The 72,089-nt window shown below is 41.2% G+C and overlaps 1 protein-coding gene across 2 annotated transcripts; it reads left to right on the top strand.

Annotated features, from left to right (window-relative positions):
* Positions 1 to 26,910: 26,910 nt before the first annotated feature.
* Positions 26,911 to 59,054, top strand: LOC106582292 (zinc finger protein Helios). Of its 2 annotated transcripts, XM_014165223.3 has the most exons (9): positions 26,937 to 27,158; positions 28,278 to 28,336; positions 31,659 to 31,705; positions 39,828 to 39,935; positions 42,530 to 42,718; positions 44,298 to 44,465; positions 51,441 to 51,578; positions 52,008 to 52,139; positions 53,447 to 59,054. In XM_014165223.3, the coding sequence occupies exons 3-9, from the start codon at positions 31,672 to 31,674 to the stop codon at positions 54,307 to 54,309; spliced, it is 1,632 nt and encodes a 543-aa protein (XP_014020698.2). In that variant the 5' UTR covers positions 26,937 to 27,158; positions 28,278 to 28,336; positions 31,659 to 31,671; the 3' UTR covers positions 54,310 to 59,054. The 2 variants fall into 2 exon arrangements, with proteins under 2 accessions (XP_014020699.2, XP_014020698.2); XM_014165224.3 differs by lacking the exon at positions 28,278 to 28,336 and having other exon boundaries at positions 26,911 to 27,158.
* Positions 59,055 to 72,089: the final 13,035 nt, after the last annotated feature.

Genomic DNA, 72,089 nt, shown 5'->3' with positions numbered 1-72,089 from the left:
GTGTCTTGCTAATTGCCTATAATTTCCACCTGTTGTCTATTCCATTTGCACAACAGCATGTGACATTTATTGTCAATCAGTGTTGCTTACTAAGTGGACAGTTTGATTTCACAGAAGTGTGATTGACTTGGAGTTACATTGTGTTGTTTAAGTGTTCCCTTTATTTTTTTGAGCAGTATATATATCTGTTCATGGTGGTGTGTATGTGTTGCTAATGCAACTTGAATCTAAACTCCTCCACCTCTCTGCTATTCCCTCTATACCCTTCTTCGTGACATGAAGATATGGGTCCATTGTCTCTGTCAGGCAGAACCTTCCTTATATGGCTTAATGGTCATCAGGTGCTGTGACCCAAACTCCATGGAAACCTGAGTGTTCTGAAATGAAATATTTCTAAGGGGGTGCAGTAGGCACTCCAGATCATTTCTAAGCACATTAAAATAAAATAAAATGTCTTCTATTAGTATCTATCAAATAATATTCACCAATTATATTCTATTCACTATGACAGTATATGATATACCATAGACTGGTATGTCCATAACCCAAGATAGCAGTACATATTGGGGGGCCTTCCCTGTGGCACAGTTGGTAGAGCATGGTGTGTGCAACGCCAGGGTTGTGAGCTCGATTCCCACGGGGGGCCAGTACAAAAAAATTTAAATATATATTTTTAAAAATGCATGAAATGAAATGTATGCATTCACTACTGTAAGTCGCTCTGGATAAGAGCGTCTGCTAAATGACTAAAATGTAAATATTGATAAATCGACTACCCTTTCTCTTGTGTAATTTATCCATGGTGTGTAATTGCTCTACAGTAGTGTTATTGATGACAAGGCTGTGGACTGATGATGTTTGTTGGTGCTGTCTGTTCATGGGTCTTAGCCATAAAGACAGGTAGGTTATGGTTGCCATTGTGCATCATTCATTAAAATTACAATTTAACAGGTAAAGAAGTATTCTTCGATAACCTATGCAGATAAATAGACATTTTTGACATAGAATTAGGCATAATGATTATGGCTCCAGAATGCAGGAAACATCTGTTTCAGGTGTTTGAAAAACACTCCATCCTCTCATACTTTGTGCCGCATGACACCCCTGGCAGTGACACTTAGGATACACAGTGAAACCACACTACGTCACTGTGAATCAAGTCCTCTTCTCCAACACCTAAGCAGAATATCGTACGGTCCTTTCTGAAGGCTATCTTTGGGGAGAGCCACCAGACCCTGAAAAACATCAAACTAAAGTTCCACCATGACTTCCATGCTGACTGAATATATATCATAGTCTGTCTGTGACGATGGAATAAATATTAAAATATTCTTCTCTCTCAGATGCCGATGACAGCAATCTGTCTCGCTCTCTCTGTCTGTCTCTATTTTCTCTTTCTAATGTCTTCCATGTCTCCCAGTAGCCATCACTCAGTTTAAGTGCATAATACAGCTGTCCGATTTTAAATGGGTCTGGATGGTGGTTCTCTAGCGTTATGTCTAACCTTACCTAACCTTAACTCTTACTCAAACCTCTCCCAATTCCTAACAGTTTACAAGTTTAACAAATGTAATATGTTGACCATACTTAATTCCTAGATATAATCTCCATCCGTATTACTCTTCAACCCCACGTCTAGGAGCACTATGCTTCTCCAGGCGAAGCAGTGGAGGCTCCTCAGAGGAGGAAGGGGAGGACCATCCTTCTCAGTGAATTCCATAAACATGTAAATAGTGAAACATTAAAAAAGTTATCCTGAAGCTATACTAAATATATGTACACATAACCAAATAATTGATCCAAACACACTGTTTTGCAATGAAGGTCTACAGTAGCCTCAACAGCACTCTGTAGGGTAGCACCATGGTGTAGCTCGAGGACAACTAGATTCCGTCCTCCTCTGAGTACATTGACTTCAATACAAAACTTAGGAGGCTCATGGTTCTCACCCCCTTCCATAGACTTCCACAGTAATTAACCTGTTAGGGCTAGGGGGCAGCATTGACACGGCTGGATAAAAAACATACCCGATTTAATCTGGTTACCACTCCTACTCAGTAACTAGAATATGCATATACTTATTACATATGGATAGAAAACACCCTAAATTTTCTAAAACTGTTTGAATGGTGTCTGTGAGTATAACAGAACTCAAATGGCAGGTCAAAACCTGAGAGATTCCTTTACAGGAAGTGGCCTGTCTGACCATTTCTGGAACTTCTTTGCCATCTCTATCATTTACTAAGGATCTCTGCTCTAACGTGACACTTCCCACGTCGTCCATAGGCTCTCAGAGCCCGGGAAAAAAGAGAATGTCGTCATTCCAGCCCCAGGCTGAAACACATTATCGCCTTTCTCAAGTGGCCCATCAAGAGACACTAGCTTATGCGCGTGACCCCGACCGCCCCCGCCTTTGGGATTTTTTCCTCTGTTTGCCGAAAAGGAGATTCCCTGTCGGAATTTTATCGCTTTTCTACGAGAAAAATGACGTAAAAATTGATTTTAAACAGCGGTTGACATGCTTCGACGTACGGCAATTGAATACTTTGAATTTTATTGTCAGGAATTGCGCCAAGCGCGCGACACTTCTTTACTATTTCGGATAGTGTCTGGAACGCACGAACAAAACGCCGCTATTCGGATATAACGATGGATTATTTTGGACCAAACCAACATTTGTTATTGAAGTAGACGTCCTGGGTGTGCATTCTGACGAAGACAACAAAAGGTAATGACATTTTTATAATAGTAAATATGATTATGGTGAGTGCTAAACTTGCCGGGTGTCTAAATAGCGAGCCCGTGATGCCTGGGCTATGTACTTAGAATATTGCAAAATGTGCTTTCACCAAAAAGCTATTTTAAAATCGGACATATCGAGTGCATAGAGGAGGTCTGTATCTATAATTCTTAAAATAATTGTTATGCTTTTTGTGAACGTTTATCGTGAGTAATTTAGTAAAATGTTAGCGAATTCCCCGTAAGTTTGCGGGGGGTATGCTAGTTCTGAACGTCACATGCTAATGTAAAAAGCTGGTTTTTGATATAAATATGAACTTGATTGAACAAAACATGCATGTATTGTATAACATAATGTCCTAGGGTTGTCATCTGATGAAGATCATCAAAGGTGAGTGCTGCATTTAGCTGTCTTCTGGGTTTTGGTGACATTATATGCTGGCTTGAAAAATGGGTGTCTGATTATTTCTGGCTTGGTACTCTGCTGACATAATCTAATGTTTTGCTTTCGTTGTAAAGCCTTTTTGAAATCGGACAGTGTGGTTAGATTAACGAGAGTCTTATCTTTAAATGGCTGTAAAATAGTCATATGTTTGAGAAATTGAAGTAATATGATTTTGAAGATTTTGAAAATCGCGCCACAGGATGGCAGTGGCTGTTACGTAGGTGGGACGAATTCGTCCCGCCGGTCCCATAGAGGTTAAGACGCTTCCAGAGCTTTCAGAGCTCTTGCAGCATGAACTGACATGTTGTCCACCCAATCAAAGGATCATGAGAATGAATCTAGTACTGAAAGCTGTCATGACGTTGGCCTCTTTTGGTACAGGGAGGACAGTTGACCCCCTCCCTTTTGCACCACCACCCAACCTACCTTCCTCCCAACCCAGGCCCTGTGTGAAAGGGTTGTAAAAACTCTAAAATTCCAGGAGAGTCTCTGGCCACATGGCCCATAGAGAGACACAGGAAATTCTTCCAACTCACAGAATTGGGGAGCCAAGCGACATTTTGTGTTCTGGAGAAGGTATGGAAGATTGGTGAAGAATCCAGCTACGAACTGATCCGCTTGGTACAATTTTGTGATACTCAGAAGAGACAATATAGCCATATTACCATAAAACTGTTTATATAATAGCCTCAGCTTGAGACTTGCATCATAATGGTTGTATAGAATGTATTAATAAGGATAAAGCTTTTGTAATACATTGAGATGCTATGTACTGATATAATGTGATAGAATTGTATTTCTGTAACCAAGTCTAACTCAGTCATAGGCACGCCCCCAGGGACACATACAGGACCAGGCGTCATTTGACAAGCCTGTTCTATGGGCACTATAAAACACAGCCTGATTTACATTTCTTTAGACCAGGCCTCCACTCCATGGCCAATAGGGTTTACCATCCAATTCCTCTACTGAAAGTGAACCATACCACGTGGTTAACTTTTAGACTATTGATACCGACAGAATAAGAACAAGTCTTTGATATTAATTATTAGTCTGCAGCTAAGTAAATTATATCATCGAACGCGAAGACCAACGAAACATCCATTCTATGACGACATTAATGAATGTCACTTTGAAAGATCCATTCTAACCGAGAGAGAGAGAGAGAGAGAGACAAAACTCTCCATCAGAATGACGCTCCAACAAAGAACGACGACACATGAGCATAAATATATATTGATTGCAATTGTTCCCGAATGAGCGAGCCTTCAATTGTCAATTGTTAATATTAATGAACTCTGTGTACCTTCTCAGCTGACCGTTTATGACCCATTGTCTAACAGACCAGCAATGCCTGTTAGCCATTAGCGCACATTACTATACCAATCCTTTGTGACGATAATTACTGTTTGTATGTTTTCTGTTAATTACTTAGTGTAGTAAATAAATGATTTTAAGACAATTGATGTATGGATGATTTTAGTAAAGACTGGGTTCGTGCAGATACAACAATTTACGACGTTTGGAATGAGACTGGACTCGAGGTAAAATACACCATTTAAACCAGAAGATAATCGGCATATACTAGAATAGAATATAATATTGAAGTACAGGAAAGTTATATTAGGAAAATTATAGCTTTGTAATCTGAATATTCTCCTTGGTGCCCCGATCTCCTAGTTAATTACAATTAAACGATTAATCAGTTTAATCGCGTGATAATAATTACAGGGAGTTAATTGATAAACATGTCTTCAGTTTAATAGTACCCCCAAAGACACGACAAAGCATAACCTACAGCTAGCTAGCATTGCAGTGCATACAATGTGGTGAGTAGTTGACTCAAAGAGAGAGAAAGACAATAGTTGAACACCCGTCTCAAACAGAGAGGGATGCTATGTTAGCTAGCTGGCTATGGCTATCCAACACTGGAACTCTTCAAAGTCAAGGTAAGCTTTTGGTTTTATTAATTTATTGCCAGCCGGGCCCGCCAATGTAACTGCTAAATTGCTTGCTGACTGTACACTGTACTGCATAACTGTAGCAGGTTTACTAATGCCTTAGTTCTAGTAGCTATGTTGACTATGAGACATTATCTATGGGGACTATTATGTAGGCTAGGTGTAGCAGTTAGCGGATATAATATAAAGGTTTGGCTTGGAAAGGTTTTTTCGCCTGGTCACAGACAGCTGATGTGTTGTGCACTGAAGTCCACAAGCGAAGGGAAAAAGTGAGAGGAGGAGAGTGCGTAGATGCAAGAAGGAATAATACAACAAGCAAAGTGTTCATGCTGTTTGTATGTGGCTGCTATGAAAGTGAACTGTGTTTGTGTGTGGTCTTAGGTGTATTCATTCCGCCGATTCTGTTGAAAAACTTTTTTTAAACTGAAGCAACCCAAAAGAAACCGGGATGAACATACCTGAATTTATCCATTAGAAACTCTTGTTTGCAACTGTTGGACTAATGATTACACCCTAGATCAGCTAGATGCAGGCAAGTGTGTGCAAGGCATTATTGAATATGTCACTGTCTGTCATCTTGATTATTTACATGTTTCTCTCAACCTGTGCACCTACGTTGTAAACTTTCATTCATAGGCTAGGTTGTAGCAACCTCATGATGGGTATAGAGGACATTTGAGTATCATGTAGTAGCCTAAACCTACTGATGTTACATTTAGCTGGGTGAATGGAATATGAATGACAGTCATCCAATTTGCTATAATAGAAATAAGGCCATGCTCACAAAAAAAAATATTGTACTTAAACGTCACCAGCTGCCAATGATGGGAAGGTAAGTATGGATGATTTTCTCTCAGAGGCTGACACATCACCTCATTCCTCCCCAGAGTGTGTCACAGCCTGGCCCTGCATGGTGACGATGGCCTCCCCTTTTTCTCTCCCTGACTGGCTGACACAGATTGCATCACCCTGTCACTCCCCCCTCTCCTCCCCCTCCTCCTTTCCTATCCTCCCTAAATGCTTGACACAGATAGAATCACCCCGTCACTCCGCTCCCCTCCCCTCCTCAATCCTGTATCCCACCTCGCCTCCTCACCCTCAGCTTTCCTTCTTGTCATTCTCATCCTCATCCTCTTCCTCTTCCATTCCCCTCCTCCTCCTCCCTTCCCCCTCCGCCTCTTCTTCCCCTCCTTTTCTTCCCTTCCCAGAGTGTGTGACTGCGTGACAGAGATTACATCATCCTCTTACTCTCTCCTCTCGCACCCCCCCCCCCCCCCCCCCCCTCGTCATCTCCGGAAGGTTGGCCTTTGACAGGACAAGTGAAGATAAGGGTGTGGGGGTGGCCGCCCGGCCATCCTAGACTTTTACACACACACACACACACACACACACACACACACACACACACCACACACACACACACACACACACACACACACACAGCATCTCCGAGGTCAGAGAGGCTAATTGGTTTGTGCACATCTGTGACAGATCATTAGCCATCGCAACGGCTACGGTGAAGTGATTGCTCTCTCTGTGGCCAAAGGAAATAGCAATAGATTGTGTCAATTGAAGGTTGGAGCTGACACAAATCACAATGTTTGGGTCAATCTGCATCGGTCTGTTGTCTTTAGGAGTTTTCCAGACATTCTATTATCAGTGTTTTTGTTTGTGTTATATTCTGTTGCAGGCTCCGAGAAGGGTCACTGCTATGGGACAGTGGGACAATATGCTTCGTTGAATTGTTATAAAATCATGCAGGGTGTAGCTAGGCTACCGTAGCTCTCCTTCAAATCAAACATTTTAAGATGGAATATTTTCTTTACTTCTGTCTATGTATAACAGCATTTATTCAGAGAACAGGTTAATTAAAACTGTTGAACTCTAAGAAAACATAGGAGGGAGTAGACAGGAATAGGTGTCCCTCTCCTTGCAGATACATCAAAGATAAATGAAGATTGATCAGGGGTCATTAGTAAAATTGTTCCCTAACCTTCCTTCTACAAATTGATTCAACTGACAAACAACAACAATGCCTGCTCTGATGATTTACTGCAGACTAATCCTGGGTGTTGTCTGTGTCAATGTTGTGGCACCTGTACCAACTGAATTACAGTTTTTTTTATCACTTTGGTGACTGTGGTACATTTTCACAACTCTAAGCACAAACATCAAAAAAGGTAATCAAAATGACTCATGTTATCAAAATGACTCATGTTTTAAAACTCTGCACATTTTTTATTGACTGGGTACAACAAACAAATTCATAAATTCACTTGTTCACTGCACCAAATCACTCTTTCAATTTGGATACATATTCAATCTAAGTATCTGCTTTTCAAAATGCTATATTAACATGATTTTTTGGCCATTTGTTTAACAATACAATTAACTATCACTTAATCAAACTGATCAAAACTGATAACCACAATGATGTAGTGCCTAGTTAGCATATATACGGTAGTTTCATAACTGCATAACACTGTAAATTCTATATTTGTAAATGTATCAATTTAACAAAAATGTATGGCGGAAAGAAAAACCAAATCACTACATCATCATTCTCCATCAGCCAGTGTGCTTTAACAGGACAAAGTGTAAAGAGTCACTTTATGTGCTACCATTTGGAATTATAGTGTAGTGTACAATGCACTGCCAAGGGGGGCGGGGGGGGGGGGGGGTGCAACTAAATATTTAATATTTTGTACACTCAGTGTATATTTACCATGAACTACTTTTTTCTATTCAGCACTGAAATGTGTATATTGTATTTTTAGCTATTGGATTAAATGGTAGTTAAAACGACTAAATAGTGAACCTATCATTACCTGATGTATTGCTGACTAAACAAAATATTCTTATGGCATTTCACGGAAAACGTTGTTGTTGCATGAATGACTAAGGGGTGAAAGATGTGGAAACCCCAATGAATGCACAATCAAAGGTGGAACAGAACACCTCGATGGCGACAATAAGCCTCAATTACCAGACCTGACAATGCTGCCGGGTGCTTGGGAGAGAGATACACTATCAAGTGATGTCTGTACAGGATACAGAGAGATAGGGGGCTAGGGGGAGAGACGAGGAGAGAGAGTGTTAACACTGGAACATGCTGCATTTGTCACCTCATAGAAACAAGGAAAGGGCTGACAGGGTAAGAAAATAAGAAGAAAGTGTTGATGTTGTCTGTAATGGTCATTTCAGGGCCTAGACAGTACCCAGCTAACTGTGCATCATACAGGCTGTATTTCTGTATTTTGAAAGTTCTGTATATCTTGAAAACGTGATTGCTGTCATGCAACACATTTTGTATTTGTATTTAGTCTTTTTTTTCTGACGTTGCAAGAATGTTACCAGAACATATTTGTTATGTTCTTTTGAAGTTCCCAAAACATATGTTGTGAAAACAGTGTTAGGACATTACAAGATATAGACTAGGTTCCTAAAACACAAAATCTGTCCAGTTGTGCTGACATGAATAAAATGTTTGTCTTCGGGTGCACAAAACATTCCCCTAATGTTGCAAATATTGTCACTTTTTTTTGTTTGTTACTCAAAAGTTCCCAAAACATGAAATTAGGATTGTGGGGACAGCATATTCATTCATTCAGATCAGAAAGGTGAACCAGCACAAATCTTTTGCAACTTCTCGATTAAAGCAATTTTTCAGGCACATTGATCTGCTTACAAATGCATTCAGTAGCATTAAGCACTCAAATATTGGCCATTCTTTCTACCCAGACTGGGTTTGTGTACCAGATTCACCTACCTGCCTGCCGTGAATGGATTTAAGTGATTATTACATTTCCTCCATTCTTTTCCAGTACAAATATCAATGTGGTCACCAGAGGAGAGAAGGCATCCATTAAAGAAGAATTGTCCCTTTACATTTACATTTACATTTACGTCATTTAGCAGACGCTCTTATCCAGAGCGACTTACAAATTGGTGTATTCACCTTATGATATCCAGTGGAACAACCACTTTACAATAGTACAGCTATATCTTTTTTTGGGGGGGGGGGGTTAGAAGGATTACTTTATCCTATCTCAGGTATTCCTTAAAGAGGTGGGGTTTCAGGTGTCTCCGGAAGGTGGTGATTGACTCCGCTGTCCTGGCGTCGTGAGGGAGCTTATTCCACCATTGGGGTGCCAGAGCAGCGAACAGTTTTGACTGGGCTGAGCGGGAACTGTGCTTCCGCAGAGGTAGGGAGGCGAGCCAGAGGTGGATAAACGCAGTGCCCTTGTTTGGGTGTAGGGACTGATCAGAGCCTGAAGCTACGGAGGTGCCGTTCCCCTCACAGCTCCGTAGGCAAGCACCATGGTCTTGTAGCAGATGCGAGCTTCAACTGAAAGCCAGTGGAGTGTGCGGAGGAGCGGGGTGACGTGAGAGAACTTGGGAAGGTTGAACACCAGACGGGCTGCGGCGTTCTGGATGAGTTGTAGGGGTTTAATGGCACAGGCAGGGAGCCCCGCCAGCAGTGAGTTGCAGTAATCCAGACGGGAGATGACAAGTGCCTGGATTAGGACCTGCGCCGCTTCCTGTGTAAGGCAGGGTCGTACTCTGCGAATGTTGTAGAGCATGAACCTACAGGATCGGGTCTTTCATTCAAAATCGGTAGATTTTAGCTTCAGAAATTCAGAAAAACTAAGTGCGGTACACTATTTACTGGATCACTGACGTGTTGCTGTGGCAACATTTGAAAATATGGCAATAAAATGAAAATATAGGTTACAAGTAATTTTTAGACACTTTCCATGTTCTTAAAAGTGATTAAAGACGAAGGGTTAAGCAGATTGGAGCTTTACGCTGAATAAAATGATGAAACAATGTTGAGCCATGTCTCCCGTCATCCCCGTCTGTCTGGCCAAGATGAACATCATTTGGAGGTAGCATACACACCTGCTGCCGTGTGAACTACTAGCCTTGACACGATGACAGACAGGAAGGAGTCTGAGGACACAAAAATGAAACCAAACAGCTGTCTGTTTTCAAAGATCACAGACGGCAGACGTAAGTGAGCTGTCATAAAACAACTTCCATTGCCTGTACAGCAAGCCAATGAATGTTTTAAAATTGGTCCCAGTGCTTAATTTGTAAATCGGGTGGTGCCGGAACAAAAAGTGACCTAGAGAGCTCTGAGGTACCGGAACGCATGAGAAAAAAACACCTTTATAATAAAGCATTGTGTGCATACAATTGCATTTGCGAAGTGACATAGGGCAGTAGAGTAGAGGCATGTAGAAATGGGGAACATGCAGCTTAGGGTTCCGGGAAAAAATGTGCCTTTTAGAAACGCATTTCATGCAATTCTATGATTCTATAAAGAAATAAATTATGAAGTGCATTGCTGGAAAGCTGAGAGTTGCAGGCTCATGTCTATCAGAGCAGAGAGAGGGAGAGAGATACAGGCGTGCTACTCACACAGCCATGGCCACGCATTTGTCTCAAACATAGGTTACAATGTAACACAAACCATAAGCCCGGGACGACCCAACCGAATCAACTCTTAGAATATCAGGCCCTTGCTGACAATCTCATTTTTCACAGGGGGCAGGACAATTAACGAAGAGGCAACTCGAAAGAACTTTGATTGCTTTAATTCAAATTTTTACATTGCAAAAAGGGACATTTATTTTTCATGCCAGGAGGGGTACCAGATCTGGCCAAATCGGTCCCGGAAAGAAACAGTCCAAAATGGAAAGGTGCCAGATCCGCTCACATAAATCACTGGTTGGTTCCTCTTAGTGCACCATCCACCAAGTTCTCAATTCATAGCATCTTAATTAAAAATAAGATCCAAGTCTAAAAAGATCCTTGCATTTCAGACTCTGACACAAATTCAAATGCAGAACAAAATATTTCTGCAACCATTGTGGTGATATTTATCACATTTTTCTCAAACGAACTGCCAAAGCCAGCAGTTTCCTTCCAAAAGCTTCTGTTTTGCATATTTTGCTGATGTTGAAGTTTCACGTTGAATCAGAGCTTTTGGTTCTATGGAGGAAGACATAGGCAGGTAGGCTAGTTACAGTAAGAGGTGTGAGTACCACACTACACTGCTCAGCCTGGCTGAGATGGTCTGTGTGGAGCTGGTGCAAACTGCAGACCACATCAGAATGCACAGATGAGCGTGCCACCCTGACAATAAACATATCCGTTTCCTCTCTGCCTCTTCTACCTGTATGTATTGTGGCCTGTTACTGCCTGGGTAATATCCTGCATTTCACATTAAACCTATTGTTTAGATTCAAGGAAAGTGAGAGACCTGAGTTGACTGAAGCATCCTGCTTTTCTTAGCGCTATAGTATTCCATTTGCATATAGGAGCTACACCATACCTCCCTCTCTGGTATGATCTCTGTCCTCCCTCACCTCAACGGTTTCCAGTGGAGAGATGGAGAGAGCCTCCCCACACAGCCGATTGGAATATGTTATACAGTAAGACGCTGTAAGACTTTGTTATAGGAATAAGTGTGGGCAGAAACCACTGCCCTCTACCTCTCCTAAAGGCTTTGCATGGTAACTTTCACACCACGCTGCTGCCTTACTGGCTCGAAAAAAATGTAAGCTGCAAATCATGACATTTACACTCCAAATCATCTCACAATGTAGCTCTTTGGAAAATAAAGACACACACTTATAGAACATAAATATAACAAAGTCGGGCGTTAATAGAACACTAAGTGAAGGAATTTGAATATCCGTATGCACAGCATAATTCTACAATAAGGCAAAATGTTTCCCATGTATTTCTCAGTTAATAACTAATGATGTGATCTAATGTAAGCTACACGGGGGGCGGATACAGGGTATATAGGTCTGTGGTTAAACCAAACAATAGATACACAAATTCTGTGAAAATAGGGTCTTCAGACAGTAAACGCCCCCACGTGCTAACATTCACTAAATGCAATCTGTGGTTATCACATTGACAAGTGACAGTGTGGTTGGTGTTGAATTACTATGACGGTTTATCATGCTTTTTACACGATTTTGCATCAGGCAAGTGTGAGAAGTGCATTGATGACTCAAAGCAAGAAGATGATAGGTGTACACTGTACCTGGAAACCTCAAATAGTACTTTCCTGAAAACATATTTTTGACAAATGGTTAAACAAATATTCCATTTAACCCCCTCTCAGACAATCATGACACTTTGAATTGTTGTATCTACCACAAATACATTGTGATTCTTAATGGACCCACTCAACCACACATTATTGACTCTATTTGACAGATTATTGGTTATATACAGTTCATTTTAATGCAATCCATGTTTATGTCAGTCCCAGCCATGTGCAGCTGTATGGATTGCAGGGAATGAAATTGAGCCAAACTTACTCAGAGATCATGTAGGAGGCAGATGACTCAATCCCAAACCACCAAACAGTCTAAACCAAGCCCACAAAAGCCCTGTAGTCTCCATGCTACTGTCGGTTTAGACCACTGGAGAGATGTTGTGGCTCACCCACTAACAACCAAAGGTACTATCATTCTACTGACTTCTCTGAAAAGACTCTCATTCCTTGACCTTTGTCTGTCTTGGTTTGAGTGTTTCCAGTAAGCTGGCAACAAACTGTCCCTTCATATCCACCTCAACTTCATCCAGAGCTCAGTAAGGAAATAGTAAGTACAACACATTTCATTATTTTATTTTATTTTATTATTTCACCTTTATTTAACCAGGTGGGCCAGTTGAGAACAAGTTCTCATTTACAACTGCGACCTGGCCAGCATAAAGCAAAGCAGTGCAACAAAAACAACAACACAGAGTTACACATGGAATCAACAAACATACAGTCAATAACACAATAGAAAAAAAGTCTATATACAGTGTGTGCAAATGGCGGTAAGGCAATAAATAGGCCATAGTAGCAAAGTAATTACAATTTAGCAAATTAACACTGGAGTGATAGATGTGCAAGTAGAAATACTGGTGTGCAAAAGAGCAAAAAGTAAATAAAAACAATATGGGGATGAGGTAGGTAGATTGGATGGGCTATTTACAGATGGGCTGTGTACAGCTGCAGCGATTGGTTAGCTGCTCAGATAGCTGATGTTAAAAAGTAGTGAGGGAGATATAAGTCTCCAACTTCAGCGATGTTTGCAATTCGTTCCAGTCATTGGCAGCAGAGAACTGGAAGGAAAGGCGGCCAAAGTAAGTGTTGGCTTTGGGGATGACCAGTGAGATATACCTGCTGGAGCGTGTGCTACGGGTGGGTGTTGTTATCGTGACCAGTGAGCTGAGATAAGGAGGAGCTTTACCTAGCATATGGACTTATAGATGACCTGGAGCCAGTGGGTCTGGCGACGAATATGTAGCGAGGGCCTCCCGACGAGAGCATACAGGTCGCAGTGGTGGAATCTACAGGAGTGCAACTTTCACCATTGAACGTACATCGGCAAAACTTTGGCACATGAGAACTATTAGAATATGGCAAACGTTAGTCAATTATTGCATTCTATCCATGCTGGCTTTCGTGGGCTTCCTGAGACATGAAACAGATCGGTGGGAGGGTATTCATGCTGTCGGCAATTTATTAATGCGTAATTTGCCAAAATGGGTAATGGAAACACTTCAACTACTTTTTTTTTTTTTTTAAGTATAATGTCATTAAGTCCAACTGTTTTGATCGACACAAGATAGTTAAATGGCAACTCACCCTAGCAGGAAATTGTTGCATGTTCTATGCAAACTTTCATATGGGCTCTGTATTATTACTTGAAACACTTGAAAGTCTGATCAAAATGAAAAACAGAATATGTAACATCTAGAAAGGTTGAGATAATGCTGAAAAAATGTGCCAAAAATGTGCCATTCATTGTCATGATAGCATAATACCCCTTTGATAAAAACCTTCCTAGCATGTCCAATAGAGTGTTGCTAACTAGTCTTTCTAAGGCCATAGAGGAGAATGGGATTGATTTCATAATACCCAGTAGAATCATGTAGAGAATGTTGAGGTTGCTTGGCAACACACAACCTGTGATCAATTTGGTTTGCCATTTTTTTACCTTTATTTAACTAGGCAAGTCAGTTAAGAACACATTTTTATTTTCAATGGCAGCCTACTTGTAAAGCCCCCCAGGCCAAACCCTCCCCTGGACAACACTGGGCCAATTGTGCACCGCCCTATGGGACTCCCAATCGCTGGTCATATGGGACTCCCAATCGCTGGTTGTGATACTGCCTGGGATCAAACCCAGGTCTGTAGTGACACCTCAAGCACTGTGATGCAGTGCCTTAGACCACTGCGCCACTCGGGAGGCTTGCTGTTATTGTCAGCTTGGTGTGGTGAATGGGAACTCAGGAAATGCAGTTTAGCTTTGTATTAACCTAAATCTGATAATAGGCCAACATTGTAAGAGCAGAACTAAATCAAGATATGCTATCAGTAGCTATGTTTCCATTAATAACTTGTACAATGATTTTTTTTTAGACATTTAGCTTGCATAGATAATGCAACAATTTCCTGCTAGGGTGAGTTTCCATTTAACTATCTTGTGTCGATCAAAACAGTTGGACTTCAGCAACTGTCCTCTAGGTTACTGGGAATATTTTGCCAGTAAGTTACTGTACATTTTACAATAGCTTACAAACTAGTAGTTTCCAGGTAAGAAATTACAAGTTCACAGCAACTTCTGGCAACAAGTTGCCATTAATTTACTGGAAAATGCACAATAACCTCTTTACAGTGCAGCTCATTACTGACACATTTTCTTACAACGTTTTCAGAACAGACAGTATCAAAAGAGGTACTTAAACTTGCAGCAGCATATACTTAAACTGCTATAAGACATTTCACCATGCCCCCAATTATACTAATGTACCCACCAGTACATTTCCCCCACCTATATTTCAAAGTGCAGTGATGATCATACCTTATATTAAAGATATTGGGTAGAAAAATGTCCCGAACAGTACCCTGTGAGTTCATATGTGTACCTGTGATGAGTACCTTTGACCTTTTTGTACCCCAGGGAACAACACGGTAGTGTACCCTAACAATACCATTGTTTTTAAGAGTGTGTTATTATATGTTCCAAGCAAGGAGTATGATCCTGGTGGCACTGCAGAAACATGTATGCACTCACACCCAAGAGGTTGCTAATACAAATCCCCAAAGAATTCATGTATACTCTACGATGTCATGTGTCCTTGAGCACTGCTAGTTTAAGTTAATGATACGGTGGTGGTGATAATTGCACAATTATTTATTGTAGTTGATTCCAGGCAGCTTTTAGCAAAGTGCAGACATGCATCCTTGCCAATTAGTCTGTGGCCCATATCTCTCATTCTCACAAATCTGGAGGTGTAGCTACACTGTAGTGGGACATTTCAGGTTGCCAAGGACCTAGAGTTTATAATGTTCAAATCTCATAAAAGGATAACTCCAAATTGTGCTCACAGTACAGCTTTTTACAGTAATTGAAATCAGATATGTCAGCATACTCTCAATCTATAGAAATAACAATACATTTTTGTATGTATTTTTTCTGCAACTTTAGGCAAAGTGCAGCAGTGTATTCTTGTCAATACTTACTGGATATAGCCATTCTTTATTATGCTGACATACCTGGTGGCAGAACAGAAACTTCAGGTAGCTAGCAACCAAGAGGTTGCGAGTTCAAATCCCAAGTGAGGTTGAGTCACAAGTAATCATCCTCCTGTCCTTTCTTATTAACACCTGTATTTAGCTGTAAAAATATGGTATCACATGTAGAAATTTTGCCTCCCCATGTTGTCACGTTTATTTCACATGAGATTGTGTTTTCACATGTTGTCACGTACTTTTATGTTATCATGTTAAAATTTTGCATCCCCACATTGTCACATTTATTTCAAATTAATATCACATGAAATCATGTTCTCACATGTGCTAACATGTTGTCACGTGTAGTTTTATGTTATCATATGTTGCTTCACATGTTGTCACATGTTGCTTCATATGTTGTCACATGTTATCACATTAACTTCACATTAAACCACGTGATTACATGAGATTATATTATCACGTGTCACACATTTTATTTGTCACATGGGCCGAATACAACAGGTGTAGACCTTACAGTGAAATGCTTATTTACAAGCACTTAACCAACAATGCAGTTTTAAGAAAATCCCTAAAAAAGTAAGAGATAAGAATAACAAATCATTAAAGAGCAGCCAAAAATAACAATAGCAGGGCTATATACAGTGGGTACCGGTACAGAGTCAATGTGTCAATGTGCGGGGGGCACCGGTGTCGAGGTAATTATGTACATGTAATTATGTACATGTAGGTAGAGTCATTAAAGTGACTATGCATAGATAATAACAGAGTAGCAGCATGGGGGGGGGGTCAATGCAAATAGTCTGCAAGTAGCCATTTGATTAGCTGTTCAGGAGTCTTATGGCTTAGGGCAGAAGCTGTTTAGAAGCCTCTTGGACCAAGACTTGGCGCTCCGGTACCGCTTGCCATGTGGTAGCAGAGAGAACAGTATATGATTAGGGTGGCTGGAGTCTTTGACAAATTTTAGGGCCTTCCTCTGACACCGCCTGGTATAGAGGTCCTGGATGGCAGGAAGCTTGACCCCGGTGATGTACTGGGCCCTACGCACTACCCTCTGTAGTGCCTTGTGGTCGGAGGCCGGGCAGTTGCTATACCAGGCAGTGATGCTCTCGATGGTGCAGCTGTAGAACCTTTTGAGGATCTGAGGACCCATGCCGAATCTTTTCAGTCTCCTGAGAGGGACTAGGTTTAGTCATGCCCTCTTCCCGACTGTCTTGTGCTTGGACCATGTTAATTTGTTGGTGATGTGGACGCCAAGGAACTTGAAGCTCTCAACCTGCTCCACTACAGCCCCGTCGATGAGAATGGGGGCATGCACAGTCCTCCTTTTCCTGTAGCCCACAATCATCTCCTTTGTCTTGATCACGTTGTTGTCCTTGCACCACACAGCAGTCAGGTCTCTGACCGCCTCACTACAAGCTGTGTCATCGTTGTCGGTGATCAGGCCTACCACTGTTGTGTCATCAGCAAACTTAATGATGGTGTTGGAGTTGTGCCTGGCCGTGCAGTCATGAGTGAACAGGGAGTAGAGGAGTACTCTGAGCACACACCGCTGAGGGGTCTGAGCACTCCTGATGGCCCATCAGGAAGTCAAGGATCCAGTTGCAGAGGGAGGTATTTAGTCCCAGGGTCCTTAGCTTAGTGCTGAGCTTTAAGGGTACTTTGGTGTTGAAAACTGACCTGTAGTCAATGAATAGCATTCTCACATAGGTGTTCCTTTTGTCCAGGTGGGAAAGGGCAGTATGGAGTGCAATAGAGATTACATTGTCTGTCGATCTGTTGGTGTGGTATGCAAATTGGAGTTTTTCTAGGGTTTCTGGGATAATGGTGTTGATGTGAGCCATGACCAGTCTTTCAAAGCATTTCATTGTTACAGACATTAGTGCTACGGGTCGTTAGTCATTTAGGCAGGTTACCTTAGTGTTGAGCACAGGGACTATGGTGGTCTGCTTGAAACATGTTGGTATTACAGACTCAGACAGGGAGAGGTTGAAAATGACAGTGAAGACACTTGCCAGTTGGTCAGCACATGCTCAGAGTAAACATCCTGGTAATCAGTCTGGCCCAGCTGCCTTGTGAATGTTGACCTGTTTAAAGGTCTTACTCGCATCGGCTGTGGAGAGCGTGATCACACAGTCGTCCAGAACGGCTGATGCTGTCATGCATGTTTCAGTGTTACTTACCTCGAAGCGAGCATAGAAGTTATTTAGATTGTCTGGTAGGCTTGTGTCACTGGGCATTTCTCGGCTGTGCTTCCCTTTGTAGTCTGTAATAGTTTGCAAGCCCTGCCACATCCGACGAGCGTCGGAGCTGGTGTAGTATGATTTGATCTTAGTCCTGTATTGATGCTTTGCCTGTTTCATTCGTCGGAGGGCATAGCGGGATTTCTTATAAGCTTCCGGGTTAGTGTCCTGCTCCTTGAAAGCGGCAGCTCTACCCTTTAGCTCAGTGTGAATGTTGCCTGTAATCCATGGCTTCTGGTTTGGGTATGTATGTACAGTAACTGTGGGTACGACGTACTTGATGCACTTACTGATAAGGTCAGTGACTGATGTGTTGTACTTCTCAATAGCATCGGAAGAATCCCAGAACATATTCCAGTCTGTGTTAGCAAGACAGTCCTGTAGATTAGCATCTGCTTCATCTGATCACATTTTGTAGACCTTGTCACTGGTGCTTCCTGCTTGAATTTTTGCTTGGAAGCAGGAATCAGGAGGATAGAGTGATGGTCAGATTTTCCAAATGGAGGGCGAGGGAGAGCTTTGTATCCGTCTCTGTGTGTGGTCTAAAAAGTTTTTCCCTCTGTGTGCACATTTAACATTTTGATAGAAATTACGCAAAACTGATTTAAGTTTCCCTGCATTAAAGTCCCCGGCCACTAGGAGTGCTGCCTCTGGATGAGCATTTTCCTGTTTGCTTATGGCGGAATACAGCTCATTGAGTGCGGTTTTAGTACCAGCTTCGGTCTGCGGTGGTATTTAGACAGCTACGAAAAATACAGATGAAAACTCTCTATGTAGATAGTGTGGTCTACAGCTACCTCAGGTGAGAAAAACCCTGAGACTTCCTTAGATATCGTGCACCCGTCCCGTGTCTTACCAGAGGCTATTGTTTTGTCCTGCCGATAGAGTGTATGACCCACTAGCTGTATGTTCTTAATGTCGTCATTCAGCCACAACTCGGTGAAACATAAGATATTACTTTTTTTAATGTCCGTTGGTAGGATATATTGTATGTGCTTTCAGATTGTCCGATTTATTATCCAGCGATTGAATGTTAGCTAGCAGAATGGAAGGTAAGGTCAGATTAGCCACTCGTCGCCTGATCCTCACAAGGAATCCTGATCTCTTTCCACGAAACCTATATTTCCTTTTCCAGCGAATCACGGGGATCTGGGCCTAGTTGGGTGTCCGTAGTATATCCCTCGCGTCCGACTCATTGAAGAAGAACTCCTTGTCCAATTTGAGGTGAGTAATCCCAGTTCTGATGTCCAGAAGCTCTTTTCGGTCATAAGAGATGAAAGCAGCAACATTATGTACAAAAGAAGTTACGAGCAACGTGAAAAAACAAACAAAATAGCATAGTTGGTTTAGAGCCGATAAGACCCTCGGGCGCCAAGTGAAGTCATGTTAGTCACATTATACCTAATCACATTGCCAGAAACTTCCGCCAAAATCTGTGGAAGGCCTGGTGGACCAACACATCAAACTTGGCCTTCTAGGTTAGGGTTAGGTTAAAATCACATTTTAACAAGATCAATTGTGGAAATTGGCAGGGTTTAGCTATAATTATGACTTTGTGGGTGTGTGAACTAGTGACGACCAGGGGGAATTTTTTTGCTAGCAAAGGATATAGCCTGATGACAAATAGTTTACTTAGTATGGTCACTCCCATATAATTCTATGGTCACTCCCACTAAGGCCAACTTTGAATGGTTGATATTCCAGGCTTACATGTGCTATGTGTGCAATAGCCTGGGGACGACGTTACACCAAGAAATACTTACCTTGTTGAAATCCCCCAACATAAGGAAGTAGAAAGTGGCTTTCTTCTGGAACCAAGTTACATGTTCCTCAGGACACAAACACACACACAACAATATAACAAGCCATACTGTGTGGTGCTGGGCCCAGTCACATCTTTGACACATTCACCCAACCCCTGCTGAAAGATCAGCCACAAAATTGTAACAGGTAGTAATCAAGCCTCAGGTTGGACTACTCCAAATCATCTTGGCACATACATACACAAACACAAGCTGTGCAGGTCCATCAACCTATTTAAATACCTCTCACACCCTACAGTAACCTGTGGATCATGAGAGAACCTTCATAAATCAGCAGAACGTTAATAACCTATTTATTGTCCTGTAATACTTCACTCATAACACATCCATAAAGACCCTATATTGCATGACGCTGTACCTACTATAAAGTCAGACACCTTTGGCCATGCATAACACATACATAAAGGATTAATGATGTAAACACACATGTATTAACACTTGGGGAATTATCACTAACAGCTAAAACAAATAAACATTAAAGACATGTTTAACCCTTGTGATGTCTTCAGGGTCAAAAATGACCCCCCACTATGTTTAACAGCAGAGAAAACCCCCAAAATGATATTTATTCAACTTAAAAATGTCTGACTTTTCCTAAAGTTGACCTCAACATTAGAAAAAGTGAAACATCGCCTTTGTTCATATTTCCATGAAAGCTGTACACCACCAGGGTACAAATACTGTCTTAGAGTCATTTTTGACCTGGCAGTTATAAAATAATTTACACACCACAAACACTACAAAGACACATGCACACGCACACACACACATACACACACACACACACAATGAGAAATAAGATTATGTGTGCTACTGATTGAACTCAGCCAGCAGCTCTTGAAGAGGAAGTTCACTATGGTTGGCACAGTTAGAAAGAACAGCCTGAGCTCCCCCTGCACTCCTCACAACAAGGGGGAGAGAGGCCTTCTCATCATAGTTTGCCTTCACCCCCACCAACACTTTAGTTTCTTACCTCCCAAAGAGGAACAAGAATGTGGTCCTCCTGAGCACACTGCACAAAACATTGGAGATCAGTGATCGTGAGGACAGGAAGCCACCCATCATCCTGGACTACAACCACAACAAAAGAGGCGTGGACAACCTGAACAAGGGGATTGGAACTTACAGCTGCAGGAGGACAACTGCCCGTTGGCCCCTGGCCATCTTCCATATATGGAACAAGATCAACCCTACCTGGATGCCTGATAAGTGAAACAAGAGGAGGGTGTTCCTGGAGAAGCTGGGAATGGCACTTGTAACCCCACACATTCAAAGAAGGGAGCGCCTCCCCCGCACAGCAGCCTCTGCAACGCTTGTGAAAGCTATTCAGGGGGCTGAATCTTGAATCAACCTGAGGCTGCAGCTGGGGCAGGCAAGAGTAGGAGATTCTGCCCCCCAAAGAAGGACTGTACAACAAATACTATGTGCTGCACATGTGAGAAATACATCTGTAAAGTCCATGCACACACACTTGCATACTGTCCTACATGTGCTAATTAGAGTTGATTGATTTATGTTCTTCATGTTTTTGTTTTGTATCTATTATCTTATTCTTATTTATTGGGATACACCTTGTGGGTGGGGGCAATGGTTAAAAAAATGGAAGAAGAATAGTATTTTGTAGTTGAATTCCTCATTGTACAGTTTATAAGAATATATCACTATGTTTAAATTTAAAACTGTTATTGTTTCCCTTCAATAAAATGGATTCAAAACTACTTTCTGCACATTTCTGCTAATTTCTTACGCTATACAAGTGCTATCTCTTGCTAAAAAAATCATGTTTACACCTATGCAGTACCTTTAGCAATAATAATAATTAACCTCTACTTTAGTAAATAAAACAATTACTCTAAATTGGGAGATGGGAAGCTCCTTTCGATTCATTTTATTATATTCCTCTTCCATTTGCAAAAATCATGACGTGACTGTATCTAGGGGGATTTTTATTTAGCTGAGCCTGCAAGCTAGCTAAATTGAATTTGCTTGCTAGCTAACTAGCTAGTGATTGCTGTAAAGTCACATAAATTATTTGAAAAAGCAAGGTAGCTATGTAATCTAACTCAACACTTAACTACTACAAATGTATATAAATTACAATAAATGTATTACTAACTTACTCATTTTTTTGCTGTCCAATGGGACCACAAGTGGGCATTTGATTTAGGAACTCATCAAATGTGCTCTTACTGCATTACAGAAACGCTGCTAACCAAACTCAGTGCAGGGCATGCACACTGAATTACAAGGCAACTACACCCAAAACTGAAAGTTTTGTAGATTTTTCCCAGAACTCAAAAGTCATCCCCTGATGTGGGTTAATTAAGCATTGTTGCGTACATAGAAAATCCAATTTCTTCTATTAAAAAAGTGGGGAAAACCCACTACCCTCGAACCCACTACCCTGGTGTTTTCAATGCTCTACCATGACAAGGTTATAAATGCTTTGTGAAGCCTCAATTGAATATGATTTATAAAGCCTTTTTTAAGTGTTGCTTGTGCCACCATTAATAACGCACAGGTTTATGTCATATTTGACATAGTGGGTTATATCACATTCGACATTGGTGGTTATGTCACACAGTTATGCCAAATTTATGAATCCTTTATAGAGCATGACATACGGTTATAGACGATTTGTGACAAATTCATGTGGTGTTTATGAAGGCTTTATGAAGCCTTTATAAGCTGCACGTCATTTTAAAGTGATGGCATGGATGCTCTGTGATTGCCCTGTGATGTGATGTAGTACAAAATTAGGTGATGTGTCTTGCTGCCTTCACAACCTTTCTCTCTGTAATCTGTTCAGTGTTTTTGAACAAGGTCAGGGATGGTGGGTTGTGGTTTACTTTGCTAAACAGAATGTAGACACAGGCATGTACATGTGATGGCTATAAGCACACATACATATGCACTAACGCACACAAGCACATATACACACATATATATATATATATATATATATATATATTGAAGCAATATCTCAAGACAGCAGTCAGGAAGTTAAAGCTTGGTCGCCAATGGGTCTTCCAAATGGACAATGACCCCAAGCATACTTCCAAAGTTGTGGCAAAATGGCTTAAGGACAACAAAGTCAAGGTATTGGAGTGGCCATCACAAAGCCCTTACCTCAATCTTATAGAAATTTGTGGGCAGAACCGATAAAGTGTGTGCGAGCAAGGAGGCCTCTACTATTATTCTGACATTTCACATTCCTAAAATAAAGTGGTGATCCTAACTGACCTAAAGCAGGGAATTTTTACTAGGATTAAAAGTCAGGAATTGTGAAAAACTGTGTTTAAATGTTTTTGGCTAAGGTGTATGTAAACTTCCGACTTCAACTGTACAGTGCTTTCGGAAAGTATTCAGACCGCTTGAAATGTTCCACATTTTCTTACATTACAGCCTATTCTAAAATGGATTAAATAAAAAAAAGTCCTCATCAATCTACATACAATATCCTATAAGTTTTGCTAAAAATGTAAATAAAAACTGAAATACCTTATATACATAAGTATTCAGACCCTTGAGCTCAGGTGCATCCTATTTCTATTGATCATCCTTGAGATGTTTCTTCAACTTGATTGGAGTCCACCTGTGGTAAATTCAATTGACTGGACATGATTTGCAAAGACACACACCTGTCTATATAAGGTTCCACAGTTGACATTGCATGTCAGAGCAAAAACCAAGCCATGAGGTCGAAGGAATTATTTGTAGAGCTCCGAGATAGGATTGTGTTGAGGCACAGATCTGGGGAAGAGTACCCAAAACTTTCTGCAGCATTGAAGGTCCCCAAGAACACAGTGATCATTCTTAAATGAAAGAGGTTTGGAACCACCAAGACTCTTCCTAGAGCTGGCCGCCCGGCCAAACTGAGCAATCAGGGGAGAAGGGCCTTGGTTGTCAGGGAGGTGACTAAGAACCCAATGGTCACTCTGACAGAGCTCCAGAGTTTTTCTGTGGAGGAAATCCTTCCAGAAGAACAACCATCTCTGCAGCACTCCACCAATCAGGCCTTTATGGTAGAGTGGCCAGACAAAAGCCACTCCTTAGTAAAAGGCACATGACAGCCTGCTTGGCGTTAGCCAAAAGGCACCTAAAGACTCTCAGACAATGAGAAACAAGATTCTCTGGTCTGATGAAACCAAGATTGAACTCTTTTGCCTGAATGCCAAGCGTCACATCTGGAGGAAACCTGGTACCATCCCTACGGTGAAGCATGGTGGTGGCAGCATCATGCTGTGGGGGTGTTTTTCATTTGCAGGGACTGGGAGACTAGTCAGGATCGAGGCAAAGATGAACAGAGCAAAGTACAGAGAGATCCTTGATGAAAACCTGCTCCAGCATGCTCAGGTTCACCTTCCAACAGGACAACAACCCTAAGCACACAGCCAAGACAACGCAGAAGTGGCTTCGGGAAAGGTCTCTGAATGTCCTTGAGTGGCCCAGCCAGAGCTCGGACTTGAACCCGATCGAACATCTCTGGAGAGACCTGAAAATAATCAAATAAAATTTGCTTTGATTTGAATTGAATTGAATTGAAAATAGCTGTGCAGGAACGCTCCTCCTCCAACCTGACAGAGCTTGAGAAGATCTGCAGAGAAGAATGGGAGGATCTCCCCAGATACAGGTGTCCCAAGCTTGTAGCGTCATACTCAAGAAGACTTGAGGCTGTTATTGCTGCCAAAGGTGCTCCAGGAAAGTACTGAGTAAAGGGTCTGAATACTTATGTAAATGATTTTTTTTTTTTTTATGTTATATAAATTAGCAAACATTTCTAAAAAACGTTTTGTACTTTGTCAATATGGGTTATTATGTTTAGATTGATGAGGGGGAAAAAACGATGTAATTAATTTTAGAATAAAGCTGTAATGTAACAAAATCTGGGGAAAAAAGTAAGGGGTCTGAATACTTCCCGAAGGCACTGTATAACTTCAGTAGCTAACTGTACATTTCCAGCAGTTTGTTACTTTGTGAGTATACGCCCACTGAAAAAAATCTATTGTGGCTATATTGTGTATACAGGCATATAGCCCCCACTACACCACTGTGCACAAGTAATTTCACATCTTTGCTTTCCTTCTATCCCCTACAGAATATCAAGCCACAACATCATCAGTGACCTTAACGTAGGTGTGAAGAGGCACTCACTTAAACCTGAGGTCATGCATTCTCTATTTTCTCTCTTCTGAAAGAGTCCATCTGAGGTTAATGATAACCGTTTGGGTTGCAAAATAATTTAGCTTGATGATGTGGGAAAAAGTGAAAAAATGAGTTAGAGACTAGATGCTGAATACTAGGAAGAGAGATGGCCTTGTGGTTTTGTGATACAATTCTCAATGTTTTCATTTTTACATGGTTTTCAGGGACAGTAGTTCCTATATATCAGCGATAATTCTAGTTTCTTTAAACTTTTGCTGTGAGTGAAGTTATCTTCTCCCAGACTATTTTGAGCGAGCGCGAGTGAGAGAGAAAGATAGAGAGAGAGAAAGAGAGAGAGAAAGAGAGAGAGAGAGAGAGAGAGAGAGAGAGAGAGAGAGAGAGAGATGTGAGGGTGGTTGGGGGCTTGTAACGGTTTCCCCTCCACTTCAAACACCACCATGAACAGTGGAAACTTCCCCTACACTAACATCACTCTCAGGGTGGGTGTCTACTGTCAGACTCCTACAAATCAAAATCAAGGAGCTCCTGTGAAAAATAAACACTGAGGTTAACACTTTCCAGCAGGGCAAATGTTATCTTGCAGCAAAAAATAGAAAATCAACCAAAAAAAGTGTGAAATCTTCCATTTTGGAATCATACGCTTCTCTCATCTGAATCATTTTTTGTTCTAATTTGATATATGTATATTTTATATATATTACATTTTATATATGTTTTCTGACAGTTTAATATCCTACTTTCCAACTAAATGTTTCTGAAATAATAATCCAAAACATATTTTAATTAATACAAATGTTCAGGACACAATCGATATATCACACTGCATTACAAATTATATATGCACATGCAATTGGTAACTGAGTAATTCCTTAATTTTAATTCATGTTATGTATTATATTAATCCATATTTAATAAAGATTGAGAAGCATATATAAGCATTTATAATGGATTAAATATGTATATTTATTAGGGGATTCATTATGCTAATTTCTTCATATCTAAAGTTCTGTTTAATATAATTGAAATGTTGAAAATGTATTTTATTGGGTTATGTATATATTTGCTGTGACAAAAGTGTGTCATTATGGCTAAAGGTTCTTCACATGACCTTATTTTCATTACCAGTAAGTAAGGTGTCATATCACATCTGGAGTCTTTTTGGTCATCAAATCTAAAGAGTGAAACATCTAACCACTTATTGGAAGTGACTAAGATGACCTAAAGTTTTCATCTGTGACACAAGAACAACACAAAACATGAAAACATATTTTGAATGTCACATCTCTCTCACGTTTCTTTTTTAGTTTATTTTCACTGTGATTGTACAGCAGCTTTTAGAGCATGCATTGACAACCATACCTCTTGAATACTGTGCTGTACTTCAGGAGATCATTTCAGACAAGTCTCCTCTTTGCCACAGGAGGGAGCAGAAGAGGAGAATAATGAATCTACAGTACAATGCAGAGCTTCTTGCTTATTTCACTTCTGACAAGAAATTATTAGAATAGATAACCAATAAGATATATCATGTATTTGTGTTTGTTTCCATGCTTTTAATGAATTGGAACTCTTAGGCAATGTCCTAAGAGCACATCAAAAATATGTGCAAACAATTGGACTCCCATAATAATAATTATTAGTAGTATTAATAGTAATAATAATTTGTTTATAATATGTGTTCATGTATGTATCTTTTATATTTTTATTCATACTTAATTGCCCATTGCTTAGTAATACAATTAATATTTTTATGACTGCTGTATCTACCGTAGCCTAATTAATAAGCACTATTAGCTTTATTATTATTATGATCCTTTTATCATTTATTTATTATCATCCTATTTTATCCTATTCAATCATTGTTTTCACCATTTACTCAAAATAAAAATGCTTTACTGTTATTTTAAGCTTTTTGTCAATGTGTTAAATACAAAAGCAACAGGCTGTGAAGTACTGTAATCGATTGCCGAGCACCTACAGCACAGACAGCCAGAGTGAGAGATCAGTTTCTCTGTGTTAGACCAGGTTCCCAGAACAGACACTCCGCCGCTCGTCTGCTGTGCTTTCGAAGATGGAGGAAGTATCGGGGGATTAACTGTTGTTGCCTGCGGAACTTCTGTATTACATGACATTGTATTCCAAGCAAGACATTCCAATGGGTGAACATGTGTAGTTCTTACCTCACAGCATAGGTGATGGGATTATTTAATCTCCTGCGATTATAAGGTAACGAAATATAGAAAACAAATAGCGATGATTATATATTTATTTAGCCTACAAGGATGACAGTTTGTCTGCTATGATGATGATCTAAAATATGTCCGTGGATAAACGCTCAACATCCGACCATTGATCCAGATTCCAGACAATGCAGATCGTGCTGCAATCTACACAGCCACGGAATTCAGCGAGACAGGTGCATCTCACTAATAAAAATCAGACGGCTCTGGACTGCACAATGATCGGATACCTGTTGATGCAGCAGTGGGGGCTTCTGCAAAGTCTTTTTATGACATGATTCGAAATGCTTTTAACCCAAACTGCAGTGTCAAGAGAGATAATCTCGTATTTTATGTAATTTAATTAGGCTATAGAGACAGAATGGGCACAGTAGTTGAGGATACGTTCTGTCTGTTGAAATATATTTCTACCTGCATCTGCATGTTAATGACAGGTTACAATGAGACAGCATGGACTATCAGTCTGTCATATCTCTCTTGGACTGCCCACTGACACACTCACTCTTAGACCTCATCCAATACCTTTTGAATAACGATGCTTATCCGATTCCTTAGAATCCCTCGGCCAAAAATAGGCTGCTCCCTACTCCTTTTATTTGGCTAATTCCATAGGAACCGGTGGATCCAGTTATATTCTACGCTTTCTTTCTTTCTTTTTTTCTTTCTTTGTTCCTTTTTTTCTTTCATTTAGTCTAAAAGCAAGTTAAATCTTCCCCGACCTCATTGTTGCTGTAATAAATACAAAATCCAGTAATACACAGTCTATAACTGTTGAAGTGTCCATATTTTGGCTTATCAAGCTGTACTTCATAGAATATTATAGGATACATACTGTACATAAAGGGAAGGTGCGTGCGGGCTGAGGTGAAAAAGTTGACGGGCTAGTTCAGCACAGAGGAAGTAACTACCAACGCTACTTATTGAGGAGTGTGCTGCCATGTTCCTAAACTTTATTCAGTTTGTATGCAGGACAGGACCGTGGTATATTCAACTGAAGTATTTCTTTTTGGTACCCCACTTTTTAAAAAGAGGAGAGTAGACCCTACATTATTAATTGTCTATCAAATACATATTAGACAACTGGGGATTTTAATTTGTATTTTAGAACGAGGTGCGACTTCGACTGACGAAGATCACTGACTTGCACAGGGGAGACACCGAAAGGTAGTATTCAATTGAACATTTTGTCAATTTATCAAGTCTGGTTATCGGAACCATACAAATTATTATGCATTTGAAATTATTAGGCTACCATTCCTACGCGAATACTTTGCATAGTAACTACGTAATACATTTATAATAACTTAACAGCATTCTTTTTACCTAGTCGCAATAGATGAACTTTTAACTTCAAAGGTCCTCATTCTGCTTACTCTTTCTAAGAGATTGATCGATATATTGACAGGGCTACCCATTCGATTGCTCAAGTCATACAATAACAGGTGGCGGCTGATTCTGTCAATATATGGCTTGATTTCGATCATGTAATGAAAAGTCATGTAATGAAATCAACCCATATATTGTTTTAAACTGAAGGGAGATCTTGGGCTGTCAGATAAGCCAACACACGTGCACGACTGAGCGTCTAGAGACAGGTGTCCACAGCGGAGGCGCGGATTGTTGGTGCAAATTCTTATGGGCTTTCCGTTTATTGCTGACGAAGCATTTATAGTCTCAATTGTCAAACGTATAAAAATAAAATATATTGACTGAATGTAATAACTTGTATACTTAGGCTGCTAAGCGCTCTAAAGTTTAGAGTATAAACAACTATTTTGTATTTATTTGAATAGCCTAGTCTACCACATATGACTTTTAATTCAGCATATAGTTTTTACTATTCTTCCATAGAACATACTCTTAAAAAACAGACATATCATCTCTCCTAGTCTTATGTAAAAAAATTATTTGCATTGTAATTGGATTCTCAATTATTGAAGTACCAATTATGAAGGAAAATGTAGCCTAAGTGCATGCCATCTTTTATTGACTTGTTATAAATATGTATTGTGTGATTATTATTGTATGTAGAGAAAAGTGACCATCATACACAAGACATTTGCCAAAATGTTGACATCTGTATGCTAGTTCACAGTAGAAAATATTTCATTTGGTCTGTCCTCAAGATTGGGCCTTAATGTGGTTTTATTTTTACACCTGAAATATGAGTATATTGTCCTCTTGTGAGTCATACAGTGCCCTACAAAAGTATTCATACCCCTTGACTTATTCAGCATTTTGATGTGTTACAGCCATAATTCAAAATGGATTACCTAGAGTTTTTTGTTCTCACCCATCTACAAACAATACTCCACAATCACAAACTGAAAACATGTTTTTAGGAATTTTTGCACATTTATTGAAAATTAAATACAAAAATATTTTATTTATATAACTATTCACATCCCTCAGTCAATACATGTTAGAATCACCTTTGGAAGCGATTACAGCTGTGAGTATTTCAGGGTAAGTCTCTAAGAGCTTTGCATACCTGGATTGTACAGTATTTGCTCATTGCTAGAAAGCTCGACTGAGGGACCATACAGATAATTGTATGTGTTAGATGAGGTAGTCATAAAAAAAAACATGTTAAGCACTATTATTGCACACAGAGTGAGTCCATGCAACTTATTATGTGACTTGTTAAGCATGTTTTTACTCCTGAACTTATTTATGATTGCCATCACAGTTGGATTGGATACATATTGACTCAAGACATTTCAGCTTTTCATTTTTCATACATTTGTAAAAATGTCAAAGAACATTATTTCACTTTAAAATTATGGGCTATTGTATGTAGGCCAGTGACCAAATTTTTTTAATTTAATACATTTTAAATTCAGGCTGTAACATAATAAAATGTCGGAAAAGTCACGGGGTGTGAATACTTTCTGAAGGTACAACTCTTATTTAATGTCAGGTGACCTGACCAGACATAACAAAAACATCTAGGAAAGCAGAGAGAGGAAACTTGGAACTGATAGGTTTATTACCCTGACTGTCCAATTTAGCAGTGACATTTGACTGAAGAAAAAGACATATTCAGTATATCAGAAGTTCAGGATTATTACACACACACACACACACACACACACACACACACACACACACACACACACGCACACGCACACGCACACACACGCACAATGAACATACACTGACACTTACAAAACATTAGGAATACCTTCCTAATAATGAATTGCACCCTATTTTGCCCTTAGAACAGTCTCAATTGATCGGGCATGGACTCTACAAGGTAACGGAAGCGTTCCACAGGGATGCTGGCCCATGTTGACTTCAATGCTTCCCACAGTTGTGTCAAGTTGGCTGGACATCCTTTGGGTGGTGGACCATTCTTGATTCACACGGAAACTGTTGAGTGGGAAAAACCCAGCAGCGTTGCAGTTCTTGACACACTCAAACCAGTGCACCTGGCACATACAACCATACCCCGTTCAAAGGCACTTAAATCTTTTGTCTTGCCCATTCACCCCCTGAATGGCAAACATACACAATCCATCTCAATTGTCTCAAGGCTTAAAAATCTCATCCCCTTCATCTACACTGATTGAAATGGATTTAACAAGTGACATCAATAAAGTATCATAGCTTTCACTTGGATTCACCTGGTCAGTATATGTAATGGAAACAGCAGGTGTTCCTAATGTTTTGTACACTGAGTGTAATTATCTTGTGTATTAAACATCAATAGTATACAATCTCACCTGAACCACAACAGATAATACATGTCTACAAAATGTCACCCTGATCTCAGATATGAGGTTGGCCAGTGGTGGTTTGCACCTTATTACTGTTCTCTCAGACATATTTCATTTGAGTTTAAGGCCTTTTTTCAGAGGGTCTGAAACTACTAGAACTGGAAACATTTGTGTTCTGACTCTATGTACATTTATAACCCATAATATAGTTTTAGCTTGATATATTTGTTACTTCTCTAAGCGCAACTTTCTATGAACCACTGCATTCTATTCAGAGGCTAAAACTTTACAATCCACCAGCACTTCAGCAGCATTTTGGGAAGTTGAACCATAGAGTTTTATGTTGCAGGGATGCTAGATTAAAGTATTTCGGAACCTCGAAAGCCAAAACTAAAACACGTGCATCTTTGTCTTCATATTTAACTCTGTATAATGTTTTGTACATTCTCAAATGTTATCAGTAATACATTTTATTTATTTATTTTCACTCAACTTTCATTGTAATATATTTGTTAAATATTAATCATGCCTGTTTCAAAAGCAATGTATCCTCTAATTCAACATTTCTAAATATTTATAATCATTCATAATGGCTCATTCATTAAATCTATTACAAAGTGTTACCTAAAATAATGTACAAATAAATCACTCCAACCAAACAGCATAATCTGTTTACTCCATTAGGATTTAGAAGAGGTTAGAAGGAGAGTAAGCACTGTGGTACAGCTGGAGTGCTCTAACTTACTGTTTCTTTTTGATACCTACAGCTCTCCCCCAACTATGGAAACAGAGGCAACTGATGTATACTCTGCAAGTAGGTCAACTCTTCAATCACGCTCTAACCAAAATAATATTGACATAGAACTCTTAAAAGTCTTTAAAAGGTTTGTGACATCGTGTTTTAAGTTGTGGATGCTGGATGGGTCTCTTATTCGCCATTTGATGTTTTTTTATATGTTGTTTTATCTTTCTAATCAATTTTCCACATTTTGAGGCCATTTTGTCATCATTTTGGTTATAATCCAACTGGAACTAATATTTAGTCCAGTCTCCTCTTTCATTTTTGGTTGTTTCTGAGAGTTATTGATTCCTAAAGTGGTTTTATGCTAAAGCAATCAGACATTTGAGAATGTCATGATGTTGTGATGTTTTGCACAGCTGAGTTATGGTCAAAGGTATGGGGCAAGGCTGAGGCCACACTATTTTTTTAACAAATACAGTTGACTCTCATACAGATATGGAAGTGTACGCAAGGATAGGTGAACGTGTTCCACGCAGCTGAGATGAGGAAGTCATTCTGCTTTACTAATCCGATAAGAGGAGAGAGACATGAGCTGCATGTGTTCTGATCCTGTAAAAGGGCCAACTACTTCTTGGCTCCCCTAGAGATGTCTTATTAGTAGGGTGGTGCTGTACCAGGCACAGTGGTACTTCCCTCCTCTTTCTCCCCTCCACAGATTCCCTCTGATAGAACACACTGATCATCTGGAGTTTGACAACTCCTTGTTGCAGGTGTTGAAAATAGTTTTGGGATGAGTGGAACAAAATATGGTATAATGAGTATATAGTGTGAAGGAAAAAGTAGGATGGAGTAGGATATAGCCATTGTAGTGCCCTCTGTTTCAATTCATGTTTGAAGCATACTGCCATATCTCCTCTAAATTGTTAAAGGCAAGCTGATGAATGAGACCTCTGTCTCTTACAGTGTGGAGGAATGGTCTGGAGGTTGATGGTTTGACTGGAAAAACCAGATCCTTGTTCCTGCCTGTGTGGAAATAGGGAAATAATCCTGCACAGTTCCAAACCCTTTGTTCAAAGTTTATGTCATTCCAGTATCTGTGGCTTATTGAAGTGCTCCCCACTTGTAAAGTACAGTATATATTTAACCAGCCAACCAGATGTTGATGATCATTTGATGCAACACGTTCTCAACTCACTTCATAAAACGGCCTACAGAAGCCAACATGTTTATCATGTCTTGTTCTCTCTTTGCCATTTTCATAAATTGTATTTTCCTTTTGGCCACGCTGCCTACACATGGAAAAATCTATATCTGATGCGTTACACACATCATCTTCCTCTAGTTACCTCCCCTGTCTATACAAGTAATCTGGGTCTTGGCCCTGATGCACAGAAATGTTGTGGCGGTTCATACAGTATTGAGTCAACTAATGTATGGTGCCAGTCAAAGCTCTGATTTTGACACAGCAAACTGTGCGTGTGTGTGTGTTTTTTATGTGTTGTCTGCCCCAGTCACTCCTCAATCTGGCCCACGGGTTCACTTTGGGAGCAGTGAGCTGCAATTTTAAGGATTGTATGAGGAATAGTGGATGATGAACAAGTTTGAGCTAAATACCATTAAGGTTTTCACTAATAATTACAAGGACATGAAACATAGGACCATCAACATTCCGATGCTACTAGTACACATCATCTTTGAGCCACTGTACTGTGACTTTACCTAACCTGATCGACCATACAGAGTCGTCAAGGCATCAACACCTAGCACAGTAATGGAAAAGCCTGTCGTATCCAGTCATAGAGCGACTCCTGTCTCTACGACAGACAGCACTGCCAAGGGATAGCCGCCCGTCGGTCACCTGAGATTTCCTTCAACTTCAGCGTGGCTTGCAACCTGAGACCAGACCCAGGGATTGTGTCATCATGGTCATGGACCGCGACTCCCAGAGTGCCTCACTCAGCAGCAGCCAATCACAACAATGGAACATTAGTCTACCACATATAATACTAGCATTTTGTTTTTGTCTCCATGGGGGAAGCATGAAGATTAAAGATTAACTGTTGGACTGAGGTGGCCATTGTCTCGATGACATCTCCGGTACTTTCCTGTCAAATGTGCTAGCTGGTAAAGTGTTGTTTTTGCTGTGGTCTGGCTCCTGTGGGATTTGACACCTGGGTCAGTGGAGGTGCTGTGGTGTTGCTTCTGTTTTGGCTGAGAGGCTCCCCTGGGTTCAGGCTGTAGAAGGGATTGGACAGCTCTACCTTTGAGTGGACAGGACAGCAATCTTATAGCCTTGCCTGTGTGTTAGGGTGGGTGCTGAGAGGATGCAATCTGATCTCATCTGTATGGATTGGACATGAGGCTGACAGATGCAGTAGACACTAGCAACACATGTTCCATCCTGCACTCCTGTGTTGGCCTGGTTAGCTCCTAAACGTAAGTGATGGGCCTGGTTGGGACTTGGATGGCGGACCACCCAGAGAAAATATCTTTCCTACTGGAAGTGTTGTTGGGGAACTAGCAGCGGGTTGCAAAGATCGGTATGGCACTGTGTTAGATTAGGGACTTACACAGCAAATGGGCCAGTGTTACCTAGTGTTGATTTTTCAGTGTAACATTTATAGTGTTTATTCAGGTGTTACATTAACTCTGTTGGTGTTAAATTAACACTCAGTGAGTGGTCTAAAATAACCCCAGTGTTGGTGTTAATAACCAGAGTTGAGTGTGAGAGTGTGATTGTGTCAGTTTTACTCTGTGGAAAGTACAACATTCCCATCAAAATCCTACAGAGGTGGCATCACAGGTCCCAGAGTGTTGTGGCAAAAATAAATCTGTTGTAAAAAGTTTTTTTTATGGGCTACGATGGGACCAGAGTTTTTCTAAGCAGATCACATGGCTTAAAAAACTGCTGGAAAACCTCCTGTCCTTGGGCAGGAGGAAAAGCCAGTCAAACTGCAGCAACCTTGTACTTGTTCATATTAACTCTATTTTAAAGAATGTTAGAATATAAACCAAATTTGATCGCGTTCACATTTTCTCACAAACAAATGGCCTATAAATGCACAATGTTACCGGTTCGTTTAGCCTGGCAAGTGGCACGGGGCGCATAGTAGGCTAGACTATGCAGATGCTGTTGTTAGTAACCTAAAAATAGTATTGTTTCAATACAATACAGCATGTCTGATTGCTAATATTTATGTGTATAGGCTGCTATATTTATGTGTGAGCTTTTGCTTGTGTCTGTCAAGAGTGATGTGTTATCACTCTTGCTAAATAAATTCCCGGAGGAAAGTCATGCTCGCCTTGAGCTTTGTGCGTTGTGCCTGGCCTGCGTGTCCTGCGATTTCTGTGAATATGATTGGTCAAGAACCACAAATAGCCTGCAGCAGCACTCCAATGTGAATGACAGAGAAATTGTGTGTGAGTTGACAAATCATGAGGCAAATTGGGAAAAAAACGGAACTTTTCCCGTCTTTTTTACGTTTTGCATTGATATATTTTATTAGACTAAATAAAAAAGGATTGGAAAGTGCTGTGGAAAATGCCACCTCGCCACAAGTTTAAAACCATGCCCATCATTATAATATTTCCCAGCATGCTCTCCTGCAGGTAGATTTTTTTGGCTGAGTCTCTTCCAGGCATAAACTCAAAACGGATGTCATTCAGTTCTTTCTTCATTGATTGATTGAGATATTAATCTTATGCTACACAAAGATAAATACACATTTTCTAAACTAATCCAATCAGTTAGTTACATTTATAGCACCCGTTGCTGAAATGATTGTTCCAATTTAAATTATTTAGGTAGTCTAATTTACCAAACTGTTTCGAGTGCAGGTTGCAGATGAATAAACATGGGGGTTGTTGCCATCCTAACTCTGGCTGCTTTCCAATAGAAATCACTTATCACTTTGAAGCCAGCATAATTTGGTCTGTTGAAAGTGAGTTTCAGACCACTCTATTAGGGTAAAAAAGGTATCTTAAAAAAGGCCTTAAGAGGTACAGGTGAAGTCGGAAGTTTACATACACCTTAGCCAAATATATTTAAACTCCGTTTTTCACAATTCCTGACATTTAATCCTAGTAAAAATTCCCTTTTTTAGGTCAGTTGGGATCACCACTTATTTTAAGAATGTGAAATGTCGGAATAATAGAAGAGAGAATGATTTATTTCAGCTTTTATTTCTTTCATCATATTCCCACTGGGTCAGAAGTTTACATACACTCAATTAGTATTTGGTAGCATTGCCTTTAAATTGTTTAACTTGGGTCAAATGTTTCGGGTTGCCTTCCACATGCTTCCCACAACAAGTTGGGTGAATTTTGGCCCATTCCTCCTGACAGAACTTGTGTAACTGAGCCATGTTTGTAGGCCTCCTTGCTCGCACACACTTTTTCAGTTCTGCCCACAAATGTTCTGTAGGCTTGAGGTCAAGGATTTGATGGCCACTCCAATACCTTGACTTTGTTCTCCTTAAGCCATTTTCCCACAACTTTGGAAGTATGCTTGGGTCATTGTGCATTTGGAAGACCCGTTTGCAACCAAGCTTTAACTTCTTGACTCATGTCTTGTAATGTTGCTACAATATATCCACATCATTTCCCTCTTCATGATGCCATCTATTTTGTGAAGTGTACCTTGTCCCTCCTGCAGCAAAGCACCCCCACAACATGATGCTGCCACCCCCGAGCTTCACGGTTGGGATGGTGTTCTTTGGCTTGCAAGCCTCCCCCTTTTTCATCCAAACATAACAATGGTCATTATGGCCAAACAATTATATTTTTGTTTCATCAGACCAGAGGAAATGTATCCAAAAAGTACTATCTTTGTCCCCATGTGCATTTGCAAACCGTAGTCTGACTTTTTTATGGCGGTTTTGGAGCAGTGGCTTCTTCCTTGCTGAGCGGCCTTTCATGTTTTGTCAATTTAGGACTCATTTTACTGTGGATATAGATACTTTTGTAACCGTTTCCTCCAGCATCTTCATAAGATCCTTTGCTGTTGTTCTGGGATTGATTGGCACTTTTCGCACCAAAGTACGTTCATCTCTTGGAGACAGAACGCGTCTCCTTCCTGAGCGGTATGACGGCTGCGTGGTCCCATGGTGTTTATACTTGCGTACTATTGTTTGTACAGATGCACGTGGTACCTTCAGGCATTTGGAAATTGCTCCCAAGGATGAACCAGACTTGTGGAGGTCTACAATTCTTTTCTGAGGTCTTGGCTGATTTCTTATGATTTTTCCATTATGTCAAGCAAAGAGGCACTGAGTTTGAATGTAGGCCTTGATATACATCCACAGCTACACCTCCAATTGATTCAAATGATGTCAATTAGCTATCAGAAGCTTCTAAAGCCATTTTCTGGAATTTTACAAGCTGTATAAAGGCACAGTCAACTTAGTGTATGTAAACTTCTGACCCACTGGAATTGTGATACAGTGAATTATAAGTGAAATAATCTGTCGGTAAACAATTGTTGGAAAAATGACTTGTGTCATGCACAAAGTAGATGTCCTAACCGACTTGCCAAAACTATAGTTTGTTAACAAGAAATTTGTGGAGTGGTTGAAAAACGAGTTTCAATGACGCCAACCTAAGTGTATGTAAACTTCTGACTTCAACTGTATGTAATGTTTTTATTGCAAGAAGTTTATAATTACGTTTGAGCAGGAACCCGCTAGGAAATTATGTTGGAGAGGGGTCGTGGAGTACAGTTAGTTAATTTTGGCCACCTGTGAGTAGAAGTGTTGTATCAGTTTAAGTGGTCTATGGTTGTGTTATTTAAAGTAAGAGCATGTCTGCTGGCAGTTCTGAAGTTTTTATAAATGCTTGCATAAGAGCATGTGACATTAGGAGTTGTAAAAAAATACTGTAATGTCCTTAACCCAAGGGCTATGGACCTCTTGGCGTAATGTTTAAAAATCCTATGAGGTGTTGTTGCATAAAACCGTTGGTGCAAACTATTACTGAACCAAAATATAAACGCAACATGCACCGATTTCAACAATTTTACTGAGTTAAAGTTTATATAAGGAAATCAGTCAATTCAAATAAATGCATTTGGTCCTAATCTATAGATTTCACATGACTGGGCAGGGGCACAGCCATGGGTGGGCCTGGGAGGGAATAGGCCCACCCACTGGGGAGCCAGGTCCAGCCAATGAGAATTAACTTTTTCCCACAAAAGGCTTTTATTACAGACAGAAATATTTAGTGTCAACAGCTGTCCGGGTGGCTGGTCTAAGATGATCCCGCAGGTGAATCTGGATGAAGAGGTCCTGGGCTGGCGTGACGTGGTCTGCGGTTGTGAGGCCAGTTGGACGTACTGCCAAATTCTATAAAATGATGTTGGAGGTGGCTTATGGTAGAACAATGTACATTCAATTCTCTGGCAACAGCTCTGGTGGACATTCATGCAGTCAGCATGCTAATTGCACGCTCCCTCAAAACTTAAGACATCTGTGGCATTACGTTTTGCGACAAAACTGCACATTTTAGAGTAGGCCTTTTATTGTCCCCAGCACAAGGTGTACCTGTGTAATGATCATGCTGTTTAATCAGCTTCTTGATATGCCATACATTTAAGGTGAATGGATTGTATTGGCAAATGAGAAATGCTAACTAACAGGGATGTAAACCAATGTGTGCACAAATATAAGCTTTTAGTGCATATGGAACATTTCTGGGATCTTTTATTTTAGCTCATGAAACATGGTACTAACACTTTACATGTTGTGTTTATATTTTTGTTCATTATATATACACTTCCTAGTGTTAAAAATTATATAAGAGGTGTTATTGCATAGCACTGAATGTGATAATTCCCTAAAACTGACAAAGTGTAACAGCATCAGCACTAAGTACAGTGTTATTTTTTTATTATTTATAATTTTACCCCATTTTTATGATATCCAATTGGTAGTTACGACCTTGTTTCATCGCTGCAACTCCCAACGGGCTCGGGACAGGCAAATGTCAAGACATGCATCTTCCGAAACATGACCTGCTAAGCCACACTACTTCTTAAATGTCCCAAACTGTCATTCTGATTCCTATGTAAAACTGCCTGAAACTGTAAAACCGAGTTTTGAACAGCTTTAATTTGAGGGTATTTTTCATCCTTATTGGGTGATCTGTTTAGAAATTACAGCACTTTTTGTTCAAAGTCTCCCCATTTTAGGGCACCAAACGTATTGGGACAAATTCGCTTACTGTGTATTAAAGTAGTAGTATACAGTAGTAGTATATGTGTATTAGAGTAGTAAAAAGTTACATATTTTTCCCCAGTATTTGAATAATCCTGAATGAATCATGAAAAATGATGAGTGAGAAATTTTATGATCAAGCTTTATCAATGTTGAAGCACAAGTAATTTTTCATACTTTGGTCATCATATTTTGATATGGTTTCATCCAAATATCATCACATTTGAGTAAAAACATGATTATGGCTGTTCATGACCTTTAACACAATGCTCACTTAACCCAGAAGTCAGCCTTGCCAATATGTCGGCGGAAACATTATTCAATTGACGAGCATCATCAGCTTGCAGGCACCCGGGCCCGCCACAAGGAGTCAGTAGATGAGCCAAGGAAAACCCACGGACCAAACCCGGATGGTGCATGGCCAGTTGTGTGCTGCTTTATGGTGCTCCTGGTCACTGATCAAACCCCAGGCTGTAGTGGCTCCTCAGCACTTTGATGCAGTGCCTTAGACCGCTGCGCCACTCGGGAGGCCCAACACAGTGTTAATTTAACACTGAAAGTGGATCCATATACACACTGGCCCAGTCTTACGTTTAAAATTGTCAGAGTTGATTCAACATTGGAACATTTGCTGTTTAGGATCCGGAACAGGGTATCATACAAATAGCCGTATTGACACTGGCCTCCTGGCCTAGTTTGCTAAATTATTTCCTCTTAACATAAGTGAAATAAAGCTTAAGATTATCCCCAGGTAATCAGGCGTTTTGTCACAATTTTGGCAAGGTGTGATTGCTTCAACTGACACCTATGAAAAGCAATGTGTGTGTGTGTGTGTGTGTGTGAGTGACTGCATGTGTGTGTGTGACTGCATGTGTGTGTGTGTGATGCTGTTTGTACAGATGGAGTTGTATGCTTATGTGTGCTGTGCAGTGCAATGCAATGAAGAGTGATGTTACCAGCTCTCTTGTTGTCTGTCTGTCTCCCAGGTAACGGAGACTGCTCTCCCAGGAAGACAGAGAACTCTAGAATGTTGGTGGACCTGTCGGCAAACACACCCAATGGACAGCAGTTCCAGCATCCTAATTCACCCACTGGTGAGTGGTTGCTGAACATATACGTACACACAAACACACACACGTATGTATGGACGCAGAGAGGAACACACACACGCACACACACCCAGACTCAAGAGGATTATGTGTGTTAAGAGAAACAGTTTATCTTATCAACTCATGTCTTATCTGAAGGGTCTTGCATAGTTCCCTTCCCCTAAATGAACAGAAACAGGAAGAGCTGAGGGTGCTATTCACCATGTGGTAGCTGACGCAGAAAAGGGAAGCTGTTTCCCGCAGCATCCCCCAGTATTAGTACCCTGGTCCCAGATCTGTTTATGCTGGCTTGCCAACTCCTATGGTCAATAATAGTTAATAGGAGTCTGCAAGACCCCACAAACAGATTTGGGGTTCAGGCTACAGTGTTAGTTAAAGAGGGAGAGAGTCTCAGAGGGAGATCGTTCTCACTGACACAGCCTGTGTCATCCTGACCCGGAAGTTGCCTAACACCACTCCGCTTCGACACCATTGTTGTAACATAACACTCACTGACTGATGCTGAATTTCTCTTGAAATTGACCAGTTGTGTCACTGTACGAAACTACAAAACATGTTTGCTATATGTTTACAATCTAACTATTAGTAAGGTAGAGCATTTTAAATGCTTTTCTCGTTGACTTCAGCTAAATGCCTAGACAGCGCCACTAGCAAACTATGAGGGTAATGTCAATTACAGTATGAGGGTAATGTAAACTATGTGGGTAATGTAAACTATGAGGGTAATGTAAACTACTGTATGAGGGTAATGTAAACTATGAGGTGTTCAAGACACAGCCAGCTATGGGTTGGACAGGCACCCAAGCTCAGATTTGCTTATGATGGCACTTTTCTATTAACTTGGATACCTAGTTTCTCCTCCTTGGTAACATGACCCATGCTTTGGGAGTTTCTTTCTTTATATTTTATTCATCTGAGTTCTATAATTCACTGTTGTCGCAGCAACCATCTCAAGTTCAGCCAGCTGCGACAGCAAAGAGCAGAGCTCATCATTTTATATATCCCATCTCCCATACCCATCGTCTGGGAGGAAAATATGAAAACCAATAGAGCTCGTCTCGATCTGCTAGTTCCTTGTTGCCAGGATACAGTTCTGGATGATAACCTCAATGTCATGCTGTTAGTAAAACAGGGGTTCCTTCAGTTCAGACAGGGATATAGATAGAAGGGGGAATATTGCTAAAGAAAAGACTGCCATGTTGTAGCAGAGATTGTCATGTCATTGCTGACAATAGCAGGAGTCCTGAATTCTATGTGTCCTATGTTGTGAGACAGATGGATGATATCAACCCTATAGCAATCACCACAGTGGATGGACATTGTTGTCATCCCTAATGCAATCACCCCACACACTCCCCTTGTGTTTATGGAGTCTAGGCGCCTAAGGGGACATGGGTATGAGATGGATATAGGTGTGAGAGGTTTGGGGCTATTGCTTTGTCTCCTTGCGTACCCACTCTGTGATCATGGTCAGTCACAAATCACAAACAGCCTTGTCTAAATGTTCTTAAAGGTCCCTGTAGCCTATGTTCAATCTTAAAGGTCCCTGTAACCTATGTTCAATCTTAAAGGTCCCTGTAGCCTATGTTCAATCTTAAAGGTCCCTGTAGCCTATGTTCAATCTTAAAGGTCCCTGTAGCCTACTGTATGTTCAACCTTAAAGGTCCCTGTATTCAAACAAATGCATTGTATGGGAGAGCACAATCTCTGAATCTCTGAATATTATTCTGTGGCTACGTGTGTGTGTGTGTGTGTGTGTGTGTGTGTGTGTGTGTGTGTGTGTGTGTGTGTGTGTGTGTGTGTGTGTGTGTGTGTGTGTGTGTGTGTGTGTGTGTGTGTTGTCAGTCACAGATACTAGGAGTCTTGTGGCAGTAGAAAACCAGCAGAGGCCTTCCTGCCTTTAGTTAGTCAGTCAGTCAGCCAGCCCCCCTCCCCCCTCCCCTCCCCCGCATCCCATCCAGCCAGTCTCTAACCCAGCACCAGTCAAGTGGAAAACCTCAGGGGCTCAGCAACAGCACCTGTTTAGGCTAGGACATTCCCCTCCCCCTCATCCTTCCTCTTTCATCTTCTTCCTCCCTCCCTCCTCTCCTCCCCAGGGACTGACTGGAACTAGACAAGCCTGTTTCTCATCTCTCCCTCCAATAATGTTCAGAGCATGTCCCATCACTACACACAGTCCATTTCTGGGAGTAACCAAGTGTATCTTTACATAACATGTTAACTGTGTGCATTCCTGGAGTTTCAGGTTTAAAAATAGCACTTATAGTTGCTTACAATTAAAATAGTGTAATTGTTAGTCAGATGTGGAGAGTCTCTGTCTCAGGGGGTTTAGCATGAACTTTCCTAATACTGTGAGTATCATTATATCACTTGTTTCTCCAGGGGAAATGACATGCAGATTTTATGAACTTATTCCTATCAATGGAGTTAGTCAAAGAGAAACAGATTAACAAGATGTACAATCCCAACCTTCAGTTCCCACACCTATTGAGAACAAGGATCACACACAAAAATAATCGAATGTAATTGGCCAAAAACCATCAAACAATAACTTGATTGGTCATACCGGTCTCTTCTAGAAAACACAATCAAACAGGAAGATGAGACAGAAGATGAAGGGGACAGGAGGACCACAGCAGAGGACATGGGCCAAAGCGGGGAAGAGGGATCGGGTTTGGAGGAGCCCATGATTGACAGCCCAAACAACCTACAGGATGGGGTCCCCGGGTCAGAAGGGTCATGTGACCCAGGAACTCGGCTGCCCAATGGTAAATGTTTCTCTAAAATTGTTTCCCCATATGTCCCTTCTACAGTATATAGCCCAAACCTCATGTACGTTATATTGAACACCAATGACCCAATACTCTCTGATGTATCTAAGGATTGTCAACGTTTTACCATTAACATCTAGCAAACTGCAAAAACCTGTTAGTTATATATAATAATAAACGGCAGATAATGGATACTTCACGTTGTAGCTCAGTATGTGATATGTCTTTTACAGACTAAAGCAATTGCACGTCACTTATCCTACGATTGAAAAAAATTATAATGCTTGACTCAGAAATTGCTTATTTTTGTGTCATTGGGTGTGGAGGTGAAAAGCTTTGCTATGTTCAAGAAGATAATAGTTGAGCCTTAGAATCATTCTCAGGGAAAACATCCCAGGAATCTTCCTCAACCTGTTCCCTAGCCCTTAACTGACGCTATTGCTGTGCCTCGGTCGTCACAGATTTAGGATCAGATTTTCAAATGTTGGGCTGCAGATCAAGAGCTGATCATCATTATGATAATGATGATGATGATGAGAATGCTGTAGTCTAGTTGTGAACCAGGCAAACTATGTACATAGAGACATACAAACAAACACTCAGCGATGGTAAAGCTGGGCACTAAACGTATACAGCACGTTTAGCAATGCAAGACTATAAGACACAATGTAAGACTCTCTAAACCGTCTTCCGTCTGAAGACACTTTGACAGCAACGCTTAAACATAATACTTTAACTTAAACATATGGTGTGTGTGTGTGTTCATGTGTGTGTGCTTGTCCCTCCTATAACCATACATTGGGTCTGGTTAGGGACGGAAACATTGTTTTTATGTACCTACTGTACTGTGTGGTGATAGAAAGAGAGAAAGCCATAGTAGAGACCCAGAGCGAATAGGAACAGAGCTAACACCTCATCTCACCACACTCTATTTCTGGAGATATAAATATCTCTGTAACTACAGTAAGGTCTAGTTCAAATGTATCAATAGTACACAGTGCACATCAGAAACCACACGGCAATGTTTTTCTCTACACTGAAAATCCTCCTTGAAGTAATATTGGCAACGTTTGCTAGTTTCAGCTAGGGTTTGTTTAATTGAGGCTGAGGATGAGGTTAGCAATTGACGAGGTTAGGGTTTGTTCACCTCCACAGTCCAGCCATTTATAGGTCCTGTGTAGCTGGTAGAGCATGGCACTTGCAACGCCAGGGTTGTGGGTTTGATTCTCGTGGGGGACTGGTACGAAAAAAAAGACAATTATGAAAATATATGCATTCTACTGTAAGTTTCTCTGGATAAGAGTGTCTGCTAAATGACGTACATGTTTTACCATTGCAATGTGTTGATTGTTGTTGGGTAGCTGTGAACCTCAATTTCTGTCTTAAGTTTGTTCGGTCCAATATCCCAGTGAAAGTGTGGCAACTCAAGACTAGGTAGCTGAGTTTCTGTGGTTATTGTGTGTTGCTGATCTGGCTTTATGTTAAAGGGGGACTGTGAGTGATGAGAGCTTGCACTTCCTGTGCCCCTCTCAGCTGATAGGCCGTTCCAGTGTAACACTTCCTGTGCCCCTCTTAGGTGATAGGCCGTTCCAGTGTAACCAGTGTGGTGTGTCGTTCACTCAGAAGGGTAACCTGTTGAGACACATTAAGCTGCACACGGGGGAGAAGCCCTTCAAATGCCCCTTCTGCAGCTACGCCTGCCGCCGTCGTGACGCACTCACAGGCCACCTACGCACACACTCAGGTCAGCCTCTCTGCCGCCTCTGTTCTTCCTTCTTCTTCTTCCTCCTCATCCTCCTCTTCCTCCTCGTCTTTGTGACTCCTTTATTCACCTATTCCCTCTATATTGAGTCATGCTTGCTTTAACTTTTTTTATTCCTGTGGTTACTACTGAGTATTATGTCCTGGTTTCAATAAATTCTCAACTTGTCAAATAGTTGATGCTATAGAACAGGCCTGTCTCGATGTAACTAAAAGCATGATCTCGTCTGACTTGTGTCTAAGTTTGTGTGAGACAGATTAGCAACAGTCCCCACAAATATCATTGTTTCTCACTGTTGGATGGATGCATCTCTCTGAAGCTTTGTTTGCAGACAGACAAGGGCTGTGGTTAGGCACCCAGGACGTGGTGTTCCTTTCATTCCTATAACCTGCTCACGTCTCGTCTCCTCAGAAAGGAACTCTCTGTTCTCTGTAGATATATGGGGAGACTAAAGAAACGCTGTGCTGTGTTGCTCTAACTGTAACTCACTGTCCTAGCTCTGCATCAAAGACCCCTCTCTCTCTGTGGTCTCCACTGCCGTGTCGTTGAGATGCAGGACAGACAACAGTACGTCGCCATCTCTAGTGTTGTCCTCCTAGAAGTACTCACATGCAGCTACCCAGAACAAGAGGGTCTTTCTCTCTCTCTCTCTTGTCTGTCTTTCTCTCAGTCTCTATCATTCTCTTTTGACCTTTTTCTAATTTTCACTTCCTGTTTTTTAGGCTAAATTCATTCTTCACTCTCCTCCAGTCAGTGTAGGCAGCAAATGAAGGTGTAGTAAGTAGTAGGGCTGTGTGAATCCCCTTCACCCCTCAGCCTACCTACTATATGAATCCCCTCTGCCCCTCAGCCTACCTACCATTTGAATCCCCTCTGCCCCTCAGCCTACCTACTATATGAATCCCCTCTGCCCCTCAGCCTACCTACTATATGCATCCCATCTGCCCCTCATCCTACCAACTGTATGCATCCCATCTGCCCCTCAGCCTACCTACTGTATGCATCCCCTCTGCCCTCAACCTACCTACTATATGAATCCCCTCCGCCCCTCAGCCTACCTACTATATGAATCCCCTCCGTCCCCTCAACCTACCTACTATATGAATCCCCTCCGCCCCTCAGCCTACCTACAATATGAATCCCCTCTGCCCCTCAGCCTACCTACTATATGAATCCCCTCTGCCCCTCAGCCTACCTACTATATGAATCCCCTCTGCCCCTCAGCCTACCTACCATTTGAATCCCCTCCGCCCCTCAGCCTACCTACTATATGAATCCCCACTGCCCCTCAGCCTACCTACTATATGAATCCCCTCCGCCCCTCAGCCTACCAACCATTTGAATCCCCTCTGCCCCTCAGCCTACCTACCATTTGAATCCCCTCTGCCCCTCAACCTACCTACTATATGAATCCCCTCCGCCCCTCAGCCTACCTACTGTATGCATCCCCTCTGCCCTCAACCTACCTACTATATGAATCCCCTACGCCCCTCAGCCTACCTACTGTATGCATCCCCTCTGCCCCTCAGCCTACCTACAATACTATATGAATCCCCTCTGGCCCTCAGCCTACCTACTGTGTGAATCCCCCCAGCCCTTAGCCTACCTACTGTATGCATCCCCTCTACCCTCAGCATACCTACTATGTGAATCCCCTCTGCCCCTCAGCCTACCTACTATATGAATCCCCTCCGCCCCTCAGCCTACCTACAATATGAATCCCCTCTGCCCCTCAGCCTACCTACTATATGAATCCCCTCTGCCCCTCAGCCTACCTACTATATGAATCCCCTCTGCCCCTCAGCCTACCTACCATTTGAATCCCCTCTGCCCCTCAGCCTACCTACTATATGAATCCCCTCTGCCCCTCAGCCTACCTACTATATGAATCCCCTCCGCCCCTCAGCCTACCTACCATTTGAATCCCCTCTGCCCCTCAGCCTACCTACTATATGAATCCGATCTGCCCCTCAGCCTACCTACTATATGAATCCCCTCCGCCCCTCAGCCTACCTACTATATGAATCCCCCCGGCCCTCAGCCTACCTACAATACTATATGAATCCCCTCTGCCCCTCAGCCTACCTACTATATGAATCCCCTCTGCCCCTCAGCCGACCTACCATTTGAATCCCCTCTGCCCCTCAGCCTACCGACTATATGAATCCCCTCCGCCCCTCAGCCTACCTACTGTATGCATCCCCTCTGCCCTCAACCTACCTACTATATGAATCCCCTACGCCCCTCAGCCTACCTACTGTATGCATCCCCTCTGCCCTCAACCTACCTACTATATGAATCCTCTACGCCCCTCAGCCTACCTACTGTATGCATCCCCTCTGCCCTCATCCTACCTACTATATGAATCCCCTACGCCCCTCAGCCTACCTACTGTATGCATCCCCTCTGCCCCTCAGCCTACCTACAATACTATATGAATCCCCTCTGGCCCTCAGCCTACCTACTATTTGAATCCCTTCTGCCCCTCAGCCTACCTACTATATGAATCCCCTCTGCCCCTCAGCCTACCTACTATATGAATCCCCTCTGCCCCTCAGCCTACCTACTATATGAATCCCCTCTGCCCCTCAGCCTACCTACTATATGAATCCCCTCCGCCCCTCAGCCTACCTACTATATGAATCCCCCCCAGCCCTCAGCCTACCTACTATATGAATCCCCTCTGGCCCTCAGCCTACCTACTATATGAATCCCCTCTGGCCCTCAGCCTACCTACTGTATGAATCCCCTCTGCACCTCAGCCTACCTACTATATGAATCCCCCCCGGCCTTCAGCCTACCTACTATATGAATCCCCCCGGCCCTCAGCCTACCTATTATATGAATCCCACCCCGGCCCTCAGCCTACCTACTATATGAATCCCCTCTGGCCCTCAGCTTACCTACTGTTTGAATCCCCTCCGCCCCTCAACCTACCTACTACACTACCTGAGCGTTGAATGGAATGTTAGGCAGTCTTCTGTGGCATACGGAGTAGGTTGGAATGACGTCCTCTTACGTACAAGGCTGTAGTTGAAAGGGCTCTTCTCCCTTCTCCTCTCTCTCTCTCTGTCCCTCCCTGCCCCCTGGGAGACCATGACACAATGCCAGGAAACAGGTGAAGAGATTGAGAGGGGAAAGAGACAGAGACAGAGAAGCAGAGAGAGACGGAGAAACAGAGAGAGACAGAGAAACAGAGAGAGAGACAGTGACAATATATTGTACAATCAAAATCAAATCAAATCAAATGTTATTAGTCACATACACATGGTTAGCAGATGTTAATGCGAGTGTAGCGAAATGCTTGTGCTTCTAGTTCAGACAATGCAGTAATATCTTACAAATAATCTAACAAATTCACAACAACTACCTTATACACACAAATGTAAAGGGATGTGTACATATAAATATATGGATGAGCGATAGGCAAGCTGCAGTAGATGTTATAGAATAGAATACAGTATATACATATGAGATGAGTAATGTAGGATATGTAAACATTATTAAAGTGGCGTTTTTTAAAGTGACTAGTGATACCTTTATTAAGTCCATTTATTAAAGTGGCCAGAGATTTGAGTCTGTATGTTGGCAGCAGCCTCTCTATGTTAGTCTCTCGGTCCCAGCTTTGATGCACCTGTACTGACCTCGCTTTCTGGATGATAACGGGGTGAACAGGCAGTGGCTCGGGTGGTTGTTGTCCTTGATGATCTTTTTGGCCTTCGGGTGCTGTAGGTGTCCTGGAGGGCAGGTAGTTTGCCCCCGGTGATGCATTGTGCAGACCACACTACCCTCTGGATAGCTTATTTTCCCCTGTCACAGTGAAGTCACAGATTGGCACTGCATGGATTGTGTTGTACAGTATCTGAACCCATCACAAACACATTGTTGAATGGCAATATGAAATCATTCCTAGAATTGCTGTGCAAATGTGTAGTGTGCATGTGATTGGGTGTTCTTGGAGGTGTTTTAGATGCTACATGGAGAGCTATGGGGTCACTCATTTTTGACATTACATGAGACAATAAAAGGTTTCTGAGACAAGAAACAATAGGTTCCTGTTTGTCACCCAAATAGATGCAGCCGACTGAGTCTAAAGGCTGAGGGCGTTGATGCTATTTGCATGCTCAAGAATAGCTGCTGAAAGCGGGATTTTGGTGATACATCCAACATCTGCAAAAGGCCACGTGGGGGAGGTTTTGTAAATGAGGTGTGTGTGTGTGTTGCCTATTCCAACATGAAAGTGTAACTGCCCATTGCGGCTGGTGGCTGGCGACAGTTCGCAGGTGCTTTGGCCTAGATCATTGGAGCAGACAGACAGTTCAGGGTGTTTTTCCATTACCGTGACATTATATTACTTCCTTTGCAGCTCAGTTGGTAGAACATTGGATTCTTATAATGCCAGGGTCTTGATTCCCAAGACCACCCATACATTAAATGTATGCGCGCGTGACCTTAAAACCTCTCTAGGACATATGGGATGGTAGCGTCCCACCTCGCCAACAGCCAGTGAAATAGCAGAGCGCCAAATTCAAAACAACAAAAATCTCATAATTCAAATTTCTCACACATACAAGTATTATACACAATTTTAAAGATAATCTTCTCGTTAATCCAACCACATTGTCCGATTTCAAAAAGGCTTTATGGCGAAAGCATAGCATTAGATTACGTTAGGACAGTGCCTAGAAAAGAAAAACCACACAGCCATTTTCCCAGCAAGGAGAGGTGTCACAAAAACCAGAAATACAGCTAAAATTAATCACTAACCTTTGATGATCTTCATCAGATGGCACTCATAGGACTTCATGTTACACATTACATGTATGTTTTGCTCGATAAAGTTCATATTTATATCCAAAAAACACATTTTACATTGGCGTGTAATGTTCAGAAATGTTTTGCCTCCAAAACCTCCGGTGAATGAGCACATCAATTTACAGAAATACTCATCATAAACTTTGACAAAAGATACAAGTGTTATGCACAGAATTATAGATAAACTTCTCCTTAATGCAACCGCTGTGTCAGATTTCAAAAAAGCTTTTTGGCGAAAGCAAACTTTGCAATAATCTGAGTACAGCGCTCAGATATCAAAATAAGCCATACAGATACCCGCTATTTTGGAGTCAACAGAAGTCACAAATAACATTATAAATATTCCCTTACCTTTGATGATCTTCATCAGAATGCACTCCCAGGAATCCCAGTTCCACTATAAGTGTTTGTTTTGTTCGATAAAGTTCATATTTATGTCCAAATACCTCCATTTTGTTCACGTGTTTAGTCCAGCACTCCAAATTCACTAAGCGCGTGAGTTTACTACAGACGAAAAGTCAAAATAGTTCCATTACAGTTCGTAGAAACGTGTCAAGCGATGTATAGAATCAATCTTTAGGATGGTTTTATCATAAATCTGCAATAATATTCCAACCGGACAATTCCATTGTCTTTAGAATTGAAAGGAAAGACAGCTCGCTCTCATGGCGCGCGCATGTTTGAGCTCGTGCCAATTTTCCAGACACACGACTGAATCAGCTCTTTTTCTCTTCCCATTCACAGTAGAAGCCTGAAATAAGGTTCTAAAGACTGTTGACGTCTAGTGGAAGCCTTAGGAAGTGCAAAATTACCCCACAGACACTATGTATTAGATAGGGAATCACTTGAAAAACTACAAACCTCAGATTTCCCACTTCCTGGTTGGATTTTTCTCATGTTTTGCCTGCCATATGAGTTCTGTTATACTCACAGACATCATTCAAACAGTTTTAGAAACTTCAGAGTGTTTTCTATCCAAATCCACTAATTATATGCATATTCTAGCTTTTGTGTCTGAGTTGCAGGCCTTTTACTTTGGGCACAATACTGCCCCCCTTTCCTCAAAATGAAGTCACTTTAGATAAAAGTATCTTAGTTATCAGACTGAAACATGTTAGGTCAGGTAGTTTCTACTAACGTTAGTCACCTCTGCTATACATTTTATCACGTGAACTGCTCCTATTTTGGGCCAGAGTCTGGGTCACTGGTGGGTGTTGTCTGGACCGCCAACTCATTGTGAATTCATTCATTAATTCATTCATTAATGAGTAATTCATTCATGAGTGAATGAATGAAGTAGAATTAATAAATTAATGAAGAAAGTTTGGGAGGAAAAATTGAAGGAAGGAAGGAAGGATCAACGGATGGATCTTCTCTGTGGAAAGCTAGGTGAGGTTTTGGCCTGTCTCACCAGCATAAACCCCATCTGAATGGAACTGAAAGCATGAATCACTTCCCACCTCCAGCTGCTGAGGAGAAACACATGCGTTGTTTAGGTCTAACGTTGGAGTTATTTTCCTCCCACTAAGGGATGCAGAACGTATTGACTGTCTCTGTACTAGGCCTACAAGGCCATTGAATTATGCAACATAGTAGTAAACTAGTATTTGGCGCCTGGAAGAGTTGTAACAGTTGTTCCTAGGCGTATGAAAGGGACACATCTGTATTCGAGTGTCTGGTTTGTGTGAGGGATCCTACCAGTTGTGGAGTATAATTACTCCATAGCTCATCATAGCCGTCCTCTTTTTTCTGTCTTCTCCATGGGCTCAGTTTGTTTACTACAACCTCCTACAGCAGTGTTTCTCAACTCCAGACCTCCAGTACCCCCAACAGCACACATTTTTGTTTTAGCCCCGGACCAACTCACCTGAGTTGAATCAGGTGTGCTTGTCTCGGGCTACAACCAAAAGGTGTACTCTTGGGCATACTTGAGGACTGGAGTTGGAAACACTGTCCTAGAAAGTTCACATAGATTCTGTTCTCCACAGGTTCTATGCGTTTACTACAACCTCCTAGAGGGTTCACATACTGTAGATTTGTGTCACCACAAAAATGCTTTGGACCATGCCCACTCTTTCTCTGTCCATCCATCTGTCTATTAAATTAATATTTTGTTATTTTGATATAATTTCTCTCGTTTAGTGGGCAAACCACACAAGTGCAACTACTGTGGGCGAAGCTACAAACAGAGGATTTCATTGGAGGAGCATAAAGAGCGTTGCCATAACTACCTTCAGAGTGTTGCCATGGATCCCACCTCCATCACCGGGCCTTATCCAGGTGAGTGTCAATGTCCTGCTCTGGTACAGAGACCTGCTATATGGTACAGCACTGTTGATGGCATAGATGCGGAAACATCTGCTTTCTGTTTGCCACTTTTCCGCACCTTGCACTTTCTCTTTTTCTAATTGATCATTCAAGCATGAAGTTCAATTGAAGACCAATTTTGTTTCTCTGCCTCCTTATTGTAGAGTAAGTGTGAATACCCTGTGAACTCTACTTAGTTATTTGACATTTATACACCAGCCACCTACTACCTACAAGCCTTGGTGCAGACCTTCATTCTGCTTTTCCACACACACACACACACACACACACACACACACACACACACACACACACACACACACACACACACACACACACACACACACACACACACACACACACACACACACACACACACACCCTTTGACCTCTGACCCCTAGGTGAGGTCCCTAAAGAGCAGAGGCCCCTGGCTGAGGTTGTTGCCAGGGCAACCTTCGACCGCCCACCCATCATCGAGAGACTGCAGAGTAACATGGGGAAGAGGAAGAGCACCACCCCACAAAAGTTTGTGGGTAAGAATCATCACATCACTTCCTGTGGTGGGGAGCACAATGATGTGTTGACCCCAAGGATCACTATCTCACAATTACTCATATAAGCTTATATAACTATTGTATTTAGAAGGACAATACATAATTTCATTTTTCTTTACAATAACTATTTGAAATGTTTCAGTGTTCGATAATTATTAATTTGTTATTAAAGGTAGACTCAGCAAAATTACATTACCACGAGCAGCACTGGAGATATTGAGATAAGTGAGATGCAACACTTCGCTCTCACACAGTCACACACACTGTCTGCGCATGCGCATGGGTGCTTCATGCTGTTCACAGAGTGGTAGCCAGGGCACCAAAACAGCTGAGACGTTCAGCCTCTCACTTCAACACTCTTAGTTGTTACAGAAATTGACCCACCATATTGTTTACGTTTTGCATCTACCTCATATCACTGATTATTTAGTGGGGTATTTAGTTAATTCCATTTTTTGATTGAATTTAACCTGTTCTGTTAGGTTAAATTCAGTTTATAGATTTGATTGTTTATGTTTTATGTTCAGTTTGACCGAACTGCAACAGGAGGAGTTTATGCATGCAAAAAAGGGAATTGCGTGCCTGGGCAGAGGTTTAGCAACAAAAAGCTTACCTTGATTTAACGGTAGTAATGAACACACTATTCACAGATTTCAGCCTTTTGTTCGATTGTTTTAGATTTCAGATCCATTGGTCTTATCCACTGTATTTCTACATTCAATTACAATAAATACTTATCATCAAAAACATTTATTTTTTGTGTATTACGAAACAGTTGTAAACATCTAGTTGGTATGTAACCGACAATCATTTTTGCATATTAGCGCTGAGCACAATTATTTTGTTTGTGAGGTATAATTCACTGCACTATTAGATAGAGCAAGACACAGAGAGCGGAGAGAGACGAGGGCATGTTTTTCACTCTGTGGTTTGTTACACCTGTATCTCTGCCATAGCTCTTATCGAGAGAGGGGCAAAACAGCTCACCGCATCCCTGTTCTGGAGGGGTTAAACAGTGCATTCAGATAGATGGGGATTTCCACTATTAAACACAAAACCTCTGAGATAATGCAATAAGAAAAACAAGAAAATAATGCTTAGCTTCTCAAAAGGGAAAAGGTTAAACTGTGACAGGCACTCATATTCATATACTATATATTTACACTTGTATGTATAGTATACTAGTTGTCGCTAAACATGGTTTCAAGAGGTGTCATTCAACCGGACACTTTCTCCATACATATGTGAGTTTCATTGTGGTAATATGCATTCTGTGCTCTGTGCAGGTGAGAAGATGATGCGTTTCAGTTACCCAGAGCTGAGCTATGACATGAGTCTGAAGTATGAGAAGGAGGCAGAGCTGATGCAGGCTCACATGATGGACCAGGCTATCAACAACGCCATCTCTTACCTGGGCTCTGACTCCCTGAGACCCCAGGTCCACCACCCCCACCCGCACGGTCCACACGGTCCACACCCATCCCTCTCAATGGCTGAGGTGGTTAACATGGGCAACCCCCTCTTCCACCACGTCTACCCCCTGGAACCAGGGCCGGGGCACCGTATGGACCGACCAAGCAGCCGGGACGCCCCACCTCATCCTTCACCTCTGCACCCTCCTCTTCCTGACTTTACTCCCTCCTCCAACGGGCCCATCGCCCTCACCAGACCCAAGCAGCACCAGCTCCAGGGTACAAGAGAGGAGAGAGAGTGTCCTAGCAACAGTGGGCTCGACTCGGCCGAATCTGCCCGGAGCAGCCCACAGGAGAGGCTGGGTTACCACAGGAACCACAGAAACAACCCCCACCCCCGACCAAGGTCCAGACCCAGCCCAGCCAATGGCGGCAGAGAGGAGGGGCAAGGTGGGGCTGAGGTGCGTGGGGTGGGGTTGACAGCGGAGGTGGCCCGGGGAGAGGTGTCAGAGACGAGTCGGGACGGAGTGCGTGTGTTTGGGCGAGAGGGCCGGGAGGTGAGGGTGTTCCAGTGTGAGCACTGCTGTGTTTTCTTCCTGGACCACGTTATGTACACCATCCACATGGGCTGTCATGGTTACAGGGACCCGCTGGAGTGCAACATCTGTGGCCACCGCAGTAAGGACTGCTACGAGTTCTCATCTCACATTGTCCGCGGGGAACACACCTTCCAGTAGAGGGCTGGACAAGACAGGAGCCGTCCCTCCCCATCCCCACCCCAGGACTGTGATGTTAAACTAACTGTGTGTGGTCAATGCAACCAATCAAGGCAGAGAAAACTAACTAACATTTCCTGCAGCATAATGATACTGACTATATAATTCCAAACAAATATATGAAGGTCTGGGCCAAATACACATTTTCATTTTTTAAGGTGTTTTGAAGATTTTAAAGTTGAGATATGCATCTGAAGTGAGGGATTTCTTCGTGTGGGAAAAAGAGGACAAGGAATAAGTACACCTATTCAGTTTTGTTGTGGTCTGTCTCTGAGATTGTCAAAGAGCAACTAATACTGTGAGTAGTTATATTATAGTTGTATAAGTCTTATCACTGTCCTTGTCTTGCATACTGTATTGTTGCACTTGTTTGCTGCAACACAGACTGCCATGTAAGAGCTCAACTTATCAAGGGGGCTTTCCCTGACTCCACCACCCAAACCATTTCATGCAACATACATCTTCTCTGTCTTATGTCAAAAGCCTTGCTAACTGCAAACTGCTCAGACGTGTTGTCACACCAGCCACATTAGAGAGGGAGGGAGAGAAGAGCAAGTGAGAGAGAGAGAGACAGAGAGCTAGAGAGAAAGAATGAAAATAAAAGAGAAGGATAGAGACTTACTCAGACATTGATTTACTTTTTCAGACATTGTATACAGATGTTATTAAAGTTTTGTTCATTACACTAGCTAACTATCTGCTTTCCGTAGAACAGTTCCTTTAACCTTATCAGTTCCACAACACTTCACAGAGGAAAGGAAAAGCACTGCACTGCAACCTGCCTCCCTAAACCTGTTCTTGCACTAGCAGCCTGATGCCTTGAGGGATGGGGAGGACGGGAATGGATGAGGCACTCCCTGGTTCAATAGCAACTTCACATATCTTTCTCGCAGCTTGCCTTTACCCCACTCATGTGTCTTTAGTGAACAGGCTGCTTTCTGCAGATTACATGTCAGTGCATGTACTCCACTGTACTCCAGGGTTGGGATCAATGCCATTTCAATTCAGTCAATGAAAAAAAGCAATGAGGAAAATTGGCATTGGAATTTGGAATTGCAATTAACTTTTTTTGTTGATAGAATTTAAATAGAATTGATCCGAACCCTGCTGTACAGTGGATATGAATGATGTGGAAAGGATTTAGCCCAGTACAAATGGCAATGCACTTTAAACTGATACACTGGTACTGTCAAGTAGACAGAAAGCAGTGTGGTTTAGAGTTTACTAAGAGCCTTTTTAGAAGGATAATGCCAATGAAGGGAGATGGCACTGATTTGGATCAAATATGATAATCTAGGTGCACTTGGACAAATGCGTAAGACAATGTACATACTGCTCTTTAGATAACTCATATTTTGCTGGCAAAATATGTAATGTCGCTGTTGTTCTGTTTATTTTGCAGCATATACCATATTTTGAAGTGTCTTTTGTCTTGATAGTCTTTGGCCATTGGAATGGCCCTATGTATATGGCCAGGAACAGTTCACTGTTCAATTCAAACTTCTCCTCTCCTGCCTGGTCTATGTAACCTTCCTGGTCAAAGTAGCAGCTTATTTCTGTTTACATGACAGCGACGTGGACAAATGATATATCTACTCATAGTGCAACAGACATACGGTACTTCTATTGCAACAGCTTATTGTTACTGTAAAGTATTGGCAATAGTATCTGTTTACACTTTTTAGTTGTTGTAGTATCTCATATACTGTTGTACATTGTACATTCCCACACTGCATTATTCTTATTAAATGAGCGCCCCTATTTTTGTATTTAATCACACCTTTATCTTTGATAACAGATATTTCTATAGGTGTTCTAATGCAACGGTATAGGCCTATTTTATGTTATAATTGTCTTAAATCTATTGTCTGCCTATTTTTTTGGTCTAAACAAATCCTCAAACATTACATGTCGCTATGAAGCAAGCATGACGCAAAGAAATAGTTTTAGAGATGTTTTTTTAGAATATACAGTACCTGTCAAAAGTTTTGACATACCTACTCAATCAACGTTTTTTCTTTATTTGTACTATTTTCTACATTGTAGAATAATAGTGAAGACATCAAAACTATGAAATAACACATATGGAATCGTGTAGTAAACAAAAAAGTGTTAAACAAATCAAAATATATTTTATATTTGTGATTCTTCAAAGTAGCCACCCTTTGCCTTGATGACAGCTTTGCACACTCTTGACATTCTCTCAACCAGCTTCAACTGGAATGCTTTTCCAACAGTCTTGAAGGAGTTCCCACATATGCTGAGCACTTGGCTACTTTTCCTTCACTGCGGTCCAACTCATCCCAAACCATCTCAATTGGGTTGAGGTCGGGTGATTGTGGAGGCCAGGTCATCTGATGCAGCACTCCATCACTATCCTTCTTGGTCAAATAGTCCTTAAACAGTGTGGAGGTGTGTTGGGTCAAAAACAAATGATAGTCCCACTAAGCGCAAACCAGATGGGATGGCATACGCTGCAGAATGCTGTGGTAGCCAGGCTGGTTAAGTGTGCCTTGAATTCTAAATAAATCACCAACAGTGTCACCAGCAAAGCACCCACACACAATCACACCTCTTCCTCCATGCTTCACGGTGGGAACCACACATGTGGAGATCATCTGTTCACATACTCAGCGTCTCACACGGCGGTTGGAACCAAAAATCTCAAATTAGGACTCATCAGACCAAAGGACAGATTTCCACCTGTCTAATGTCCATTGCTCGTGTTTCTTGGCCCAAGCAAGTCTCTTCTTATTATTGGTGTCCTTTACTAGTGGTTTCTTTGGAGCAATTCCATCATGAAGGCCTGATTCACGCAGTCTACTCTGAACAGTTGATGCTGATATGTGTCTGTTTCTTGAACTCCGTGAAGTATTTATTTGGGTTGCAATTTCTGAGGCTGGTAAGTCTAATGAACTTATCCTCTGCAGCAGAGGTAACTCTGGGTCTTATTTTCCTGTGATGGTCCTCATGAGAACCTGTTTCATCATAGCACTTGATGGTATTTGCGACTGCACTTGAAGAAACTTTCAAAGTTCTTGATATTTTCTGGATTGACTGACCTACATGTCCTAAAGTAATGATGTACTGTTGTTTTTCTTTGCTTATTTGAGCTGTTTTTGCCATAATATGGACTTGGTCTTTTACCAAATAGGGCTATCTTCTGTATATCACCCTTACCTTGTCACAACACAACTGATTGGCTGAAACACATTAAGAAGGAAAGACATTTAAAAAAATATATGTTTAACAAGGCACACCTCTTAACCTCATGAAGCTGGCTGAGAGAATGCCAAGAGTGTGCAAAGCTGTCATGTAGGCAAAAGGTGGCTACTTTGAAGAATCTCAAATATCAAATATATGTAGATTTGTTTAACACTTTCTTGGTTACTACATGATTCCATATATGTTATTTCATAGTTTCTGCAATGTAGAAAATAGTTTAAAAAAATTAAAGAAAACCCTTGAGTGAGTAGGAGTGTCCAAACTTTTGACTGGTACTGTATGAAAAACATATGTCATACCACTTGTAGTAAAGAGCACACAATTGCTTTACTATCTGTTACAAAAACATTTATGCAGAGGCATTATATGTTATATTTGTCACTGTAGATAATCTGTTTGTATTATGTTTTATTCTCTCCTTCCAAAAGCATCGATGTGTGCAGAAATTGCTTTGGCAACTCCCCCATTGAGGAAGACAGTGTCAGCACCAAGATTAGACTTTTGAAGAATTATCTACTTAACAAAAAGTCACTGGGAAGAAAAAAATACAGATTATTGTTTTTGAATGTGAACTCGATAGTGTTTAGTTAAATGTATTTTGGGGATTTTTCACCGGCAGCTTTTACTGTGTGTATATGTAGAGGCCTTAGCTCAAAGTGCTGGTTGTTGGACCTACCGCTGTTGTACAAGCCGTCTTACCTCTGTTAGTACAACCTTGTTAAAGAGTGATAAATATAAAGTTAAAGCATCATGTGTAAATATATCTGTAGGCTATAGCCTATATATGAACTTATATGAGCCTAAATGAACACAAAGAAGAAGTGATATTATTGACAGACTCCACACTCCTAGATGAAGAGCATACTTGAAGTGGAATTAGTGACGCTCCTGATTGTGCTGCATTTTTATACTTACTAAAAACGGCGCTAGATTTATATTTTTCTTGGTAAATGTAAAATATTAATAGTTTTGTGAAAATTACATGCTTTTTATTATTCTTAAGCGCTAAAAACAAAACTGGTAAAAGAGAGGGTTACTGTGTATTGTTGTATACATATTGTATATGGTGTTTATTTTGGCACAAAAAAAATGGGTTAGGAATGTGCACCTATATATTTGTTGTAATGATTAACATGTGGGGGACTCAGGTATTTGTCTTCTATGTACTTCTACTTTTTTATTTCTTAAAATACATATTGAAATACATATTTTCTTTATAAACGAAATAAATAAATAAATAATTTGGGATATTGCTTTCATTGATAGGTTCATCTCTGAAATTGGTGAATTTTGTGATGTTACAAATGCTACAAATTAAAATACCTGAAGAGAATATTGAGGTATTACCAAAACCAATGTTGCTACTGAAGTTTGTTTCCAATATCATTGAAATGAAATGAAGATACTGTGCTGTAAATAGCAAAATATTTGTTTATGACATGAGCTTTCCACTATTAAACTATAGATTTTTTTTGTATGGATGTTAAGTGTGATGAAACAAGTTATTACCAGTTTGTATGGTGAAAGATATATGCACACAATCTATGTATCCTAGCATCTTATCCCATAAGAGTCTAAGACCCCTTGAAGTATCAAAAAAATACATAAACAAATTATTTGATGAAAAAAGTGTTTTGGCCTTACTGCTATTAGCCTATACAAATGCACTGATTAACAGATTTACAATATGAACAGATATCTTAGAGGTATAAGAAAGATCAGGAAACATTTATATATATATATATATTTTACATGTATTTAACCCCTTATTTTTGGCACTAAACAGTCTCCTTATATACTTACATCAATTTTTTCAACTGGTACCAGGGTACCTTCAGACGAGTCTTGTGAGGCCTGTGGGCGTTCTAGAGCAAAGCAACCAAGATGTACGTGTCAGTGAGAGTCTCACCTTTGCAGATAGGAGTCGGATTAGTGTATAGCCCAAATTGTTAGGACGGGGAAAGACAGAAGATGACCGATAAGCTGTACTGACTTCAGACGAGTCAAGATGCTGGGGCCGTAGAGAAAAACGGAGAACACCAGCGTGTTAATGAGAGTCTCATCTTTCCATAGAGGGGTCATAATATTTACTGTTTGGATGCTACGGATGATTTTGTGAGAAGACCGTTGTTGGGTATGTCTCATCATCTGACAAACACCGCTCTAGCTCCATCAAATAATCAAATAATTGAAATAAATAAAATCTAATTTCATTGGTCACATACACATATTTATCAGATGTTATTGCGGGTGTAGAAAAATGCTTGTGTTCCTAGCTCCAACAGTGCAGTTGTATCTAACAGTTCACAACAATACACACAAATCTAAAAGTAAAATGATGGAATTAAGAAATATATAAATATTAGGACGAGCAATGTCGGAGTGGCATTGACTAAAATACAGTAGAATACCGTATATACATATGAAATGAGTAAAGCAGTATGTAAACATTATTAAAATGATTAGTGTTTCATTATTAAAGTGACCAGTGAGTACAAGTCTATGTTCATAGGGCAGCAGCCTCTAAGGTGTAGGGTGGAGTAACTGTGTGGTAGCTGGCTAGTGATGGCTTTGTAACAGTCTGATGGCCTTGAGATAGAAGCTGATTTTTAGTCTCTCGGTCCCAGCTTTGATGCACCTGTACTGACCGCGCCTTCTGGATGATAATGGGGTGAACAGGCCCTGGCTCAGGTGGTTGATGTCCTTGATGATATTTTTGACCTTCCTGTGACATCGGGGGCCGTAGGTGTCCTGGAGGGCAGACAGTATGTCCCCGGTGATGCTCTGGGCTGACCACACCATCCTATGGAGAGCCCTGCGGTTGCGGACAGTGCAGTTGCCGTACCAGGAGGTGATACAGCCCGACAGGATTCTCTCAATTGCGCATCTGTAAATGTTTGTGAGGGTCTTAGGGGCCAAGACAAATTTATTCAGCCTCCTGAGGTTGAAGAGCCACTGGTGTGCCTTCTTTACCACACTGTATGTGGGTGCACCATTTCAGATTGTCAGTGAGGTGTACGCCACGGCAATAGTACCTTTTCACCTACCTACTTTTCATATACAGTTTGGACACACCTACTCAATCAAGGGTTTTTTGTTATTTTTACTATTTTCTACATTGTAGGATAATAGTGAAGACATCAGAACTATGAAATAACACATATGGAATCATGTAGTAACCCCAAAAAGTGTTAAACAAATCAAAATATGTTATATTTTAGATTCTTCAAAGTAGCCACCCTTTGCCTTGATTACAGCTTTGCACACTCTTGACATTCTCTCAACCAGCTTCACCTGGAATGCTTTTCCAATAGTCTTGAAGGAGTTCCCACATATGCTATGCACTTGTTGGCTGCTTTTCCTTCACACCGCGGTCCAACTCATCCCAAACCATCTCAACTGGGTTGAGGTTGGGTGATTGTGGAGGCCGGATCATCTGATGCAACACTCCATTACTCTCCTTCTTGGTCAAATAGCCCTTACACAGGCTGGAGGTGTGCTGAGTGATTGTCCTGTTGAAAAACAGAGGATAGTCCCACTGAACACAAACCAGATGGGATGGCATATTGCTGCAGAATGTTGTGGTAGCCATGCTGGTTAAGTGTGCCTTGAATTCTAAATAAACACAGACAGTGTCACCAGCGAAGCACACCCACACCATCACACCTCCTCCTCCGTGCTTCATGGTGGGAAAGACACATGCAAAGATCATCCATTCACCTACTCTGCGTCTCACAAAGACACAGTGGTTGGAACCAAAAATCTCACATTTGGATTCATCAGACCAAAGGACAGATTTCCACCTGTCTAATGTACAATGCTCGTGTTTCTTGGCAAAGGAAAGTCTCTTCTTAATATTTGTGTCCGTTAGTAGTTGTTGCTTTGGAACAATTTGACAATGAAGGCCTGATTCACGCAGTCTCCTCTGAACAGTTGATGTTGATATGTGTCTGTTACTTGGACCCTGTGAAGCATTTATTTGGGCTGCAATTCCTGAGGTAACTCTGGGTCTTCCTTACCTGTGGCAGTCCTTATGAGGGCCAGTTTCATCATGGTGCTTGATGGTTTTCTGTCTGGATTGACTGACCTTCATGTCTTAAAGTGATTATGGACTGTCGTTACTCTTTGCTTATTTGAGCTGTTCTTGCCATAATATAGACTTGGTCTTTTACCAAATAGGGCTATCTTCTGTATACCACCCTTACCTTGTCACAACACAACTGATTGGCTCAAACACATTAAGAAGGAAAGAAATTCCACAAGTTTACTTTTAACAAGGCACACCTGTTAATTGAAATGCATTCCAGGTGACTACCTCATGAAGCTGGATGAGAGAATGACAAGAGTGAGCAAAGCTGTCATGTCGGGAAAAGGTGGCTACTTTGAAGAATCTCAAATATAAAATATATTTTGATTTGTTTAAAACTGCTTTGATTACTACATGATTCCATATGTGTTATTTAATAGTTTTGATGTCTTCACTATTATTCTACAATTGTTAAAATAGTAAAACATTAAGAAAAACCCTTGAATGAGTAGGTGTGTCCATACTTTTGACTGGTACTGTACATTACTATTACAGAATTTCCACGTTGGTGAGGATATTGGAAATGTAATCTAATTCAATTTAATCAAAGTGTGATAACTTGTTTTTAACCAGGACAGAATAATTTATTCCTGACTTTATCCGACATAACCTGGGTACAGCAGATCCCCTTATTGTATAGGACACTTTTAAATGTGCCATTAGAGGCCAGGCAATTCAATATTCATCTTTAAAACAAAAGCAATTTAGGTCAAAAGAGTTCATAACAGTACAGATAGATAGCAACAAAAACTATACCATAGAGACACAGATAAGTTAGAGGAAAAACAAAAATAATTGGAGAAACTTATTCAAGAAAGATCAACTATAATATATAATAAAAATAAAGCGAACTGGATGGAAATAGGGAAAGATGAACCAAATTTTTGTTTTATCTTCAACATAAAAATGCTACCAAAAATAATTTACTTAAACGTGTTACAAATGACAAATGCAAATGCTATCACCCATCTAGACACAATACCCCATAATGACACATTGTAAATTGTCTGCAAATGTATTGAAAGTGAAATACAAAAATATCTAATATGCATAATTACTCACACCCCTGAGTCAAGACTTTGTAGAAGCGTCTTTGGCATTGATTACAGCTGTGAGTCTTTCTGGGTAGATCTCTAAGAGCTTTGCAAACCTGTATTGTACAATATCTGCACATTATTCATTTTTTAATTCTTCAAGCTCTGTCAAGTTGGTTGTTAATCAGTTCTAGGCAGCCATTTTCAAGTCTTGCATAGATTTTAAGCCAATTTCATTCAAAATTGTAACTAGGCCTGTCAGAGACATTCAGTGTTGTTTTGGTGAGCAACTCCAGTCTAAATTTGGCATTGTGTTTTAGGTTATTGTCCTCCTGAAAGGTGAATTGGTCTCCCAGTGTGTGTTGGAAAGCAGACTGAACCAAGTTTTCCTCTAGGATTTTGCCTCTGCTTAGCTAAATTCCATTTATTTTTATCCCCCCAAAATCCCTAGTCCTTTTCAATGACACGCATTCCAATAACATTATGCAGCCACCACCATGCTTGAAAATATGAAGGGTGGTACTCAGTGATGTGTTGTGTTGGATTTGCCCCAAACATAATGCTTTGTATATAGGACTTTAAGTTCATTTCTTAGCCAAATTTTTGCAGGTTTACTTGAGTGCCTTACTGAAAACACGATGCATGTTTTGGAATATTTTATTCTGTACAAGCTTCTTTCTTTTCACTCTGTCAATTAGGTTAGTATTGTGGAGTAACTACAAAGTTGTTGATCCATCCTCAATTTTCTCCTACCACAGACATTAAACTCTGTAACTGTTTTAAAGTCACAACTGGCCTCATTGTGAAATCTCTGATCAGTTGCCTTCCTGTCCGGCAACTGAGTTAGGAAGTTAAATTGCTGTTTGAAATTCACTGCTCGACTGAGTGACCTTACAGATTATTGTATGCTTGGGGTACATAGATTAGGTCGTCATTCAAAAATCATGTTAAACACAATTATTGCACACAGCGTGAATCCGTGCAACTTATTATGTGACTTGCTTAGCACATTTTTACTTCTGAACTTATTTAGGCTTTCCATAACAAAGGGGTTGAATATTTATTGACTCAAGACGTTTGAGCTTTTCATTTTGAATACATTTTCAAAAATGTCTAAAAACGTAATTCCAGAGAAGAGATATTCCGAGTGGACTTCTAGTCCGACTCAGGAGGCGTGCACACCATCCACCGCTTCCGAGTATTTTACTTGCTAATGTTCAGTCCCTGGACAATAAAGTGGATGAGCTCAGGGCGAGAATGTCCTTATAGAGAGACATCAGGAACTGTAACATACTCTGTTTCACGGAATTATGTCTCTCTCCGGATATACTGTCCTCGTCCATACAGTCAGCTGTGTTCTCAATACATTGTGCAGACAGGAATAAAAAACTCTCCAGGAAGAAGAAAGGCAGTGGTGTATGTTTCTTGATTAACTACTGATGTGTTTGTGGTAATGTACAGTAACTCAAGTCCTTTTGTTCACCCGACCTAGAATATCTCACAATCAAATGTCGACAGTATTGCCTCCCAAGAGATGTCTCTTCGGTTATAGTCACAGCCGTATATATTCCCCCTCAAGCCGATACCACAACGGCCCTCAAGGAACTACACTGGACTTTGTGCAAACTGGAAACCACATATCCTGAAACCACATTTATTGTAGCTGGGGATTTTAACAACGCAAATTTGAGGAAAACGCTACCGAAGTTCTGTCAACACATTGCTTCTAGTACTCGCGCTACAAAACCTCTCAACCATTGCTACTCTCTCTTGCAGGATGGCTACAATATTGATATCTTTTTTAATTCCATTATTTTACTTTTAGATGTGTGTGTATTGTTGTGAATTGTTAGATAATGCTGCACTATTGGAGCTACAGTAGGAACACAAGCATTTCGCTACACCAGCAAGAACATCTGCTAAATATGTGCATGTTACCAATAACATTTGATTTGGTTTGATTTGATTCATTTTAGAGATGTTCAGGACCAGTTTATTACTGGCCACCCATTCCAAAACAGACTGCAACTCTTTGTGGGTTTCAGTGAATTCATTAGCTGTGGTTGCTGATGTGTATATGGTTGAATCATCAGCATACATGGACACACAAGCTTTGTTTAATGCCAGTGGCAGGTCATTGGTAAAAATAGAAAAGAGTAGAGGGGCTTGAGAGCTGCCCTGCGAAACTCCACACTTTACTTATTTGACATTAGAGAAGCTTCCATTAAAGAAAACCCTCTGAGTTCTATTAGATAGATTGCTCTGAATCCACAATATGGCAGAGGTTGAAAAGCAATAACACATACGTTTTCTCAACAACAGGTCAATAATAAGGTCAATAATGTCAAAGGCTGCACTGAAATCTAACAGTACAGCTCCCACAATCTTATTATTATAAAAAATGTTCAACCAATCATCAGACATTTCTGTCAGTGCAGTACATGTTGAATGCCCTTCTCTATAATCATACTGAAAGTCTGTTGTTAATTTCTTTACAGAGAAATAGCATTGTACTTGATCAAAGCCCATTTTTTTCACCAGTTTGCTAAGAGCTGGCAGCAAGCTGGTAGGTCAGCTGTTAGAACCAGTAAAAGTTGCTTTGGCAGACAGGTCGGCAGGAACGCTATACTACTGTAGCGTGCCAGCAACTGATTCCAAACACCTCGCTGGATCCTAACTCAAATGGTAGCTAGCTACTAAGAATCTACTCAAAAAACGTTCAAAACTTTCCAAAACAACAAACCGAGCTCTCCTTCATTCCGTGTTCAACAGGAAGTGACGTGTACAATCATGTGTATTGAGAGTAAGAATAGTAGAATACACCAGGTGCAATTTCTAAATGTGGTTGTGCATCAGCAGTTTTTCTCTTATGTCAGTCACTCAATTAGCCACCTCAGCTAACACTTGTTTGATTGGTATTTAATCTAACCAGCTATCTAAACTTGTAGTAATCATGGTTTAAACTGACCGGGCACTTGCCCAGGGGCCCTGACCTCCAGTGGGCCCCCATTGATTTTGTTAGTCATTCTCACTCAGATATCTTATTTTTATTTTATTTATTTATTTTACATTTAGTTAACTAGATATCTTATTAACATAGCATAAGTCATCAAAATAGGTAGAATTCCAGGATGAACTATGGCAAAATGAGTAGAATTGCATGTTTTTTTAAATAAAATTGCAGTTCTTTCCATCCTATGGTGAAACGTGAATAATGGCAGAAAACTTGCTTTAACACTGCAACATTTTCTCTTTTCCCAGTGTTAAAATGTGTATAATTGCAGGAAACATACAAAAAAAAAATCTCTCCACCATCAAGACGGGGGCCACTAAAATGTTTTACTGCAAGGTGGGGGGCCCCCCAACCAAATCGCACTTAGGGACCCCATACTGTCTCTCTCTCTCAACCTGTTCACACTCACGTTGTTCACACTCACATTTCACATAATGGTTGTAATACAACTGATATTTTTGTGATAAAAAAAAGTCTTCACAACAAACAAAACATTATCACTGTGTGGTTTCTTCACAACACTTATGTATTCATGTTTGTGCAGAAAAACCCTCAGTTGCATCACAACCGTAGTTCCAAATGTGTTGTACATCAGGGGTACAACTCAAGTGTGTAGGAGGCCATACAGCCAGACTACTGTAGGTCTTTTTCTTCAGGAGAAAAGACTGAGTGGCCCCTGGCCTCCCTGCGCTAAGCTGAGCCATCGTTGCGAGAGACTTCCTCTGTGAAGTTTCTCTGGTATCCTGTAAAAAATAAACTGAGCAGGCCTGTTCTAAGATGTAACCCAGTTGTAAAAGAGTACTTGACTGCCTGATAAAAAAAAAAAAAGTTTTTTAATATCACCTCAGCAAGGATTACTGTAGTCTGTATATGATTCAATTCCATTTTCCATTTCTGGCTTTGTCTAAGCTTGGAAAATAACCAGCAGTTTGTATGGCTGTATGGCAGGGCATTGTCTTGTGAGTTTGACGTTACAGTCGGAGGAGGTTCCTGATATCTTAAGCCCAGATATATCCACTCTGTAGTTGTGCAATCACTGCCTGGTGACTCTTATTCCTGTTTTTCCTGCCTGGCCATGGGGATTTTAGGGCTGGTTTGCTACACACACCATCTCTCTCTCTCTCTCTCTCTCTCTCTCTCTCTCTAGTTCCAATAAACACCCAGCACACATCCATAAGACAACGCAGGTACAGGCCATACATTTTTACATTTTAGTCATTTAGCAGACGCTCTTATCCAGAGCAACTTACATGTAGTGAATGCATACTTATAACTTTTTTTGATAACGTTTTTTTTGTTTGTTTTTTTAACGTACTGGTCTCCCATGGGAAGATAGAGAAATGGTGCGAGAACCAAAAAGGGTTCTATGGTAACCCAGGTTACTGAACCACTCAGCCCCGTCTTAGGACCTTTGTTAGGAATAGAAATGTAGATAAAGTGTGTGTGTGTGTGTGTGTGTGTGTGTGTGTGTGTGTGTGTGTGTGTGTGTGTGTGTGTGTGTGTGTGTGTGTGTGTGTGTGTGTGTGTGTGTGTGTGTGTGTGTGTGTGTGTGTGTGTGTGTGTGTGTGCGCGCGCGCTGGCAGACGCTCGCAGCGCAGAGATTGATTAATGTGATGTCACAGTTCAGCACAGTGTCAGAACCATGTCAGTAAGGTTAGGGAGTGGAATGGGAGGGGCCTCCAGACAGGAGCTGTACGGACTGGGGAGTGTTGGTGTGTTGTTAGGGGAATCCAGCTCAACTGATGTCGGCAGTAGTCTAGCCCTACACTCTATTACACTGGAAACAGTTTTCCTGGCACTGTCATTGTTTAACAAAGAACCCATCACACAGAGGTACACTGGAATATGTACTTTTAAGCTGGGTAATGTACTAATCTTAGGGTCCAAGTCACCATATCCTCCAGCGGTCGCTGCACTAATCTATGGCTCACCCTGTGCTTTAACCTCTCGGTTGTCTAGGGGTTACGTTTAGGATAAAGCAAAAAAATAGAATGTGTATGTCCTGTGACAGTAGAGAGCAATGTTATGTTCTGTGAGGAATGATTATTAGGATGACTTCTGAAACCAAACCAACCTGGTGTCAGTGCAAAGGCTTCTGGGTAATGTGGGCTGGTTTGTGGTCAGGCAGCTCAAAGAGCAGGTTGATATGTACATGTGAGGAGGATGTTGGACTATGCGGAAACTTCCACCTTCCTTCCTCTCTCTCTCCCTCTCTCTCTCCCTCTCTCTCTTTCTTTCTCTCTCTCCCAAGTTATATAGCAAGTCTTTTCACTACGGGAACTTTGGTGCAAACAGCATGCAGAGAGAGAGAGAGAGAGAAAGAGAGAGGGAGAGCGAAAGAGGAGACAGACAGACAGACAGACAGACAGACAGACAGACAGACAGACAGACAGACAGACAGACAGACAGACAGACAGACAGACAGACAGACAGACAGACAGACAGACAGACAGACAGACAGACAGACAGACAGACAGCAGAGTGATGTGTGCACCTGATAGGAGAGAAAGTGAGAAATGGAGAGGTTTTGTGGATCAGCGTACACCTGCGTGGTTGCTTGGTTTGTGAGTTAGTATTGGGAAGCGAGAGAGAGAGAGAGAGAGAGAGAGAGAGAGAGAGAGAGAGAGAGAGAGAGAGAGAGAGAGAGAGAGAGAGAGAGAGAGAGAGAGAGAGAGAGAGAGAGAGAGAGAGAGAGAGAGAGAGAGAGAGAGAGAGAGAGAGAGGTTCTGATGTTGGAGAAAGCTGTATGTTTAAACTGGGTGTTTGGCTTGGGGATGCACGGATACAGACAGCTGTGGTTTGACATAACTGGGTTCACAGCTGCCTTAAACTGAAGTGAAAACAGGAAATATATGTAAATAAAGATAGACTTTCCACAATAGATAGACTGTGTTTATTCAGATGTGTTTTCATCACTTCATTGTACCTTGCTACCTATCTCTCTTTGAGGCTGCTAGAGGGAGACACTCCCCTGGGTAAAAAAAAGAGAGAAAAGAAACATGTTGTCTGCAACTCTTGGCACGGTTATCTCCCCTTTTAAATGTCAGCGCTTTTGTTAGCTTTGCGGTTGCTGGGCCTTGGTCAAGACAGGAGTAAACGATTTAGATACAGAACAACACTCAGCGAGAGATGAAAAAATTCTGCGCCATAGGACCCCTTAAACTTTCTATAAGTATACCAATTCAATGCATGCACACAGACCAGATCTGTTGAAACATACAGGGCAGAGATGCATGGAAAGGGATTGACTTCAAAGTGAACTATCTGGGTAACTATCTCTAGAAAGCCACTCGCTGCCTCTCTCTGGTGTAGTGTGGTGTCCTGCTGTGTAGTCAGGCTGCGCTACTATTATGAGTTCTGTAATGCTTTTAAAACATGCTTGTATTGGTGGGTTACAAACTCAAAGATAATCTGGTTTATACGGCCTCTAGTTTTGATAATGTGTTCTATGACCATATTCAAACTGTCATTATTCATAACATTCGAAGGCCGTGGTTTGCCTGAAATGATCTCTTATCATTCAAGTTTCCTTCAGTCACATAACGTAACAGACAGTACTGATGAGTCAATGTGACCAATGTGATATTATTTAACCCTACGCTGTAAGAGTCTACCCAAGTCCCACCCCCTGCATTGACATCAAGGGCAGAGTGGTATGATGCTGTACTCTCAGTGTTGCTCGGATTAAACCAGTCATTCAATCTTGTTTCCACACTCATGGTTAACTGCGAGGGCGGACATCAACACAAACTGTAAAGTCCTGCCAAGGTGTGTGTTGACACGGGTGCGCACACACACACAATTGTGTAGTTAGTGAGTTACCACTGCTACTATAAAAACTGAACTCATTCTCACTCTTGTGCTGCCCTCCAGTGGTACTACCCTGAGATAAAATGCTTCACATAAAAGAGACAAGATATGGATAAAGATGTGATTAATACAACATCTGGTTCATTCATTCAATTACCATAAAGCAGTATGATGATCCGACTCCTTAAGCACTTTTCAAACACCCTGGGATGATCATGGGATCTTTTGCCATTTTTATAGTGTTTTTGCCATGTTTATAGTGCCATGTTGATAGTTGAAGTTTCTACCTATGCCCAGTAGTGGGCAGTATATTTCAAAAAGAAACAAACCAGAGACAATCATTTATTTTATCCAGTGGATGGCAGCAGTGTACAGTGTACAAACCTTTCCTCCAATATCCCTAATCATCATTAAACCACAACTCAGAGAGAGAGAGAGAGAGAGAGAGAGAGAGAGAGAGAGAGAGAGAGAGAGAGAGAGAGGAGAGAGACGAAACATCCCATTAATAACTTGAGCAAAGTCCTCTCAGCCTCATCCAGGAGTTTCACTTGACACATCTGACCCTGTCTGAACTTGTGACCGGCCAATAATTTGCAATGTAAGCTATCTACCTTCACAGCCCTCAGAGAGATCAATACAGGCATCCCTCAGAGAGGACAATGCAGGCAGCCCTCAGAGAGATCAATGCAGGCAGCCCAGAGAGATCAATGCAAGCAGTCCTCAGAGAGGTCAATGCAGGCAGCCCTCAGAGAGGTCAATGCAGGCAGCCCTCAGAGAGATCAATGCAGGCAGCCGCAGAGAGAGCAATGCAGGCAGCCCTCAGAGAGAGCAATGCAGGCAGCCCTCAGAGAGATCAATGCAGGTAGCATGGAGGTAACACACACAAACATACAGACATACACAGTCAATGAAGATGACATTGATGCTGGTGAAATGATGTGGATGATGAGGGTGGATTGTTGTGTCACAGAAGTGGCATCCACCTCACCTAATCATAAATCCAGCCAGCCAGCATTAGAACCATCTCATCTCAGAATGTGCTTTAGGCTTTTGAGGTCATGAGCAAGTCAACCAGAGTCCAACACAATCTAGATCTACCTATACGACGAGCCTGCAACTCACTGGCCCTTATACAGTGAATCAACAACCACACTGCCCCTTATAAAGACTGAATCAGCAACCACACTGGCCTTTAGACAGACAGAATCAACAACCCCACTGGTCCCCTAATACAGACTGAATCAACAACCCTACTTGCCCCTTATATACAGACTGAATCAACAACCCCACTGCCCCTAATCGAATACAGACTGAATCAACAACCCCACTGGCCCTAATCGGATACAGACTGAATCAACAACCCCACTGGCCCTAATCGGATACAGACTGAATCAACAACCCCACTGGCCCTAATCGGATACAGACTGAATCAACAACCCCACTGGCCCTAATCGGATACAGACTGAATCAACAACCCCACTGGCCCTAATCGGATACAGACTGAATCAACAACCCCACTGCCCCTAATAGGCTACAGACTGAATCAACAACCCCACTGGCCCTAATCGGATACAGACTGAATCAACAACCCCACTGCCCCTAATAGGCTACAGACTGAATCAACAACCCCACTGGCCCCCTATCAATGGTGGAAAAAATACCCAATTGTCATACTTGAGTAAAAGTAAAGATACCTTAAAATAAAGTGACTCAAGTAAAAGTGAGTCACCCATTAAAATACTTCTCGAGAGAGAGTAAATGTAATCGCTAAAATATACTTTATCAAAAGTAAAAGTATAAATAATTTCACATTCCTTAAATAAAAAAACAGATTTCCTTGCTTTTATAATTTACGGATAGTCAGTGGCACATTTCAACACTCAGACATCATTTAAAAATGAAGCATTTGTGTTTAGTGAGTCTGCCAGATCAGAGGCAGTAGGGATGACCAAGGATGTTATCTTGATAAGTGTGTGAATTAAAAAATGTCCTGTCCTGCTAAGCATTCAAAAAGTAACTAGTACTTTTGTGTGCCAGGAAAAATGTATTGAGTAAAAGGTACATTATTTTCTTTAGGAATGTGGTGGAGTAAAAGTAAAACTTGTCAAAAATACAAAAAGTAAAGTAAAGTACAGATACCCCAAAAAACGACTTAAGTAGTAATTTAAAGTATTCTCACTTAATTACTTTACAACACTGCCTATATACATACTGAATCAACAACCCCACTGGCCCCCGATATACAGACTGAATCCACAACACTGGCCCCCTATATTAAATCAAATCAAGCTTTATTTATACAGCACGTTTGAGACCTGGAAAGCAATGTAATGTGCTTCACAGGGAAAATCGAATAAAAACAATGAAAATAAAAACTGAAAGATTTACTACACAACAAACATAATAGGATAATAACAATTAAAACTGAACTATTAAAAAGCATCCTGAGGAAAAGCTAAGCGAGAAAGGTGTGGTTTAAAATCCCTTTTAAAATGTCCACAGTTTCGGTCCCCCCTCAGGTTCTCTGGTAGACTATTCCAGAGGCAGGGGGCATAGTAACTAAAGGCTTCCT

Source organism: Salmo salar, chromosome 21 (assembly GCF_965601325.2).
Source record: "Salmo salar chromosome 21, fSalSal1, whole genome shotgun sequence".
NCBI lineage: Eukaryota > Metazoa > Chordata > Actinopteri > Salmoniformes > Salmonidae > Salmo > Salmo salar.
This window is presented reverse-complemented; position numbering and strand designations above follow the sequence as displayed.

Coding starts and splice junctions, on each gene's coding strand:
- LOC106582292 (XM_014165224.3), top strand. CDS start 31,672: ATGGAAACAGAGGCAACTGATGTATACTCTGCAA. Junction 31,706..39,827: donor AACTGATGTATACTCTGCAA/GTAGGTCAACTC, acceptor TCTGTCTCCCAG/GTAACGGAGACTGCTCTCCC. Junction 51,579..52,007: donor CATCACCGGGCCTTATCCAG/GTGAGTGTCAAT, acceptor TCTGACCCCTAG/GTGAGGTCCCTAAAGAGCAG.